The sequence below is a fragment of the Anguilla anguilla genome, chromosome 11 (assembly GCF_013347855.1).
Source record: "Anguilla anguilla isolate fAngAng1 chromosome 11, fAngAng1.pri, whole genome shotgun sequence".
In the NCBI taxonomy this organism is placed as follows: Eukaryota; Metazoa; Chordata; class Actinopteri; order Anguilliformes; family Anguillidae; genus Anguilla; species Anguilla anguilla.
The window spans coordinates 240,001-295,953 of NC_049211.1; the positions used below are offsets into that span (position 1 = coordinate 240,001).

General features: G+C 49.1%; 3 protein-coding genes across 6 annotated transcripts in view; all 3 read left to right on the forward strand.

The window, feature by feature from the left end:
* Positions 1-5,218, forward strand: part of LOC118208562 (IQ motif and SEC7 domain-containing protein 1-like) — a 28,761-nt gene extending 23,543 nt beyond the window's left edge. For all 3 annotated transcript variants that reach the window (XM_035383365.1, XM_035383366.1, XM_035383364.1), the window contains exons 11-13: positions 402-563; positions 2,054-2,230; positions 4,957-5,218. In XM_035383365.1, the coding sequence (XP_035239256.1) occupies positions 402-563; positions 2,054-2,230; positions 4,957-4,970 (353 nt within the window). In that variant the 3' untranslated portion in view covers positions 4,971-5,218. The remainder of the gene's footprint in view (positions 1-401; positions 564-2,053; positions 2,231-4,956) is intronic.
* An 8,718-nt stretch (positions 5,219-13,936) lies between these two features.
* On the forward strand, positions 13,937-22,107 carry atp6ap1lb (ATPase H+ transporting accessory protein 1 like b). Its single transcript, XM_035383382.1, has 7 exons — positions 13,937-14,090; positions 15,589-15,629; positions 16,361-16,434; positions 16,726-16,967; positions 18,001-18,051; positions 18,163-18,442; positions 20,379-22,107. The coding sequence occupies exons 1-7, from the start codon at positions 14,005-14,007 to the stop codon at positions 20,613-20,615; spliced, it is 1,011 nt and encodes a 336-aa protein (XP_035239273.1). The 5' UTR covers positions 13,937-14,004; the 3' UTR covers positions 20,616-22,107.
* Positions 22,108-22,852: 745 nt separating this feature from the next.
* On the forward strand, positions 22,853-55,288 carry LOC118208561 (sarcolemmal membrane-associated protein-like). 2 transcript variants are annotated; one of them, XM_035383362.1, is made up of 23 exons: positions 22,864-23,899; positions 24,393-24,540; positions 25,287-25,380; positions 26,437-26,473; positions 26,741-26,803; positions 27,391-27,486; positions 30,073-30,144; positions 31,042-31,158; positions 31,369-31,506; positions 32,252-32,396; positions 32,753-32,800; positions 34,084-34,140; positions 36,246-36,347; positions 36,989-37,045; positions 42,813-43,103; positions 44,212-44,286; positions 44,491-44,775; positions 45,102-45,210; positions 46,779-46,950; positions 47,165-47,290; positions 49,774-49,908; positions 52,007-52,093; positions 53,038-55,288. In XM_035383362.1, exons 1-22 carry the CDS (start codon positions 23,702-23,704, stop codon positions 52,085-52,087), a joined length of 2,646 nt encoding a protein of 881 aa, XP_035239253.1. In that variant the 5' UTR covers positions 22,864-23,701; the 3' UTR covers positions 52,088-52,093; positions 53,038-55,288. The 2 variants fall into 2 exon arrangements, with proteins under 2 accessions (XP_035239254.1, XP_035239253.1); XM_035383363.1 differs by lacking the exon at positions 42,813-43,103 and having other exon boundaries at positions 22,853-23,899.
* Positions 55,289-55,953: the final 665 nt, after the last annotated feature.

Here is a 55,953-nt window from a genome sequence, read left to right on the forward strand (position 1 = left end):
AGGTCCCTGTACCCTAGTATCAGAACCCCTGTACCCCAGTATCAGACAGGTCCCTGTACCCCAGTATCAGAACCCCTGTACCCCAGTATCAGACAGGTCCCTGTACCCCAGTATCAGAACCCCTGTACCCCAGTATCAGACAGGTCCCTGTACCCCAGTATCAGAACCCCTGTACCACAGTATGAGACAGGTCCCTGTTCCCAAGTATTGGATTGTGTTCTGCCCTGTGACTTCACCAATAGGTGGCGCTGCAAAGCGTTTCCTCAGTGTTTCTGACTTAATTGAACTGCATGGAAAGAAAAACCTTTAACATATCTGCTAAACTCCTAAAATGCAAATGTAAGTACCCACCATGCTGTCAGGTCTGGGTAAAAAAGTAAGCAGCTTTTTCTGTTTTCCAGATTATGCTCATGGAATCCGGCTGACATCAGCCATGCCAGGCGCAGACATTAAAGTTCTCATCAACTTCAATGCCCCCAACCCTCAGGACCGCAAGAGGTTCACCAGCGACCTGCGGGAGTCCACTGCTGAAGTGCAGGAGATGGAGAAGTATAGAATAGAATGTGAGTTACCCACTGCCCCGTGTCTCCACCCACTGCTGCCCTGTGTCTCTGCCCACTGCCCCGTGTCTCCACCCACTACTGCCCTGTGTCTCCGCCCACTCCCCTGTATCTCCGCCCACTGATGCCCTGTGTCTCTGCCCACTGCCCTGTGTCTCTGCCCACTCCCCTGTATCTCCGCCCACTGCTGCCCTGTGTCTCTGCTCACTGCTGCCCTGTGTCTCCGCCCACTGCCCTGTGTCTCTGCTCACTGCCCTGTGTCTCTGCTCACTGCCCTGTGTCTCCGCCCACTGCCCCGTGTCTCCACCCACTGATGCCCTGTGTCTCTGCCCACTCCCCTGTATCTCCGCCCACTGATGCCCTGTGTCTCTGCCCACTGCCCTGTGTCTCCGCCCACTCTCCTGTGTCTCTGCCCACTGCCCTGTGTCTCCGCCCACTCTCCTGTGTCTCCGCCCACTGCCCCGTGTCTCCACCCACTGATGCCCTGTGTCTCTGCCCACTGCCCTGTGTCTCCGCCCACTCTCCTGTGTCTCCGCCCACTGCCCCGTGTCTCCACCCACTACTGCCCTGTGTCTCCGCCCACTGCTGCCCTGTGTCTCTGCCCACTGCCCTGTGTCTCCGCCCACTGCCCCGTGTCTCCACCCACTGCCCTGTGTCTCCGCCCACTCCCCTGTATCTCCGCCCACTGCTGCCCTGTCTCTCCGCCCACTCCCCTGTATCTCCGCCCACTCTCCTGTGTCTCCGCCCACTGCCCTGTGTCTCCGCCCACTGATGCCCTGTGTCTCCGCTTTACATTTAATCTGATGAAAAACGAACTTTGTAACTTGGTAGGAGTACTAACAAAAATGCCAAGTTACACACACAAAGCAAACTGGCAAAATCTAGGCTTGCCACTAAAAGTATTAATATTATTTGAAGTTATTGTACAATAAACAATATTGGCTATCATTACAGTGCTACAGTGTTCCTCTGGGCCCCAGAGTAGATCCCCCTGCTGGAGTCGTGCAGTAGATCCCCCTGCTTGATCAGTAAATCCCCCTGCTGGAATAGTGCTGTAGATCCTCTTGCTGGAGCAGTAGATCCCTCTGCTTGAGCAGGAGATCCCCCTAATGGAGCAGTTGTTCCCCCTGCTGGAGCAGTATATCCCCCTGCTGGAGCAGTATATCCCCTGGTGGAGCACTATATCCCCTTGCTGCAGCAGTAGATCCCCTGCTGGAGCAGTAGATCCACGTTCTGGAGCTGTAGATCTCCCTGCTGGAAAAGTAGATCCCCTGGTGGAGCAGTATATCCCCTTGCTGGAGCAGTATATCTCCTTGCTGCAGCAGTAGATCTCCTTGCTAGAGCAGTATATCCCCTGGTGGAGCAGTAGATCTCCTTGGTGGAGCAGTAAATCCCCTGGTGGAGCAGTATATCCCCCTGCTGCAGCAGTAGATCTCTTTGCTGGAGCAGTGGATCCCCTTGCTGGAGCAGTGCTGTTGTGTGTGTGTATGCAGCGGAGCTGGAAAAGCAGAAGGGTGTGGTCCGGCCCAGCATAGCGCCGGGCGGCGGGATAAGGAAGGAGGGCGGCAGCGGGAACCTGAGCCGCGGCAGTCTGGATGACACCTACGCCATGGGGGAGGGGCTAAAGAGGACCACGCTCAGTAGCTCTCTGCAGGATCTCTCTGACACAGGTGAGGTCAGACATGGGCATGTGTGGTGGTGACTCAGCACCCAAAAGACCAAGGGTTATACACCAGAGAGGGAGAGTGAGCGAGAGTGAGAGAGACAGAGAAGGGAGCTGTGCTTGTTATTTTTGACTGGGCAGAGAGAACAGGCTATGCAGTTATGTCTTTAGCATGCTATTGGTGCACACCAATGAACTACCTAAGAACTAGAAGGGAAACTGCCTTCTCAAAACGGCACTTTTTCCACGGCTCATAGTTAATTGTTTGATTGGCCAACGCAACTTCTCACGTGAATGTGGTCAGCTTGTGTCCAGTGTTGCCATATTGGCGGGTTTCCGCCCAATTGGGCTCCTTTTGATTACGTTGGGTGGAGAAAAACAGCGTTGGGCTGGTAGGTGAAATTTGGGCAACTTTTGTCTAAATTTGGTGGTTTTTGAAAATAGTTTGAAAAAAATATTACAAAATAAGTGGCACAGAAAAGTACCGTGTAAGTCCCAGTACCGCTGCTCCGATGCAGTTTACTGTTGGTTGATTTAATTAGCGGTATTAGGGGAATGCATAACACGCAATTCCTCGCGCCCACACCCGCCAGCACACCCCCCCCCCGTCGACAGCATCCAACAACACTACGTTGTGGTTGGGCTGGAAACTGTCAGTCTGATCTGGCAACACTGCTTGTGTCTATTGCACAGTGTAATGACTGCTGAGTAATTTGCAGCTAGTGGCTAATTTATAATAAGCAGCTAATTTATAGGAAATTAGCTAGCTTTGTTTTGGCAATTTGCCTTGCATCGTTTGCATGTTTATTGGATAATGGATCATTTGCATAATCAATTACCTTATTGACAACTCTATAAAGAGAACCTCGGTTTGACAGTCATTCACGCCCTGATGAAGGCTGATGTGGCCGAAACGCGTTGGCGTTAGACCTGTTTTTTTTTAAATTCCTCATGCCAATTGAATAAAGGCTTTTTAAAAACGCATTCCTTCCTCCAACAAGAGTTCCTTGAACTGCATTGAAGTAAGCCCAGTTTTATATTTTTTGCACTGAGACACCCTTCTTTGTTCCCTTCGAAAAAAGTATAATGTTATTGCCTGCTTCTATTGGCTACCTCCATTCTAATGTGAGCTTTTGGCATCTAATTCGCGCAGGAGTGAGTTCGTTGAACTTATACAACTCTCATTGGAAATACATGGCCGCCTCATTATATAATTCTATTTCTGGGCCGTGGCAGCCATCTTGCGATGATGCCATATGCAGAAGTATCGAATTGAATAGAATGGACCACGTGTCCACGTTTCCCTTCTAGTTCTTATACAGTTCAGTGGTGCACACTCTTTTTGTCTTTAGCATGCTATTAGTGCTCACTCTGCCTTTAGCATGCTATTAGTGCACACTCTGTCTTTAGCATACTATTGGTACACACTCTGTCTTTAGCATGCTGTTAGTGCACACTCTGCCTTTAGCATGCTATTAGTGCACACTCTGTCTTTAGCATGCTATTGGTAGACACTCTGTCTTTAGCATGCCATTGGTACACACTCTGTCTTTAGCATGCTATTGGTGCACAGTCTCTTTAGCGTGCTATTGGTGCATACTCTGTCTTTAGCATGCTATTGGTGCATACTCTGTCTTTAGCATGCTATTGGTACAGATTCTGTTTGTCTTCAGCATGCTATTGGTACACACTCTGTCTTTAGCATGCTATTGGTACACACTCTGTTTGTCTTTAGCATGCTATTAGTGCGTACACTGTCTTTAGCATGCTATTGGTACACACTCTGTTTGTCTTTAGCATGCTATTAGTGCACAGTCTGTCTTTAGCATGCTATTGGTACACACTCTGTCTTTAGCATGCTATTGGTGCATACTCTGTCTTTAGCATGCTATTGGTACACACTCTGTCTTTAGCATGCTATTGGTACACACTCTGTCTTTAGCATGCTATTGGTGCATACTCTGTCTTTAGCATGCTATTGGTACAGATTCTGTTTGTCTTCAGCATGCTATTGGTACACACTCTGTCTTTAGCATGCTATTGGTACACACTCTGTTTGTCTTTAGCATGCTATTAGTGCGTACACTGTCTTTAGCATGCTATTGGTACACACTCTGTTTGTCTTTAGCATGCTATTAGTGCACAGTCTGTCTTTAGCATGCTATTGGTACACACTCTGTCTTTAGCATGCTATTGGTGCATACTCTGTCTTTAGCATGCTATTGGTACACACTCTGTCTTTAGCATGCTATTGGTACACACTCTGTCTTTAGCGTGCTATTGGTGCATACTCTGTCTTTAGCATGCTATTGGTACACACTCTGTTTGTCTTTAGCATGCTATTAGTGCGTACACTGTCTTTAGCATGCTATTGGTACACACTCTGTTTGTCTTTAGCATGCTATTAGTGCACAGTCTGTCTTTAGCATGCTATTGGTACACACTCTGTCTTTAGCATGCTATTGGTGCATACTCTGTCTTTAGCATGCTATTGGTACACACTCTGTCTTTAGCATGCTATTGGTACACACTCTGTCTTTAGCGTGCTATTGGTACACACTCTGTCTTTAGCGTGCTATTGGTGCATACTCTGTCTTTAGCATGCTATTGGTACACACTCTGTCTTTAGCGTGCTATTGGTGCATACTCTGTCTTTAGCATGCTATTGGTGCATACTCTGTCTTTAGCATGCTATTGGTACACACAGCAATGGCTCCTCCTTGCTTCCCACAGGTGGTCATCATTAGCGGACTGCAGAGACGTTCCCTTCTCTCACAATCCCACCTGCTCATGGATACAAAAGCAGCAAACGCCTCATCTTCTCCATACCCCTCTGACCTTCTGCCCCCAACCTTACACCACCACAACACCCTACAACTATCACCCCTCTCCCCCAACCCTACAGCTAACACCCCACAACCCTGCCCCACACCCTACAACTAACACCCTCCTCCCCCAACCCTACAACCAACACCCCCCTACCCCATACCCTACAACCAACACCCCCAACCCTGTCCCACACCCTACAACCAACACCCCCCCAAACCTACCTCACACCCTACAACCAACACACCCCAACCCTGCCCCACACCCTACAACTAACAAACCCCAACCCTGTCCTACAACCAACACCCCCCAACCCTGCCCCACACCCTGAACCAACATCCCCCAACCCTGCCCCACACCCTACAACTAGCACCCCACCCCCCTGCCCCACACCCTACAACCAACACCCCCCCAACCCTGTCCCACACCCTACAACCAACACCCCCAACCCTGCCCCACACCCTCAACCAACACCCCCCAACCCTGCCCCACACCCTACAACTAGCACCCCACCCCCCTGCCCCACACCCTACAACCAACACCCCCCCAACCCTGTCACACACCCTACAACCAACACCCCCAACCCTGCCCCACACCCTCAACCAACACCCCCCAACCCTGCCCCACACCCTACAACTAACACCCCCCCAACCCTGTCCCACACCCTACAACCAACACCCCCAACCCTGCCCCACACCCTCAACCAACACCCCCCAACCCTGCCCCACACCCTACAACTAACACCCCACCCCCCTGCCCCACACCCTACAACCAACACCCCCAACCCTGTCCCACACCCTACAACCAACACCCCCCTCCCCCAACCCTGCCCCACACCCTACAACCAACACCCCCCTCCCCCAACCCTGCCCCACACCCTACAACTATCACCCCTCTCCCCCAACCCTACAACTAACACCCCCACAATCCTGCCCCACACCCTACAACCAACACCCCCCAACCCTGCCCCACACCCTACAACCAACACCCCCAATCCTGTCCCACACCCTACAACCAACACCCCCCAACCCTACCCCATACCCTACAACCAACACCCCCTCAACCCTACCCCACACCCTACAACTACCACCCCTTCAACCCTACCCCACACCCTACAACCAACACCCCCGCAAACTGACCCCACACCCTACAACCAACATCCCCCAATCCTGTCCCACACCCTACAACCAACACCCCCCAACCCTACCCCACACCCTACAACCAACACCCCCCCAATCCTGCCCCACACCCTACAACTAACAACCCCAACCCTGCCCCACACACTACAACCAACCCCCCCTCCCCCAACCCTGCTCCACACCCTACAACCAACACCCCCCTCCCCCAACCCTGCCCCGCACCCTACAACCAACACCCCCCCTCCCCCCAACCCTACAACTAACACCACCCCGACCCTACCCCACACCCTACAACCAACACCCCCCAAATCCTGCCCCACACCCTACAACTACCACCCCCGCCCCCCAACCCTACCCCACACCCTACAACCAACATCCCCCAACCCTGTCCCACACCCTACAACTAACACCTCCTCCAACCCTGTCCCACACCCTACAACTAACACCTTCTGCAAACCTGCCCCACACCCTACAACCAATACCCTCCTCCCCCAACCCTGCCACACACCCTAAAACTAACACTTCCCCAACCCTACCCCACACCCTACAACTAACACCTCCTCCAACCCTGACCCACACCCTACAACCAACACCCGCCTTCCCCCAACCCTGTCCCACACCCTAAAACTAACACTCCCACAACCCTACCCCACACCGTATAGCTAACATGCCCCCAACCCTGTCCCACACCCTACAACTAACACCCCACTCCCCTGCCCCACACCCTACAACCAACACCCCCCTTCCCCCAACCCTGTCCCACACCCTACAACTAACTCCCCCCCAACCCTGCCCCACACTCTACTACTAACATCCCCCCAACCCTACCCCACAGCCTACAACTAACACCCCCGCCCCCCAACACAGTGATGGTAAATTCACAATGGGCTTTTTACCCGACTCATTGCACAACTCACTGATAATAGTGATGCAGTTTGTAAATACTCTGTGTATGTGTTTATATACTAAAAGTACAGAGCACGGGGCAGTTTCAGAAAGACTGGCCGAACAGACAGGATGTCCTGTCCAAGGCTGGCTCACCGCTCTAAAAGTGCTTTCATCAGAATTTACCCAAGGTGCAGATTACAGCTGTCTGTCTTTTAAAGGTCAAAACGTGCCAATTATTCACAGTAATGTGCAAAACACCATGCATATAGCAGTTAGTATAACAGCAAGAATTATGATTATCATAAATGTGTATATCATGAATATAGCAGTTAGTATGAAAATTACAGTAACAATATCTTGTAGTCATAGTCACATAGTCAACTACAAAGGTCAGGGATCAGAAGTGGTACTGTGCAGGGGTGTTTCTGGGCTGACTGTGCTGTGTTCTCATTGGATGCTCTCAGGTGTAACTTGCCATGTACCCTGTCCCATACCAGCACAGTACAAAGCTAACGCCGCCTCTCTCCAGCTCTTCAGTAATGACATGTGCCAGCATGGAAAATGTTCTCATTCTTTTTGTTCAACAAAGTAAAAATAAAAAATGAAAAGGAGCGTTGGGCTCTAATGCAACCGCTACACAATGCGCAGCCATGCTAATGTGACCACTATACAAAGCACAGCCATGCTAATACATCCACTACACAAAACTCAGCCATGCTAATGCAACCGCTACACAAAGCACAGCCATGCTAATGCAACTGCTATACAAAGTGCAGCCATGCTAATGCAACCGCTACACAAAGCACAGCCATGCTAATGCAACTGCTATACAAAGTGCAGCCATGCTAATGCATCCAGTACACAAAGCGCACCCATGCTAATGCAACTGCTATACAAAGTGCAGCCATGCTAATGCATCCAGTACACAAAGCGCACCCATGCTAATGTAACTGCTATACAAAGCGCAGCCATGCTAATGCATCCACTACACAAAGCACAGCCATGCTAATACATCCACTACACAAAACTCAGCCATGCTAATGCAACCGCTACACAAACGCAAAGCTCAGCCATGCCAATGCAACCGCTACACAAAGTGCAGCCATGCTAATGCATCCACTACACAAAGCGCAGCCATGCTAATGCATCCAGTACACAAAGCGCAGCCATGCTAATGCATCCAGTACACAAAGCGCAGCCATGCTAATGTGACCACTACACAAAGCACAGCCATGCTAATGTGACCACTACACAAAGCACAGCCATGCTAATGTGACCACTATACCAAGTGCAGCCATGCTAATACATCCACTACACAAAGCACAGCCATGCTAATGTGACCACTATACCAAGTGCAGCCATGCTAATACATCCACAAAATGCAGCCATGCTAATGCAACCGCTACACAAAACACAGCCATGCTAATGCAACCGCTACACAAAGCACAGCCATGCTAATGCAACCGCTACACAAAACACAGCCATGCTAATGCATCCAGTACACAAAGCGCAGCCATGCTAATGTGACCACTATACCAAGTGCAGCCATGCTAATGCATCCAGTACACAAAGCGCAGCCATGCTAATATGTAGCTGCACGCAGTCCAGATCATAGCCATAAATCAGTATGAACTGCTGAGAGTGTAGCACCCTTCAGAGTTGAACCCATGGACATTGCATCTATGACCTGCTACAGGGCCTCACTCAGTACTAGCTGAGCACATGGCCGTGTGTAGCTCATATCCAAGGGCCAGAGAGCCACAGCCTGGCTCCTGTGCCAGTGCCATTTCTCCAAAGTGTTCTTAGAGACAATAGCACAGACACAAAATGCCAAACATGATTTTAGCTGCAGTTACTGGCTCACTGGTTTGTCCATTAGATGTTCATTGTTGTTTTTAGTGGTACGTGTTCACTGTAAGTTTGACTGTTTTAAATGGGAAAGTATGTCATAGTCATACAACAATCAGCAACAATTCCATCTTCCACTCTACAGCTTGTTAAAGGGGTCAGCTGTCATTAAAGCTGGCAGCTGGCAGGAATGTCACTCTGGCTCCTCCTACAGGCCGCAAGACTTACTGCAGGGACAGGAAACGCTCTGACTGATGGGTATACAGCCCCAGCACAAAGCTGCATGTTTATGCTCTTTTATAAACTCAACAGGCCAAGCTTCAGTGGCCTCAAGTGTAATTCTGCACTGGCTCCTTTTCTAGATCTATAGAATAGTCTGAGTCCAGGGTGAGGCCGCAGATCAGATCCCTTCTTTAAATCTCACTTCAATACATTGAGAGCAATAGAAGTATTATTTTTCAAATAATTTTTGAAACATTTGTGCCGTGTATGTTCACACACACACACACACACACACACACACACATACACACGTGTATATAGTGATGTTGTGAGGCGGTGTTCTGCTGTTTTGTGGTGCCTGTCCTGTGTTCAGTGTGTGGTCTCTGAAACACTTCAGCAGTTTTCCCATTACCATGAGGAATGTTACAGTCTTGCATGATGTGTTAATATTGTGACAATATGGTCTTCAAATTGTACATTTGTATATTAAATAAACAATAAAATATGTCTGAACAATGTAAGGCCAAACATAGTCAGTGTGTGTGAGTGTGAGAGAATGAATATGTGAGAGTGTGAATGTGAGTTTGAGAGTGTGTGGGAGAGTGAGAGCGAGAGATTGAGTGAGAGAGAGTGTGTGTGTGTGAATGTGAGAATGTGTGTGAGTGTTTGTGTGAGTGTGAATGTGAGTTTGAGAATGTGTGTGGGAGAGTGGGTGAGAGAGTGAGTGTGAGAGTGTGTGTGTGTGTGTGTGTGTGAAAGAGAGAGAGTGTGTGTGAGAGCAGGGATCCTGACTGAATTGCATGTGAAATTCATCAGAATTTCTTGTGCTGACAGATTGTATGTAAAGACAAAGGCATCTGTTATCAGCTGGTAGTTTCCAAGAACCTTGTCAAGCCCTGAGCGACTTTCATAGCAGCCCTTCAGAGGCTCACCTAGGCTAACTGTGGACCACAGGCTAACCCTGCTATCTGTGCACTGCCCTTCGGTGCATAAGGGTGTGTGAACCCTGCTATCTGTGCACTGCCCTTCGGTGCATAAGGGTGTGTGAACCCTGCTATCTGTGCAGTGCCCTTCGGTGCATAAGGGTGTGTGAACCCTGCTATCTGTGCAGTGCCCTTCGGTGCATAAGGGTGTGTGAACCCTGCTATCTGTGCAGTGTCCTTCGGTGCATAAGGGTGTGTGAACCCTGCTATCTGTGCACTGCCCTTCGGTGCATAAGGGTGTGTGAACCCTGCTATCTGTGCACTGCCCTTCGGTGCATAAGGGTGTGTGAACCCTGCTATCTGTGCACTGCCCTTCGGTGCAGACGGGTGTGTGAACCCTGCTATCTGTGCACTGCCCTTCGGTGCATAAGGGTGTGTGAACCCTGCTATCTGTGCACTGCCCTTCGGTGCATAAGGGTGTGTGAACCCTGCTATCTGTGCAGTGCCCTTCGGTGCATAAGGGTGTGTGAACCCTGCTATCTGTGCAGTGCTGTGGGGTCACACCTGTGGTGTGCCAAAAATATAAACCAGATGACACTAAGCCAGCTGTGTCAACAGCCTTCCACAGAGATGATCAATGATCAATAGGCTCAACAGATCAATAGACTTCAGGGCCCAGTTTTTCTAAATTTATCTGACAGGATATCAGTAATCGGATTGGATTAAATCTGATAATTGGGTTTTTCAAAAAGGATAAATGAGATTCTGATCCTCAGATTGGGATTTGATTTTGGTGATAAAATCCTACCTTTATGTGAGTTTAAATGTTGTTTTTGTGTTTTTAAAAGTTGAGAGGCAAAAAATTAGGATGGATTTGATGCCAAATATTTGGATAATCTGGATTGCTCTGGAAGAGTGGATTCAAGGCTGATTTTTAAAAAATTATGGCGCTTATGGATAAAGGAACTGTATTGTAACTGGCATTGAATTGGGGAAAATATATGAGAGGGAGGGGGATTAACCTTGTTCAGAAGACAGTGATTATCTTATTATATTACCGGTCCAACTCAATGACTTCTGTACATGGTTTGAGGCTAGCAACAACATTCCGGTACAAAAATTCCCACCACCACCCAGCGACCAGGTACTCCAGCTGTCCCCAGCCAGTGTGAAGAGGGCCTTCTCCAGGGTCAACCTCCGCAAGCCGGACCGGACAACATACATGGGCGCGTTCTCAAAGACTGCGCGGAGCAGCTGAAGGATGTTTTTGCGGACATCTTTAACACCTCACTAAACCAAGCAGTGATGCCCACCTGCCTCAAGAGCGCCACCATCATACCCGTGCCCAAGAAGTCCGAGCCATCCCGCATGAGCAACTTCCGCCCTGTGGCCCTGACTCCCACAGTGATGAAGTGCTTCGAGTGGCTTGTCAGGCAGAACATCAAGGCCCGCTTCCCCACAAACCTGGACCCCCTACAGTTTTCATACCGAGCTAACCGGTCCACTGACGATGCAATATCCACCACACTCCACCTCACTCTGACCCACCTAGAAAATAAGAACACCTATGCCAGAATTCTCTTCATCGACTTCAGCTCTGCGTTTAACACCATCATACCACAACAGCTGGTGGAGAAGCTGAGGGTGTTGGACGTGGGCACTGGCACCTGTAACTGGATTCTGGACTTCTTGACAAAGAGGCAGCAGACAGTCAAGGTTGGCAGCCACACATCAAGTACCACCTTGGTAAGCACGGGCTCACCGCAGGGCTGCGTCCTGAGCCCCCTGCTGTTCACCCTGCTGACCCATGACTGCACCGCCAGATCCAGCGGCAACCCCATCATCAAGTTTGCTGATGATACGACAGTGGTGGGTCTCATCAGCAACGGCAGGGAATCATCATACAGGGAGAAGGTGGAGCAGCTGACAACGTGCTGTGAAAGTCATAACCTCTCCCTCAATGTCAATAAGACCAAGGAGATGGTTGTGGATTTCAGTAGAGCCCGCACACAACATCACCCCCTGCTGACCATCGATGGCGTTGCCGTGGAGAGGGTCAGCAGCACCAAGTTTTTAGGGGTGTACCTGGCGTACGACCTGTCCTCGACCACTAACACCACGACAGTCGTAAAGAATGCCCAACAATGGCTCCACCCCCTCCGGAGGCTGAAGAAGGCAAGTCTTCCCACTCCGGCCCTCACCACCTTCTACAGGGGCACCACTGAGGGCATCCTAAGCTACTGCATCACTGCCTGCCTCTTCTCCCTGCTGGACATCTATCACCAGCGCTGCGCCCACAGAGCCTCCAACATCATAACGGACCCCACCCACCCCTCCCTCAACAGCTTCTCAACAGCTTCTTTCCGCAGGCTGTCCAGACTATGAACACACTGCCCCCCCCCCCCCCACAAGCACGCCCACCCCCCCTTACTCACCCTTGAACCCCCTCACCATAGTCACTCACTCCAGTGACTATGCAGGCTGTCCAGACTATAAACACACTGGGGATTCACTCTTGTGTATACGTGCAATTTTAATACACTTTTTTAAAGAAAGGACAACAGTTTGCTATTTTTTAACCGTATATGTATTTAGTTAATTAAGACTGTTTTATAGTAGATTGTATATTTATATGTGCACTGTTGGGCTGGGAGAAACGGCATTTTGTTCTAATGTATGAGAGTACTGAAGAATGCCAAATAAAGAAATCTTGAATATAATGCTCTGTTCCATAACTGTATTCAAGGCTGAATGGCTTTTCTGTGATCTCTCTCTTTTTAACACCTTTTTCAGTGTTCAGACATTCTGCAGAAACGTGTTCTCTTCAGTACAGCTGCACATAGCTGCATTCATCAGCCAGCACAGGGTGGGAGCGGGGGGGGGGGGGGCAGAGAGGAAGGAGGAGAGGGGGAGTAGGGGAGGGAGAGGAGAGAAAGGGGGGAGAGGGAGAGGGAGGAGAGAGAGGGGGAAGGAGAACAGAGAGGGGAAGAGTGAGAGTGAAGAAGAGGGGGATAGTAGGAGAGAAGAGGAGAGAGGGAGAAAGGAGGAGAGGAAGAGAGAGAGAGTGGGTTGTGTGGGAAATAATGGAAGGGAAAAGTGATTCCCCTGATTTTCCATCAGAACTCAGCAGCCATTACAAAGAGAATCCCCCCACCCCCCACACACACAGACTCACATACACACACACACACACACACACACACACAGACGCAGACTCACACTCACATACACACTCACACACACACACAGACACACAGAGACTCACACTCATACACACGCACACACCCCAGGCTGCTGATGTCACAGATTGAAGCAGCTGTGTGTGGATCTGGGCCAGGCTGGGGGGGATGGGGGGATGGGGGGAGGGTGGGGGGGTACAGGGCTGCAGATGGCTGCCCTTGAGCCTCCCTCAGGGTTACCTGCACAGAGACACACACCTTTCAGATGAGAGGAATGGTAAACACACACATTCTCTGGGTTACCTGCACAGAGACACACACCTTTCAGATGAGAGGAAGGGTAAACACACACATTCTCTGGGTTTATGCTCTTTCAGAAGCTGTGTGTGTGTGCATGTATCTGTGTGTGCTGTAGTGTGTATGTGTGAGTGTGGGGGGGGGGAGACAGAGAGAGAGGGGGAGAGAGAGAGAGAGGGGGGGAGAGACAGAGAGAGGGGGAGAGAGAGGAATGGGGGAGAGAGAGGGAGAGACGCGGAGAGAGAGGGAGGGGGGGAGAGACACAGAGAGAGGGGGAGAGAGAGGGAGAGAGAGGGAGGGGGGAGAGACGCAGAAAGAGAGGGAGAGTGACGTTGACCCATGGTTTCCCTCTCTCTGCCTGCCTATTGGTCGCTGCGGCTGTCCGTCAGGCTGCTGATGCGCTCTCCAGGCAGAGAATGAGTCAGACGTGGTCTGAGGCACAAACGTCTGCGCGACTCGATGGCAAAGCACACGCACTTCCTCCTGCTTCCTGCGCTGCTGTGTCTGCCTCTGCCCCCCCTCCTGCGCGCCGTCCCATGGGAGAGGTAAGGCTACCCCCCCCCACCCCCAGCCCCACGGCCCCCCAGCCCCCCAGCCTGCGGGAGAGGTAAGGCTACAGCTGCTGGGAGTCTGTAGAAGGATAACTGCATGGGGGGTGGGGGGAGGGTGATTAGAGAAGTACTGCTGAGAATGCGCGTTCCAGGCGTTTGTGTGTGTGTGTGATGCTACATCATCGGTGTGGGTGTGCGTGTGCATTGCTGCGTGTGTGGTGCGATGGCTGCGTGTGCGTTTCTGCGTGTGCGTGCAGTGCGTTGCTGCGTGTGCGTGCGGTGCGTTGCTGCGTGTGCGGTGTCGCGGTGTGTGCAGTGCGATGGCTGCGTGTGCGGTGCATGTGCAGTGCGATGGCTGCACGCTGCAGCACACGGCTGTTGCTCGGTAACGCGGCTGCGTGGGTGAAACATGAGAGCTGCAGCGGGTCTGAGCTCCCAGTGCTGCTGCACACCGAGCACCTCTGCATCCCCAGCCCTGCACACCGAGCACCTCTGCATCCCCAGCCCTGCACACCGAGCACCTCTGCATCCCCAGCCCTGCACACCGAGCACCTCTGCATCCCCAGCCCTGCACACCGAGCACCTCTGCATCCCCAGCCCTGCACACCGAGCACCTCTGCATCCCCAGCCCTGCACACCGAGCACCTCTGCATCCCCAGCCCTGCACACCGAGCACCTCTGCATCCCCAGCCCTGCACACCGAGCACCTCTGCATCCCCAGCCCTGCACACCGAGCACCTCTGCATCCCCAGCCCTGCACACCGAGCACCTCTGCATCCCCAGCCCTGCACACCGAGCACCTCTGCATCCCCAGCTCTGCACACCGAGCACCTCTGCATCCCCAGCCCTGCACACCGAGCACCTCTGCATCCCCAGCCCTGCACACCGAGCACCTCTGCATCCCCAGCCCTGCACACCGAGCACCTCTGCATCCCCAGCTCAACAGCTACCAAAGCAGGAAGTACTCTCTCCCTTTTCACAGCTCCACAACAGCTACCAAATCAGGAAGTACTCTCTCCCTTTCCACAGCTCCACAACAGCTGCCAAAGCAGGAAGTACTCTCTCCCTTTCCACAGCTCCACAACAGCTACCAGATCAGGAAGTACTCTCTCCCTTTCCACAGCTCAATAACAGCTACCAAAGCAGGAAGTACTCTCTCCCTTTCCACAGCTCCACAACAGCTACCAAATCAGGAAGTACTCTCTCCCTTTCCACAGCTCCACAACAGCTACCAAATCAGGAAGTACTCTCTCCCTTTCCACAGCTCCACAACAGCTACCAAATCAGGAAGTACTCTGTCCCTTTCCACAGCTCCACAACAGCTACCAAAGCAGGAAATACTCTCTCCCTTTCCCTCTACTTCCACTTCTTCATCTTCTCCTTATTGTTGTTGTTGTTTTTCTTGGTGTTGTATTTATGGAGTAGCATTGTGTTCAAGAACTTTTGGGGATAGAATTTGTGTTGAATTTATCTTTTGTTTTTATGTTGGCAGCTCAACAACGCCCCCATCCCCAGCGGCTGGCATCAGGGGGGGTGAGTTACACAGAAGCTTTATGAGACAATGTAGGTGTTAGATTGATGCTGGCAGTCTGCCTGAATATTGCAACAGTAAAATCATTTCTTTGACAGCTTCTTATACAGAGGACTGACACTGTGTTTCTCTGAAATTATACAGTAAGCTCCATAATGTTCAGGAAAAAGGACATATTTTTATTGATTTGGCTCTGTAATCCACAATTTTAGATTTTAAATCAAACTTGTGGTTAAAGTGCACATTCTCAGCTCTTTTTATACATACCCCCCCCCCCCCCCCTCAATACTGTATGTTTCAAACATTATGGTGGCCTGAAACAGGGGGCTATGTATAAAAAGTGCTGTAATTCCTATATGGTAAAAGCTGAGAATGTGCACTTTAATCTAAAATTATGGAGTACGGAGCCAAAGCAAAAAAAAATATATTTCTTGGTCCTTAACATGATGGAACTCACTGTATACTTTTATACAAAAAGTTTAAAAAAAAATAATTAAAAAAAACAGCAACTGATCTTTACCTTCTGCTTTTGATTATATTCTGGGCATCCAGCTTTCAGAATGTCATCTTTTTCACCAGAACCGATCCCACATGTGGCTGTTCCAAGCACAAGCCCACCACCCAGCCAACCAGCAGCCCTGGAACACGCATTATTACAGTTTTCCTGCTGGTATTGTCCTGTGCACTTCAGTGGCGGATTAATGCGTGTTGTGTGTCTCTTTTTGGGGTTCAGATGCAGAGGTCAGTGAGGACCACAGTGTCCCCCATGAGAGCAACTCCCCACACCCTCTCAACAGAATTCTGCAGGTACAGCCCCATTCTGACCGACCTGTGATGCCACTGTGACCCCACTGTGACCCCCTCTGATCCTATTGTGGCCCCACTGTGACTGCACTGTGACCCCACTCTTACCCCACTCTTACACCACTGTGCCCCCCTCTGATCCTACTCTGACCCCACTCTGACACCACTCTGACCCCACTCTGACCCCACTCTGACCCCTCTCTGGCTGCATTGACTGCAGCAGAAGGAACGAGGGCAGAATGATGAAGGCTGATTGGCTGATTTTACCTTCCGTCCTTTCGCTGTTGCCCACAGTCAGGTGGGAGGAGCCACTGGAGGACTCCACCCACATGGAGCCGGAGGCTGCTGCAGACAGGCTCGGCCCCCTACCCCCCTCTGAGCGTGTCCCCTGGCGGAAGGACGTGCATCCTGTTCCGCGCCCGCAAGCTAGCCGTCAGCTACCGCAACCACACCGCCGTGGACCTGACCGAGCGAGCCTTCGGACCCGCCGCCTCCGTGGACACCACAGACTCCACCTGCAGCAGAGACAGAGCAGTGTGAGTCTATGGGATGAGTGTGTGTCTGTGGGATTAGTGTGTGTCTATGGGATACGTGTGAGTCTATGGGATGAGTGTGAGTTTATGGGATTAGTGTGTGTCTATGGGATACGTGTGAGTCTATGGGATGAGTGTGTATCTGTGGGATTAGTGTGAGTCTATGGGATGAGTGTAAGTCTATGGGATGAGTGTGTGTCTGTGGGATTAGTGTGAGTCTATGGGATGAGTGTGAGTCTATGGGATACGTGTGAGTCTATGGGATGAGTGTGAGTCTATGGGATTAGTGTGAGTCTATGGGATTAATGTGTGTCTATGGGATAAGTGTGAGCCTATGGGATGAGTGTGTGTCTGTGGGATTGGTGTGAGTTTAAGGGATGAGTGTGTGTCTGTGTGGGATTAATGTGAGTTTATGGGATTAGTGTGGGTCTGTGGGATAAGTGTGTGTCTATGGGATTCATGTGTGTCTATGGGATAAGTGTGAGTTTATGGGATTAGCGTGGGTCTGTGGGATAAGTGTGTGTCTATGGGATGAGTATGTGTTTACAGATGAGTGTGTTTATGGAGTGAGTGTGTGTTTATGGAGTGAGTGTGTGTTTATAGATGAGTGTGTGTTTATAGATGAGTGTGTGTTTATGGAGTGAGTGTGTGTTTATAGATGAGTGTGTGTTTATGGAGTGAGTGTGTGTTTATAGATGAGTGTGTGTTTATGGAGTGAGTGTGTGTTTATAGATGAGTGTGTGTTTATGGAGTGAGTGTGCGTTTATAGATGAGTGTGTGTTTATGGAGTGAGTGTGTGTTTATAGATGAGTGTGTGTTTATGGAGTGAGTGTGTGTTTATAGATGAGTGTGTGTTTATGGAGTGAGTGTGTGTTTATAGATGAGTGTGTGTTTATGGAGTGAGTGTGCATTTATAGATGAGTGTGTGTTTATGGGATGATGAGTGTGTGCTTATGGGATGTTACCTATACAGTGTTCTGGGGTACAGGGGTGATTCCCTGATTGACTGCTGTGTCTAACCTGTGTCTGCATGCAGGCTGTCTCTGAACTTTGGAGACGTGGAGAATCTGAAGGGACTCGTCATTAGGTGCGTGACACACAAACACACACACTCTCTGTCTCTCTCTTTCACACACACATACACACTCTCTCTCTCTCATACACACACACTCAAACTCTCTGCGGTTCTCACACACAGGCTGGAGATGTCCAACATCTTCTATGAGTCCACAGAGCAGACGTGGTTCACCTTGGACAGCGTGCAGATCCTCTACCACCGGCAGCTCCAGGCCACGTTCCATGCCCCGGAGATTTACGCCCCCGCCACACACTCCTACCACTGCCAGCGCGTCAGCAGCGTGCAGAAATATGACTCACTGCTTCTGCCGAGCGAGGGGGGGCACGGCAAGGGGGGGCCCGGCGAGGAGGGGCACCGCAGAACCTCACCTAACTGGCACATCACCTTCACAGACTTCCAGGTACCGCGTGTCCTCACGACTTGTCACATGACCTGTCGCACACCCAACATTCACGCGCATGCATATCATTGAAACTCACTCAGGAGGGCAGGAGGGTCTGTACTGAGTGATGCAGACCATAAGGGCGCTATATGGGTAGAATGGCCTGAGAGTTATTAAAACAAGTTAATGTAATGAGACTTGAACCTGTGTGGGTCCTGGAGAGCTCAGAGTGTCTCTTAGCTGAAGCTGTGTGGGACCTGGAGAGCTCAGAGTGTCTCTTAGCTGAAGCTGTGTGGGTCCAGGTGAGCTCACAGTGTTTCTGAAGCTGTGTGGGTCCAGGTGAGCTCACAGTGCCTCTGAAGCTGTGTGGGTCCAGGTTAGCTCACAGTGTTTCTGAAGCTGTGCAGGTCCAGGTGAGCTCACAGTGTTTCTGAAGCTGTGCGGGTCCAGGTGAGCTCACAGTGCCTCTGAAGCTGTGTGGGTCCAGGAGACCTCACAGTGTCTCTGAAGCTGTGTGGATCCAGGAGAGCTCACAGTGTTTCTGAAGCTGTGCGGGTCCTGGAGAGCCCACAGTGCCTCTGAAGCTGTGTGGGTCCAGGAGAGCTCACAGTGTCTCTGAAGCTGTGTGGGTCCAGGTTAGCTCACAGTGTTTCTGAAGTTGTGTGGGTCCTGGAGAGCTCACGGTGTTTCTGAAGCTGAAGCTGTGTGGGTCCAGGTGAGCTCACAGTGTCTCTGAAGCTGAAGCTGTGTGGGTCCAGGTGAGCTCACAGTGCCTCTGAAGCTGTGTGGGTCCTGGAGAGCTCACAGTGTTTCTGAAGCTGAAGCTGTGTGGGTCCAGGTGAGCTCACAGTGTTTCTGAAGCTGTGTGGGTCCAGGTGAGCTCACAGTGCCTCTGAAGCTGTGTGGGTCCAGGTTAGCTCACAGTGTTTCTGAAGCTGTGCGGGTCCAGGTGAGCTCACAGTGTTTCTGAAGCTGTGCGGGTCCAGGTGAGCTCACAGTGCCTCTGAAGCTGTGTGGGTCCAGGAGACCTCACAGTGTCTCTGAAGCTGTGTGGATCCAGGAGAGCTCACAGTGTTTCTGAAGCTGTGCGGGTCCTGGAGAGCCCACAGTGCCTCTGAAACTGTGTGGGTCCAGGAGAGCTCACAGTGTCTCTGAAGCTGTGTGGGTCCAGGTTAGCTCACAGTGTTTCTGAAGTTGTGTGGGTCCTGGAGAGCTCACGGTGTTTCTGAAGCTGAAGCTGTGTGGGTCCAGGTGAGCTCACAGTGTCTCTGAAGCTGAAGCTGTGTGGGTCCAGGTGAGCTCACAGTGCCTCTGAAGCTGTGTGGGTCCTGGAGAGCTCACAGTGTTTCTGAAGCTGAAGCTGTGTGGGTCCAGGTGAGCACACAGTGTTTCTGAAGCTGTGTGGGTCCAGGTGAGCACACAGTGTTTCTGAAGCTGAAGCTGTGTGGGTCCAGGTGAGCACACAGTGTTTCTGAAGCTGTGTGGGTCCAGGTGAGCTCACAGTGCCTCTGAAGCTGTGTGGGTCCAGGAGAGCTCACAGTGTTTCTGAAGCTGAAGCTGTGTGGGTCCAGGTGAGCTCACAGTGCCTCTGAAGCTGTGTGGGTCCTGGAGAGCTCACAGTGTTTCTGAAGCTGAAGCTGTGTGGGTCCAGGTGAGCTCACAGTGTCTCTGAAGCTGAAGCTGTGTGAGTCCAGGTGAGCACACAGTGTTTCTGAAGCTGTGTGGGTCCAGGTGACCTCACAGTGTTTCTGAAGCTGTGTGGGTCCAGGTGAGGACACAGTGTTTCTGAAGCTGTGTGGGTCCAGGTGACCTCACAGTGTTTCTGAAGCTGTGTGGGTCCAGGTGACCTCAGTGTTTCTGAAGCTGTGTGGGTCCTGGAGAGCTCACAGTGTTTCTGAAGCTGTGTGGGTCCTGGAGAGCTCACAGTGTTTCTGAAGCTGTGTTTCTCCTGCAGATCCAGGCCTTTAAGGTGCAGGGGGAGCGTTTCAGCTCGGCGAGGGACTGTGCGTCACTGCTGACGCCGGCGGTGCTGATGGGGCTGGTGACCTCTCTCATCCTGCTGCTGGTCCTGGCCTACGCCCTGCACATGGTGGTGCATCTCAAGCACATCGACCGCTACGAAGAGCACAAGACCACCGTCTACTTCCCCCGCAATCCCGATGCTGACCGCACAGACAAGACCGGCTCCTGAGAGACTGTACCCCCCAAACCACCCCACCCCACCCCCACACCTGCTGCAAAGACTCTTAAGCTTGAGTTGCACAGGATCAGCTACTGAGTGAAACCAGCCCTGCGCTGTCCAATCAGAGCCAACCAGCCCTGAGCTGTCCAATCAGAGCCAGCCAACCCTGCGGTGTCCAATCAGAGCTGTTTGAGCACAGTTGAATCCACAGCTCAGAATCCCAGGGGCTTAGAAGCTGGGCTGTAATTGGAGAATGCTACCTGGGCCAATCCTATGATTGTACATTGACCACCAAAGGAGAGCTCAGAAAAATACAGAGTCTGCACAATGTGATGTCATCAGTCTCATTCAATCCTTAGACCCTCAAGGGTAAAGGGTATATGAGCCATTATTTGATTGATTATTGATGGACCATCATTATATTCAGGTTATATAACACCGCAAAAGATACACCCTTTTTAAAATTGTATTAATGGAAATAGAAAAATAACAACATAGATGGATGTTACCTTTTGTAAAACATTTTTGAGTTATTATTAGGGAATAAGCTTCAGTTCCATCGCTTATTCCCTCTTACTTGTAAACAAAAATTCTCAACATGCAAAAACAGATAGCTCTTCTCTTCTAAGGAAACAGTCAGCCAGTCTGCTCAGCTGAGGTTCTCAGCCCTAAGGAGCAGAGACATGGCGGACGTCGCCTTGCCCAGAAATGAAGGGACCAAACTGAGGCATTTCGACCTTGATGTGCTGGTCTGTCACACTGAGGGGGCGCACGGCTGAATTCTGAGATTTTGATTGCTGTGCAGATTAGTTTAAATTTGCATATTTTTCCTCGGGTGAGCAGACAGGCCTGGGGTGTGTCCCAATACTAAAAAAATGCATCCTCGTCTCCTCCACTTCCACCTCCTCTCCTCCACTACCACCTCCTGGCCTCCACTACCACCTCCTTTCCTCCACTACCACCTCCTCTCCTCCGTGCCCCAGAAACCCATCTCTGTATCCTCCCTCCCTCCAGTGTCCCAATATTGGAGGAGAAAAGGGGAGAGGAGGAAAGAAGGAGACGAGTAGCAGAGGAAAGAGGAGGAGAGGAGGAGACGAGCAGCAGAGGAGGAGAGGAGGTGAGGAGTGAAAAGTAATGGGACATACTGATGTTCTCACACAGAAGGAAACTGCCATCTTAAGACTGAATGTCAGCTTGCTGTGGCACATCGTGTTTTACAGGAAAGGGAAATGCCTAAAACTTTGTTTAATGGAGAGCAAACAAGAGACACAAGTGGTGACATCATATAATGATCATAATCGAGTAGCCACAATGACCAGTAACAGCATTCATAACTTGTATCATATTATACAGCATGCCCATGGCAACATATAATGTCTGCGTATTACACTGTTAGCGTTAGCGTCGTGAGTCACAAACGGTGATCACTCATGCTCCATACAGCCTGAATGTGTTTTGGAAGACTTTTGATGACAATAAAGCTGGATTAGTGTACAGTTTACTGGTTACTCAAAGCACCTTTAACAGTTCATTGGCTGAATATATTACTCCACTCTCCCTCAACTACAGCTTTCATTTTTACTGCTTCCTCCATCATTATATGCCTTATAAAATTACACACAGTACTATACAAAATTATACAGTGCACTGTAATATGCTAAATAATATCACATGCAGCCAGTCCCCAGAGAGATATGTTTGATACAGCTTCTGTGCCCCAGGCATCTGAATAGTGGTATTGACTGGAATCTGAGAGATATCAGAGCAAATGAGCAGCTAGACTTCCCCTTAACGATCTTTACAGATCCCTGAACACACAGCCTGTGATGACTGAGCCCGAACAGAACAGCTATGGCTTCTGTTTTGTGATACATGACACGCATATTTTCTAATTAACAATCAGTTATGGTGGTCATGTTGCAAACGAAACACAGACACACTATTTATATTATTGCATTATTAATATGGTAGTGTTAGAAGTTTTACAGCATTTAGCATGTATAGTAGACCCTGTGATTTTGACATAACTAAAGATGCCCCACATTCTTAGCAATAAAGGTGCAGTGGAAGTACATTTTTTGAACAAAAAAAGGTACAAATTAATTATGTATTTCTGGCTAGGGATACAATTTCATGTATCTATAAGGTACCATCCCAGTGACAAGCGATTGTCCCTTGTGCGCACTCTTTCATGCGTTTTTTCTGAGAATGAAGCAAACAAATTGGATCCGTATTTTTATTGGATCGACACTTGTCAATCACCACCGTTGCCCCAACCTCCTCTTTCCGCGCGCGGGGGGTAAATTGGACCCTACTGCCCCCTTCGTTACCGGATTGGGACTAGTATTGGAAAGACGTTGGGGAATCCGTCACACTATCCGTCAGCCGGGTTAGCGCTCGCCTAGAGCGGGTATTGGTTGTGAGTGGGAAAGAACTTTTAAAACAAAACAAAAAACTTTAACGTTAATAAAACAGTGGTAGTCCCTGAACTGCAGATCAATCGCAAAACCTAATTAGCTGCTAGCTCGCCTGTATGCTGGGAATTTATGGAATCTAATTTATTTTAAATGTCTTCAGTCTGTTACGCTACTGAGTGAACTGAAGCCAACCATGGCGCATAATTAAGGCTTCCATTACGGGAAAGTTGCGCCGTTGCAGGGTAGACTTGCAAAATATGTTTATTCTCCAGTGTTTTTAATCGAACCAACGAATTGACTCATCTGGTTCGATGGCAAGCTGAATTTGCTAATTTAGCTAACTTCTAACAACCTTTTAGATAACTTCTAACAGTGTTTTACTGTCTGATTGTCTACTCAGCTATACAGTGTCTAGGTGGTCGTAGCAGATTGAGCCTTCGAAGGTTTCAAAAATAAATATTTGCTGATCAAGTTGTTGATCAGGGTGGCTAATAGTAGCCTATAGCAAACTAGGTTGGTTTTGTTTAGATTTTTGTAGTTGGATTTTCAGAAAGTCGTAATTTATATTAGCAATTAACGTTAGGCTATAGCTATCTTTCGGTAGTTTATGAGGCAATCTGAAAGCTTCCAATTTAGATTAGCAAACAGTGTTGGATTAACAGCCCTCAAAACGAATAAATGTCTCCAGCACTGGTTGTGTTTACCAGCTGCCAGAATTCATACCCGTTTCAGGAACGCCATGTGTATCTCAGAGAGCCCGTTAAGATCGGGCGCGCCGTGGCACGATCGCCACCGGCCAAAAACAACGCAATCTTTGACTGCAAGGTGCTATCGCGGAATCACGCTCTCCTCTGGTTCGACCACAACTCCGGCAAGGTAGGTAGGACTGTCGTACGATATCAGCTGGCAAAGTGACTGTGTGAGTCGAACAAACCGATGTCGTTTTCAAGTGTGGGTGTCTGTCCCACTTTATTCGGAACTGCCATCATCTAACAAACAAAAATGAATTAATGTTATAACATCCCTACGGAGTCACGGAGTTCGCAGCTGTCAGGAGCTTTCTTCGTGAACGAAATCAATGCTTAGTCTCGCTGTACATGTAACTGAAATGGTAGATCTATTCACAGTGCAAGTATATGAAGTATTTAGATATCAGGTTTTCAGTGCAGTCATGGTTTCACCAGCGGAGCAGGTGGGCTCACGCGGTCATGTTGGTCCATCCAAGTGTAGTTCAGGTAATCAGGTTAAAGGAGTTTTGGCTCGCGCGCAGGAATGCCTCTGCTCATGCCCATGTTCGTAACGTTACCACCCGAACAAAACGTGTGCGCGTGTTCACCCTCTCTGGCTGAAGGCTATCCTCTGTGTGCAGTTCTATCTGCAGGACACAGGCAGCAGCAACGGCACCTTCATCAACAGCACACGACTGAGCCACGCCCACCAGCACGGTCCCCCCTCCCAGATTTTCACCGGTGACATCATCCAGTTTGGGGTGGACGTGACGGAGAGCAGCTGTAATGGTATACTGGAGTGTGCACTACTGATGGTTCATAGGGCACAGTTATCTCTGAGTGTGCATTACTGAGGGTTAATAGGGCACAGTTATCTCTGAGTGTGCACTACTGAGGGTTCATAGGGCACAGTTATCTCTGAGTGTGCACTACTGAGGGTTCATAGGGCACAGCTGTCCCTGAGTGTGCATTACTGAGGGTTCATAGGGCAGTTATCTCTGAGTGTCCACTACTGAGGGTTCATAGGGCACAGCTATCTCTGCTCTGGGTGTGCACTACTGAGGGTTCGTAGGGCACAGCTATCTCTGCTCTGGGTGTGCACTACTGAGGGTTCATAGGGCACAGCTATCTCTGCTCTGGGTGTGCACTACTGAGGGTTCACAGGGCAGTTATCTCTGAGTGTCCACTACTGAGGGTTCACAGGGCAGTTATCTGAGTGCGTACTACTGAGGGTTCGCAGGGCAGTTATCTCTGAATGTGCACTACTGAGGGTTTGCAGGGCAGTTATCTCTGAGTGTCCACTACTGAGGGTTCTTAGGGCACAGCTATCTCTCCTCTGGGTGTGCACTACTGAGGGTTCATAGTGCACAGTTATCTCTGAGTGTGCACTACTGAGGGTTCACAGGGCACAGTTATCTTTGAGTGTGCACTACTGAGGGTACTGTATGTGATTTGCATACAGATAGCCAGCAAGCTAAGTTCATACAGAGATAACTGAGCTATGTGGCATTTCTAAATGAGAATGTGCTTTTCAGTCACCCATGGATGCGTGGTGTCCTCAATATGCCTGTTTCTGCCCGACGGTGTGGAGGCTTCTCACCGTGCAGAGGAAGATGCCACTCCGCCTGAGTAAGACTCCTGATTATTGCTGCTTTCAGTCTAAACACGCCCCTCCGCCAGATCCAGCCAAAGGGCTACAGCTGCCATGTTTAGGCTACTGTGTTGTCAGCAGGTCCAGGTGTAGGTGGAGGTTTGGGTGGTGGAGGAGTAGTTGCAGGTGTAGTTGCATGTGTAGTCGGTGGTAGTGTTGTCGTAGGTGTAGTTGGGGTGAGCTTAGCATACAGACTTGGGTTAGCGGGGTGAGCTGAGCGTACAGACGCGGGTTAGCGGGGTGAGCTTAGTGTACAGACACGGGTTAGCGGGGTGAGCTTAGCCTACAGACGCGGGTTAGCGGCATGAGCTAGCCGTACGAACATGAGTTAGCGGGGCGAGCTTAGCATACAGATGCGGGTTAGCGGGGTGAGCTGGGCTTACAGACGCGGGTTAGCGGGGTGAGCTGGGCTTACAGACACGGGTTAGCGGGGTGAGCTGGGCGTACAGACGCAGGTTAGTGGGGTGAGCTGGGCGTACAGATGCAGGTTAGCGGGGTGAGCTTAGCATACGGACGCGGGTTAGCAGGGTGAGCTGGGCGTACAGATGCGGGTTAGCGGGGTGAGCTTACATTACATTACATTACAGGCATTTAGCAGACGCTCTTATCCAGAGTGACTTACACAACTTTTACATTGTATCCATTTATACAGCTGGATATATACTAAAGCAATGCAGGTTAAGTACCTTGCTCAAGGGTACAACGGCAGTGTCCTTACCCGGGAATCGAACCTGCGACCTTTCGGTTACAAGCCCAGTTCCTTACCCACTGTGCCACACTCCGTACCGTACAGCGTACAGCTTAGCGTACAGACACGGGTTAGCGGGGTGAGCTTAGCGTACAGACGCAGGTTAGTGGGGTGAGCTGGCCATACGAACACGGGTTAGCGGGATGCACTTAGGTTAGCGGGGTGAGCTGGGCGTACAGACGCAGGTTAGCGGGGTGAGCTGGGCGTACATACGCGGGTTAGCGGGGTGAGCCGTATAAGCTGCTTTGTTTTTCTAAATTTTCTCCTGCTGATGTCCTCCTCCCAGAGCCAGTCCAGCGACATCACCGCTTCCTGTGTGGAAGGTAAGAAGCTGATTGGCAGAGACAGGTCACTTTTAACCTCACATTTTTACGGACACATAGGTTAACAACAGAGGGTGCATCTGTTTACCTGGCCATTCCGCCATTTCGTGTGTCTGTGTGTTTCATGCCTGTGAACTCTGTGCGTGTGCATTTCAGCCGTGTTAGTGTGTCTTCTGTGCCCAGGCTTAATCACAGACAGGAGGGGCGAGGGGTGTGAGGGATGTTTGGGAATCGCCCTGTTTGACCACTGTGTCCTCTCACCCGCAGGTTGCAGAGAGCACACCCAGCGTGTATTCCCTGGAACTGTTCCAGCTCTCCCAGTATCTGAAGGTCTGACACGCTGGCGACCTCTTCTGGCCAATCAGTGTAATGTCTGCCTTGCACAACTACTGTTGTTTTCTCAGTGCAACGGCAATGCCTTTGTTTTACCACTAGATGGGGAAACAAACTTATAATGTGGATCTGCAGCAGTCCTTGAGAAAACTGCCCGTGCCTGTTTCATTCGATCCATGCCACGGAAAATTACTGAAATACAGCAACAATTAAATCTTGAAAGTGTTTGCAAAATAATGAGAATTTCATGAAACAATCTGTATTGAAGCTATTGGGTTTAATTCTAAGTCAGGTTGTTCACGGAGAATAGTTTTGGCAATTACTCCTGAGTCCCAGTAATGTAGTGTCATCCAGCTTGCATGTGTCATTGACACATTCTGGAGAGGGTACCTCCCAAAGTACTGGTCCAGGGCCAGTTTTATTATACCGTTGAAACCCACAGGCCTGTCCTGTTGAAGAATTTGCTTGCGGCTTTTACATCACTGTCCTGGCAGATACGCGAGCCATGGCAGAGCCATACTGTTCTCAGCTGCCTTCAGTAGAGTTTCCTGGATCTTATGGGTCATGTGACCATCTCTACCCAGGAGGCCTTGCAGCGGGAACAGATGTTGGAGCAGAAGTTGGTGACGCTGCAGTGGCTGCTGGGAAGGACACAGGAAGCCTCGGAGGCCAGTTTTCAGGTACCAACCCTCCCTCGATGGGCGTGACACCTCGCTCAGCACTTCCATCTAATTAAGCACTAATTAGCGAGCTCTAGAGCCTTTATAACATCACTGTGAGCTTTTAAACTGTCTCTAAGCACAGCTTAAAGGCTCTATGGCCTTTTATAACATCACTGTGAGCTTTTAAACTGTCTATAAGCACAGCTTAAAGGCTCTATGGCCTTTTATAACATCACTGTGCGCTTTTAAACTGTCTATAAGCACTGCTTAAAAGCTCTAAAGCCTTTATAACATCACTGTGAGCTTTTAAACTGTCTATAAGCACAGCTTAAAGGCTCTATGGCCTTTTATAACATCACTGTGAGCTTTTAAACTGTCTATAAGCACTGCTTAAAGGCTCTATGGCCTTTTATAACATCACTGTGAGCTTTTAAACTGTCTCTAAGCACAGCTTAAAGGCTCTATGGCCTTTATAACATCACTGTGAGCTTTTAAACTGTCTATAAGCACTGCTTAAAGGCTCTATGGCCTTTTATAACATCACTGTGAGCTTTTAAACTGTCTATAAGCACTGCTTAAAGGCTCTATGGCCTTTTATAACATCACTGTGAGCTTTTAAACTGTCTATAAGCACTGCTTAAAGGCTCTATGGCCTTTTATAACATCACTGTGAGCTTTTAAACTGTCTATAAGCACTGCTTAAAGGCTCTATGGCCTTTTATAACATCACTGTGAGCTTTTAAACTGTCTACAAGCACTGCTTAAAGGCTCTATGGCCTTTTATAACTTCACTGTGAACTTTTAAACGGTCTATAACTACTACTTAAAGGCTCTAAAGCCTTTATAACATCACTGTGAGCTTTTAAATGGTCTATAAGCACTGCTTAAAGGCTCTATGGCCTTTTATAACATCACTGTGAGCTTTTAAACTGTCTACAAGCACTGCTTAAAGGCTCTATGGCCTTTTATAACATCACTGTGAGCTTTTAAACTGTCTATAAGCACAGCTTAAAGGCTCTATGGCCTTTTATAACATCACTGTGAGCTTTTAAACTGTCTCTAAGCACTGCTTAAAGGCTCTATGGCCTTTTATAACATCACTGTGAGCTTTTAAACTGTCTCTAAGCACTGCTTAAAGGCTCTATGGCCTTTTATAACTTCACTGTGAACTTTTAAACGGTCTATAACTACTACTTAAAGGCTCTAAAGCCTTTATAACATCACTGTGAGCTTTTAAACGGTCTATAAGCACAGCTTAAAGGCTCTATGACCTTTTATAACATCACTGTGAGCTTTTAAACTGTCTATAAGCACAGCTTAAAGGCTCTATGGCCTTTTATAACATCACTGTGAGCTTTTAAACTGTCTCTAAGCACTGCTTAAAGGCTCTATGGCCTTTTATAACTTCACTGTGAACTTTTAAACGGTCTATAACTACTACTTAAAGGCTCTAAAGCCGTTATAACATCACTGTGAGCTTTTAAACGGTCTATAAGCACATGTACTCACACATACAAAGCACTGTCTGTAAGTCATTCATTCAAATCTAGGCCTGCCATCAAAAGTATTGACATCAAAATTGTGCCAAGTTGCATGCAAAAATATTGCCTCTCTTAGCTCAAACAAATTAAACATGCTGTATTCCAAAGCAATGCTACCCAATGTTTCCTTGTGAAAATGTGTCATTGCAGTGTATAGCCACGCCTAGTTAAAACATATTGAACAGTAGAAATAGCAGAGCGGTGTATTTGACATTTTCACTTTTTAAGGAAATGTGAAGAAGTCATTATCTTGTGCCAGTTTTTATAGGACCGGTAGCATTACCTACCGGACCGAAGTGCAACGCAGATTGTAGAGTTTAATTTGACAGCCGTCTGTACTGTCATACAGTCGATCTGTCGTGTCGTTAGCAAGGTAGCTAATATTAAACTGGGTTAAAATGCTGAAAGCGGAACTATCTAAAGTATGTGTGTATTTTATTTGTATTTCAGAAATATGAATGAGTTTCCCACAAAGATTATACAGATGCAAAAGCAATAGTTTATATTGAATTTGTAGTTACCCAGGAAGGCAATATAATGTGTGAGAGGTTTTCATGAGCTAGTAAGGCAGGAGACATATGTATGTGAACGTTTTGGTGTTTTAAACGAGTGTATATGTCAGTTTGCGTGTGCATCCAAAATTTTTATTGGCGGTTGTACCTTAAGTGTCCAATAGGAAGACATTATTTGTGGGCTGGAAGCATTTATGATGATGTAATCAGGCAGGGAAAAAAAGAAGAAGAAAGAGGAGAAGGAGAAAGCGCAAAATTCCTTAAGTTTGGGGCTTTACTGTGTAGATGTGAACTTGTTCATGAATTCTGTCTGTTGAAATGGGGTCAGAAGGTAAATTAATGAGAGTCTGAGGGCTGAGCGTCTGTGGTCATTGCGATTATTTCTGTGGGGAACCCTGAAAAGTTCCAAACTCTCGGTGCCATATAGGTATGGGGCATGCCCTGCCAAGGCGTAACTTGGCTGGATGGCAAACCTGCCACCGCAATGATGTCCCGGATTCTCTGAGGTTTTGAGTGTTATGTCACAGTGTAGTGTTCTCTCTCCCCTACAGGCTGTAGTAGATGAGGACCAACTTCTCTCCAGGTTAGAGGTCATGGAAAACATGCTGCAGGCATTATCTGGAGTGAGTTCTGGCTCAACACCCTGGTGCAATCAGGGTTCAACAAGGTGAAGGAAAGCTAATGTTAGCTAACATTTGCAAACCATCCCTCGTTTTTGTTCACCATGAACATTTGCAAACGTTAGGTAACAAAGCTGAAAAAGTGGCCAACAATACTGGCTGACGAAGGAGAAGTCGGCCGTTTGGTAACACTTTGAGCGGTCCTTCATAGTCACTACATAGCTCCTTCATAGTCACTACATAGCTCCTTCATAGTCACTACATAGCTCCTTCATAGTCACTACATAGCTCCTTCATAGTCACTACATAGCTTCTTCAGAGGCACTACATAGCTCCTACAGAGGCACTACACAGCTCCTTCAGAGGCACTACATGGCTCATTCATAGTCACTACATAGCTCCTTCAGAGGCACTACATAGCTCATTCATAGTCAATACATAGCTCCTGCATAGTCAGTACATAGCTCCTTCATAGGCATTACATTTATAAGTCATTCACAAATGCGGATGTCGATAAACACAGCTATTCAGTTGTGTCTCCAGTGATGCCGCAATTGACATTATGGTGGCATACCAACTACGTAACACACACCACATGCCTATTTATTGACTTTAGCATGTAGAAATATCTGTGTACTGCTTGGGAGGTTCTCTGTCATCTTTAGGAAAGAATTATATCACATTTATGAAGGACTATCCATGGAAAGTCTCTCTCCTCATTGTTGCATCCATCTTAATTAATGAACGTCTTTGAAAAATAAAATGGACCCTTCCATGTGAAATGCAGTCGCTGCTGCCGGGGAACAGTGTCTTTGCTGAATGCTGGTCAGCCTTAGTGCGCTGCTGCGTTTCCATGGCAACGCCATTGCCCCGTGTTCCAAAGACGTGCTGTTGTTCTAGAACCAGTGTGAGGGCAGGGTTCTGGAGCTGGCGGCCTATCAGAGCACAGCCAAGGAGGCCCTGCGTCGCGTCCTGCGGGAGAAGGTGGAGGTGTGCCAGACCCTCAGTAAGGTGGAGGTGAGAGGCCAAACCCCGCCCCCTCCCCGCCCCATAAACTGCCAGCAGAGGCTTGGTTTGAATAAACTGAGCTAATCGAAGCAGGAACGTGTTAGATGATCTCACACTGGTCTTTTAACAGGCAGTAATTCTTTGACTGACTGTATACAGCATAGGCTAGTGTTCACTGATACCCTCTGATTGGCTGTTCTTTCTTCCTGTGTTTCCCAGCTGAGTCTGTCTAGCGCGCAGGACACCTGCTTACACCTGCAGCACCTGCGCGAGCGTGCCGAACAGGAGCTCACGGAGCTGGCCAGCAAGTACAGCAAGGCCGTCAGCATCATCCAGGGCCTGACCCACACCATAAAGGCACGTTTACAGAGCACTACTACGCCATTTACACAGGCTAACAGCGCTACTGCGCCATTTAAACAGGCTAGCAGCACTACTGCGCCTTTTAAACAGGCTAACAGCACTACTGCGCCATTTAAACAGGCTAGCAGCACTACTGCGCCATTTAAACAGGCTAACAGCACTACTGCGCCTTTTAAACAGGCTAGCAGCACTACTGCGCCATTTAAACAGGCTAACAGCACTACTGCGCCATTTAAACAGGCTAGCAGCACTACTGCGCCAGTTAAACAGGCTAGCAGCACTACTGCGCCATTTAAACAGGCTAACAGCACTACTGCGCCATTTAAACAGGCTAGCAGCACTACTGCACCATTTAAACAGGCTAGCAGCACTACTGCGCCATTTAAACAGGCTAGCAGCATTACTGCGCTATTTAAACAGGCTAACAGCACTACTGCGCCATTTAAACAGGCTAGCAGCACTACTGCGCCATTTAAACAGGCTAGCAGCATTACTGCGCTATTTAAACAGGCTAACAGCACTACTGCGCCATTTAAACAGGCTAGCAGCATTACTGCGCTATTTAAACAGGCTAACAGCACTACCACTGTATTTAAACAGGCTAACAGCACTACTGCGCCATTTAAACAGGCTATAAACAGTTATAAACAATTTGTAATGACGCTGAACGCGGTGTGTTCAGCTGGCAGTACACAGCGTGCTGGTGAGTTTATAATGGTGCTGAACACGGTGTGTTCAGCTGGCAGAGAGCCAGCAAGAGAAGCAGCTGCAGAAGCACCTGCAGGAGAAGATGGAGCTTCAGCTCCTCATCCAAAGCCTGGAGGAGCAAGAGCAGGAGCCACAGACCAACAGCGACACCAAGGAGTGTCTTCAGTCTGTACAGGGTAACTGCACGTCACTGCACATCACTGCGCAATACTGCACATCACTGCTCATCAGTGCACAATACTGCACGTCACTGCACACTACTGCACAATAATGCAGGGTAACTGCATGTCACTGTACGTCACTGCACACCACTGCACGTCACTGCAGGGTAGCTGTATATCACTAGACATGCTTACACGTGGTGCAGACAGAGGGTGTAATCTCTGGTAGTTTCTGGCCCGTGGAGGTGTACTGCTGTGTGGAAACAGGGTGAGTTAGTGCAGAGGGTGGGATGCGTGGAGAGCTGGCGGGAACCACCAGGAGGCGATGTTTGGCTGTAATATTTTACTTTCCCTGTTTTTGTTGGTTCTAGGTTGCTTGGAGCAGCACCAGCATAAAATCACAAAGAGCCACTTTTTGGGTGAGTGTCGCATCTCTGAGTGACCTCTCTGGAGCCTGCTGCTCGGGCTGTCCCAGCATCCTTCTTGCTCTGGGATGCTGGGGTCATGGTTCATGGGTCATGCCCGGCAGTGTGTGACCTCAGCTCTCAGGGGAATAAACGAACATGAGAACAACAGGACAGCGTTGTGTCTTAGCACTGCAGGCAGAAGCCAGTCAGTCATACACTGACTCTCACTATAATGTGCTGGATCCAGTAAACAAGAGCAAAACCATGTGGCCAGCCAGTTCTGTTAATGTTAGGTACCGTATTGTCTTTGCTATCTGTTTGCTAGATAGCTACTTACAGCAGGGCTGGCTAACAGTATGATTTCAGTAGGATCAATCGCGGCAGCATTCATGTCTGGTTATGATATACTAGTGTAGTAACTATCTGATGTCGAGTTATACGTTGAAAATTAGATTCATATCCTTAAGAAATAGCAATATACACTCTAACAGTATCAATGAATCGCTCTAGTTTAAAAATGGTATGCTATGTACTGACCCAGTTTGTGGGTAAGCTCTGCTGAAGGAGTGATGTAGTATGTGGCCCCATAGAGGGCATCTGGGCATGCTGGAAATGAAGCATGCTTTATAAAACTGCAAGATCTGCAAGTATATTGCCTCTGGCTTTGATATACAAGATTGCTAATATATTGTACAGAGCACTATTATAAGAGGGAGGCTCTTTGAGAGAAGGTTTGTCTTGCCCTGTGGTGAGTGCCTGTTGTGTGAAGTACAGTACTGTACAGGGCTGTGGCAGTGCTGATTCATCTCGATGGAGAGCAGGCTGATTTAGCCTCAGGGTTCATCAATTTAATTTCCTCTCTTTTGAGGCTTTTGGAAAATTTACTTAAAACAGTTTTTTGTGATTAATATGTATATATTTTTGTACTGTGTTTGTTCTGAGTGAGCCTGTCTCTGGGTTAAAATCTTGTTTTAATAGAAATGTTCTTCCTGAATTCTCTGTTGGTTTATTGAGCTGGAAGTGAGTTAATTGCATTGACCTTCTTAAATCCATTTGGGCACTGTGTATTAATTGACTCCCCCCCCATGAAACTCTTGTCCATTAAAACTGAATCAGACTTCAGCTAAATACAGGCTTTCCAAAAAATAAGAGCAGTTACAATGTGCAACTAACTAATAAACTGAAGTGTTTTATAATGAGCCCAAATATGGTGCATTTAGAATGAGGACATGATGTCACCTGTCGTGAACACACAGTGACTCCGCATTCCTGCTAACCTGCTGTTCCTGTCACAGCTTCTCCCTTCAGTGGACTCCTCCAGTGTCTCATGGACGAAAAGACGCTCACGAAAGGTCTGTTCTCATGCATACGGCATGTGCTCTACCTGCTGTTTTTCACACAGAGGAGACAAGCATGCAGCCTGTGTGTTTAAAGCTGATTATCAGCATTAATTATTGTAATGATGTAATTGTGTGATGTTTGACTGCCCTCAGGTGTGTGTGCTGTAATTCAGTGACACACATCATGCCCGTAAGACTATGTTTGTTTTAATATGCACACTTCCACAGGTCTGCAGGTAGTAGCTCTTGTGGGTCTGTGATACTGTAGGCTGGTATGGAGAGACTTGCTTGTCTACCTGTCTGCCTGCCTGTCTGCCTATCTGCCTTTCAGTCCACCTGTCTGTCTGCCTGCCTGTCTGTCTGCCTGTCTGCCTGTCTGTCTGCCTGCCTGCCTGCCTGTCTGCTTTACCTCCAGGATGAGTGGGGGGCTGAGTAGGGGGCTGAGTGGGGGACTGAGTAGGGGGCTGAGTGGGGGACTGAGTAGGGGGCTGAGTGGAGGACTGAGTAGGGGACTGAGTAGGGGACTGAGTAGGGGACTGAGTGGGGGACTGAGTAGGGGGCTGAGTGGGGGACTGAGTAGGGGGACTGAGTGGGGGACTGAGTGGGGGACTGAGTGGGGGACTGAGTGGGGGGCTGAGTAGGGGGACTGAGTAGGGGGCTGAGTGGGGGACTGAGTGGGGGACTGAGTAGGGGGCTGAGTAGGGGACTGAGTAGGGGGCTGAGTGGAGGGCTGAGTAGGGGGACTGAGTGGGGGGCTGAGTAGGGGACTGAGTAGGGGGCTGAGTGGGGGACTGAGTAGGGGACTGAGTAGGGGGACTGAGTAGGGGGACTGAGTGGGGGACTGAGTAGGGGACTGAGTGGGGGACTGAGTAGGGGACTGAGTGGGGGACTGAGTAGGGGGCTGAGTGGAGGACTGAGTAGGGGGACTGAGTGGGGGACTGAGTAGGGGGCTGAGTGGGGGACTGAGTGGGGGACTGAGTAGGGGGATGAGTGGGGGACTGAGTAGGGGACTGAGTAGGGGGACTGAGTAGGGGACTGAGTGGGGGACTGAGTAGGGGGACTGAGTAGGGGGACTGAGTAGGGGGGCTGAGTGGGGGACTGAGTAGGGGGCTGAGTGGGGGACTGAGTAGGGGAACTGAGTAGGGGACTGAGTGGGGGACTGAGTAGGGGGATGAGTGGGGGACTGAGTAGGGGGATGAGTGGGGGACCGACTGTTCCTGCAGTTTTTACTTCCTCCCTGTGCTCTTGGGACTGGGCCAGGGGTCTTGTGTTATTGTGTAATATATGATTTTATCAGCAGCTGTCTTTAGCTGGCTCTTTATGTAGGTTGCCATTGCGGTGCAGTGACTCTTGGTGTGATTGTAGCCCTGACAGCAGGGACAGGACTGGTCCTTCTGTGCCCTGAGGCTTTCGACTGCCAGGATTGCAGTTCTGTTTTCTGCAAACTTAGCCTGAGGAAAGATCCTGTCATAATCTCTCTCTCTCTCTCTCTCTCTCTCTCTCTCTCTCTCTCACGTTCTCTCTCTCTCTATCTCTCTCTCACATTCTGTCTCTTTATCTCTCTCCCTCTCTCACACTCTCTCGTGTACTGGTTGCTGATCTCTTTATGCGGAGGGCTGATGGCCCAGATTAGCGTGGAGTTAGCGTGATTAGTGTGATTAGCATGAGAGCGCCGCGGGACTAACAGGTTGTTACGGTACTGTGTCCTGATTGGCTGGGCAGTGCCCTGCTGTGTGCTGCAGGGAGCGGTCACGCACTGTCACACTCCCGCTGGTTATGAAACCCGCCACCGTTACATTCTGCTGCATGTTTTCTCCTTAAACGTGGAGAACAGCATTATAGACTCAGCACATTCAGCCAGAGGCTGTAAATGTCTTGTTTTTAAGAGGACGTTTTGTTTTGAATAAGCTATAAAATATAACTCCTGCCCCACACAGCTGGATTAGGGTACAGATGACCATGTGACAGAGCCGCTGGCTGAACACGGACACTGTCCCCCATGTCTGCCCAAATAAACATATCCAGTTCACCCCTCCCTGTCTCACAGAAGCTCTGTTTTAGTCCAGTCTCTTGGCTCATTTATTATATGAGTTTGTGATTCCCCCCCTCCTCCTCAGAATGGTTTCTCCCACCCCCCTCGGAGTCTCTGATGGATGCTTCTGGCTGGACAGTGTCAGGCACACTGAGCTCGGTAGAAGACTGCACCATGCACTCGACAGGTAAAGCAGCAGCTTCTCATTCTATAATCCCTTTTTATTAATCATAGATTTGTATAGTTGCTTCAGACCTGCTGGGGCTAATATACACCATATGAAATGTATCATTTATGCTACTTTAGAGAAAGTTGAGCAATTTGACAGTTGCAAGTTTTTGCATGTTCTTTCTTATCCACCTTCATTTAAAAAAAACTTAATAATTGCATTCACAACTGTAAATTGACTTTGTCTTTCTTTGCAGCTTTGTGTGAAATGCATGCAGAATTTTGTATTCGATTTTTATGCGCTTTCGTGTATCAGGGGCCATTACTGTTGGGAATTAGTGTTTTAGTGAATGATCTGCTTGAGTTTCAGTTGCTGCTTGGTAGCTTTGCGGCGGTGTTGTGAGTGCGTTTTGCCTGTGGTGCGTTTCGTTGAGCTGTGGTTTGAGTGTGCTTGCGTTTTGCCTGTGGTGTGTTTCGTTGAGCTGTGGTTTGAGTGTGCTTGCGTTTTGCCTGTGGTGCGTTTCGTTGAGCTGTGGTTAGAGGGTGCGTCGGTGAAGAATGAGGATATTCATGCTGTAATAATGAGTTAGCGTGTCCAATGCTGTCTGACGGCTGCGTGATGGTCCTGTGCTGATCTCTGGGACTCTCCCTCTTTCACAGGCAGAATGGAGGAGAAGAAAGACACTGAGGCTGTGAATAACGTCACGCTGCTCACTGGTAACTCAGCACTCAAACTTTACACTGCTGAACACGGCTGGGTCAGCATGGTGCATGCTGGGAGTGAGGAGGGTGGGAGTAAGGAGGAGAGGAGTAGAGGGAGGGCAGGAGTAGAGGGAGAGCAGGAGTAGAGGGAGGGCAGGAGTGAGGAGAGCAGGAGTAGAGGCTGAGGAGAGCAGGAGTAGAGGCTGAGGAGAGCAGGAGTAGAGGGAGAGCAGGAGTGGTCGTTGAGGAGAGCAGGAGTAGAGGCTGAGAAGGGCACAAGTAGAAGGAGGGCGGGAGTAGAGGGAGAGCAGGAGTGGTCACTGAGGAGAGCAAAAGTAGAGGCTGAGGAGAGCAGGAGTAGAGGGAGAGCAGGAGTGGTCACTGAGGAGAGCAGGAGTAGAGGGAGAGCAGGAGTGGTCACTGAGGAGAGCAGGAGTAGAGGGCGGGCAGGAGTAGTGTGGCTAGTGCAGAGGAATCTTTGAGATTTATAATGGTGGTGTGAAGATCCTGGGGGGGTGTGCAGATAGTGGAGGGGAGGGGTGTGTGTGTGTGTGCAGATAGAGATGTGGGTGTGTGTGGGTGTGTGTGCAGATCCTTGGGGGCGTGTGCAGATGGGGGGGGGGGGGTGCAGTGCTATTAATAGCACTTTGATTGGAGCACTTCTCATGGGTAAACTTGGATTAGACAGTTTTATACAGATTCACACCCCCATTACACGTAACATGACTCACAGACAGGAAGTGATCCTCACTCACTGACAGGAAGTAGGTGACTTGCAGAGAATGTGTTGAGCCTGAGCTGGTGTTCGTGTGGTGCTTGTGTTCAGAATGTGAGCCAATTAGAGGGAATTAGTCAGGACTCCACGCATGGAGGACTGGCAGCAGATCTTATAATGCTGCCTGTTCCCCATTTACTCACTGCTGACTGTACCTCTGTATGAACTGTGCCTCTGAACCTGACTGTGCCTCTATACCTGACTGTGCCTCTGTATGAACTGTGCCTCTGAACCTGACTGTGCCTCTGTATGAACTGTGCCTCTATACCTGACTGTGCCTCTGTATGAACTGTGCCTCTGAACCTGACTGTGCCTCTATACCTGACTGTGCCTCTGAACCTGACTGTGCCTCTGTATGAACTGTGCCTCTATACCTGACTGTGCCTCTGTATGAACTGTGCCTCTGAACCTGACTGTGCCTCTATATCTGACTGTGCCTCTGTATGAACTGTGCCTCTGAACCTGACTTTGCCTCTATACCTGACTGTGCCTCTGAACCTGACTGTGCCTCTATACCTGACTGTGCCTCTGTATGAACTGTGCCTCTGAACCTGACTGTGCCTCTGTATGGACTGTGCCTCTGAACCTGACTGTGCCTCTGTATGGACTGTGCCTCTATACCTGACTGTGCCTCTGTATGGACTGTGCCTCTATACCTGACTGTGCCTCTCTTTGAGGTACAGACTCTCTCTCTTTTTGCACTGCGGACTGTGACTGTAGTACTGACTGTGACTTTCTGCAGTTCTGACTGTGTCTCTCTATGCAGTACTGACTATGACTGCAGTACTGACTGTGCTTATCTCTGCAGTACTGACTGACTTTCTGAAGTTCTGACTGTGCCTCTCTATGCAGTACTGACTGTGCCTCTTCATGACTCTGCTGACTGTGCTTATCTCTGCAGTACTGACTGACTTTCTGCAGTTCTGACTGTGCCTCTCTATGTGGTACTGACTATGTCTCTGCAGTACTGACTGTGCTTATCTTTGCAGTACTTACTGACTTTCTGCAGTTCTGACTGTGCCTCTCTATGCGGTACTGACTGTGACTGTGCTGTACTGACTGTGCCTCTCTGAAGTGCTGACTGTGCTTATCTCTGCAGTGCTGACTGACTTTCTGAAGTTCTGACTGTGACTTTCTGCAGTACTGACTGTGACTGTGCTGTACTGACTGTGCCTCTCTGAAGTGCTGACACTAACTCTGCAGCACTGACTGTGCCTCTCTCTGCAGTATTGTCTATGACTTAGTGCAGTACTGATATTCCTTAGTAAAGTAGCTGCAGTAACTCTCCAGTTGCAGTGTAGTGTTTCTCTTTAACTCTCAGTGTGGATGAAAGCTACACGTGGGCCTGCAGTTACACAGCAGCACCCTGGGAAACGGAGTCTTTATCACGGCCTGAGAGATCCGGTCCCTGAAGCACTTTGTCTGCCTCTAATTTTCAGGGACTGAAACAGCTGAATTTGGAACTGGGTCATTGTGTAAAATTAGAACCAGCAAGACTCCATCACCCAGTTTCAGACTGCAGCAGCTCTGCCACCCTGTGCCCTGCTCCTGCCTGATGGCTGGAGTTAAGCAGGTGTGGGCTCGGTTAGTACTGGGGTGGGGGGCATCTGGGGAAAACTAAGTTGCTGCTGGGGGTGGTGTTGGTGGTCCAGCTGGGGGCAATCTTGCAATCTTTCTGGTCTAATAAACCCCAGTGCTGTGGGGCTACTGTGCAGTAGGATACTCGGTCTTTTGGATGCAATGTTAAGCCGAGCTCGGGGGTTCCCCGGTGTCCTGGCTAAATTCCCAACCTGGCTCTCTCAACCTGCCACCTATTCGTCCCCCACTTTCATTGGCTAAAAGTCATTCTCTCCCTCTCCAGCTCAACTGATGTGTGGTGAGCGTTCTGTCGCAAAATGGCTGCCATGCATCACCCAGGTTGGTGGTGGATGAGACAGCATTTCACCATTATCAGTATAATAGACGGGAGGAAAAAGGAATCCACTGAGTTTAGAGGGATCAGTGTGATAGAGCACTTTTGTAACACGCTGTGTGGGGGGCGTTTAGAATACTTCAATATGGCACTGTCTCTGAAACGGAGCAGCAAGGTCTAATTATCTATATCTATCTATATATCTGTCCTAGCTATCTATATACATTATATCATGTCTATCTATACGTTTTTGACTCTTCAGAATCCAAGTCCAATAATAATTTTAAAATATTATTATTATTAAAGAATCCTAAGAATCTTTGTAAGTTAGTTTGAGGAAGCAGAGTCGTACAGTTTTAAGTGCAGTTGGGTTGTCTGCAGGTGGGATGGGGATGGACCTGAACATCACAGACTCTGCTCCTGTGCAGTTCCACACAGCCAGTCTAGACATACTATGTGAGGCAGCAGAGTGCAGGTAATGCAGTAGGCTGCATGAAGGGGGGCGCTATGGGGCTGCGTACGTGCTGCACGTGCCAGTCACACAGCTGCGTGCCCTGCTGTGTTTTCAGTATTTCACACGCTCTTAAAATATACCTGTGTGTTCACTGATGTCTTTAGTGTAATGCTGTTAGCTGAATGGCTTAACGGATCACGCTGGACAGGGATCAGGCAGGACACAGGGATCAGGACACAGGGCTGCACAGGGATGAGGCAGGGCACAGGGCTGCACAGGGATCAGGGAGGACACAGGGCTGCACAGGGATCAGGCAGGACACAGGGCTGCACAGGGATCAGCCAGGACACAGGGCTGCACAGGGATCAGGACACAGGGCTGCACATGGATCAGGCAGGACACAGGGCTGCACAGGGATCAGGACACAGGGCTGCACAGGGATCAGGTAGGGCACAGGGCTGCACAGGGATCAGGCAGGACACGGGGCTGCACAGGGATCAGGACACAGGGCTGCACAGGGATCAGGCAGGACACAGGACTGCACAGGGATCAGGCAGGATACAGGGCTGCACAGGGATCAGGCAGGACACAGGGATCAGAACACAGGGCTGCACAGGGATCAGGCATGACACAGGGCTGTAAAGGGATCAGGCAGGACACAGGGATCAGGACACAGAGCTGCACAGGGATCAGGACACAGGGCTACACAGGGATCAGGCAGGACACAGGGCTGCACAGGGATCAGGCAGGACACAGGACTGCACAGGGATCAGGCAGGACACAGGGATCAGGACACAGGGCTGCACAGGGATCAGGCAGGACACAGGGATCAGGACACAGGGCTGCACAGGGATCAGGCATGACACAGGGATCAGAACACAGGGCTGCACAGGGATCATGCAGGACACAGGGCTGCACAGGGATCAGGCAGGACACAGGGCTGCGCAGGGATCAGGACACAGGGCTGCACATGGATCAGGCAGGACACAGGGCTGTACAGGGATCAGGACACAGGGCTGCACAGGGATCAGGCAGGACACAGGGCTGCACAGGAATCAGGCAGGACACAGGGATCAGGACACGGCTACACAGGGATCAGGCAGGACACAGGGCTGCACAGGGACCAGGCAGGACACAGGGCTGCACAGGGATCATGCAGGACACAGGGCTGCACAGGGATCAGGCAGGACACAGGGATCAGGACACAGGGCTGCACAGGGATCAGGCAGGACACAGGGATCAGGACACAGGGCTGCACAGGGATCAGGCAGGACACAGGGATCAGGACAGAGGGCTGCACAGGGATCAGGCAGGACACAGGGCTGCACAGGGATCAGGACACAGGGCTACACAGGTGTTGTGCAGGTTATTTTCAGTCCATTTTTGCTAAATTAAGAGATAAAAACAAGATTAGTAATAAGTTTTAAAACAAGAAGTAGTAATACATACACATACACACATGCACATACACGCACATACACATACACACGTGCACATACAGGTATGTTGCTCCATTTTGTTCTCCTGTGCTGCTCTGTCAGCCCAGATTGATTTGGTCATCCCTCCCCCGACCCACAATGCACAGCTGTCTGGCTGCACCAGTTTATCTGGATTGCTTAGGCTTGCTTGGGACTTGCTTTAGCTTGAGGCATAGTTTGCTCAAAAGTTAAGTAGGCCAGTCGCTTGTGCAGATGGTGCTTGGTCAGTAGCTCAGCACTGTGGCTGGTAGCAGGGAAACGTTAGCATGTAGGTGCAACTTACTGTGCTGCGATGTGACTGGGGGGTTAAAAGGCTCAGTCTGTCTGAGAGGCTGAGCTGGGCGTGGCCTAGGGTGCAGCTGCAGTGCTGAGTGAAGTGTGTATGTGTATAGTGTGTGTGTGTCTGTGTGTGTGTGTGTGTGTATGGTGTGTGTGTGTGTGTGTGGTGTATGTATGTGTGTGTGTGTGTGTGTGTGGGGTGTGTGTGTGTGGTGTGTGTGTGCGTGTGTGTCGGTGTGTGTGTGTGTCGGTGTGTGATGTGTGTGTGTGTGTGTGTGTGTGGTGTGTGTATGTGTGTGTGTGTGTGTCGGTGTGTGATGTGTGTGTGTGTGTGGTGTGTGTGTCGGTGTGTGTGTGTGTGTATGTGTGTGTGTGGTGTGTATGTATGTGTGTGTGTGGTGTGTGTGTGGTGTGTGGTGTATCTGTGTGTGTGTGTGTATGGTGTGTGTGTGTGTGGTGCGTGTGTGTGTGTGTGTGTGTGTGTGTGTGGTGTATGTGTGTGTGTGTGTGTGTGTGTGTCGGTGTGTCGGTGTGTGATGTGTGTGTGTGTTCCCTGTAGGGAGCAGGAAGACCGCTGGGCATTTGAATGAATGAATGAATGAATCATTGCATTTGTATGGCACTTTTCTGAACTCTCAAAGTGCTTTTTACAGTGAGGAAGGGGAAATCACCTCACCCACCACCAGTGCGTAGCATCCAACTGGGTTTATACCAGCAGCACCACACAGCTGCAGCTGTAGCAGGCTGCTGCTCTGCTGTTTGTGTGCTAGTGAACAGCGCCCCCTGCTGCCTGTCTGAATGTGTGTGAGCTCACACACAGCTCTGTCTGTTGGCACTCTATATATTCTCCTGGTGTACAGTCTTCTCACCCTTTCATTACGCAGAGGATTGTGGGAGTGGTGAGCTGCAGTCCAGAGAGGCGGAGCTTCAGTCCAGAGGGGTGGAGCTGCAGTCCAGAGAGGCGGAGCTTCAGTCCAGAGGGGTGGAGCTGCAGTCCAGAGAGGCGAAGCTGCAGTCTAGAGAGGCGGAGCTTCATTCCAGAGAGGTGGAGCTTAGGTCCAGAGAGGCGGAGCTTCAGTCTGGAGAGGCGGAGCATGTTGCCCGTCTGAACAGCCAGCTGCATGAGGCACAGGACCAGGCTTCTAGCAGCCAGAGCAGATGTGTGGAGCTCCAGGGTACGCGGCTGTATGCACACTGTCTTCATAAATTGCGTTAAACTGCTTATGAAGCAGGTACTGACACCTGCACCTCACTAGCTCACTGTGCTGATGCGTTACATGGTCTGAAATCAAATCTCGACTGTGCTGGTGTTGACTGTGCTGGCGCTGGCTGTGCTGGTGTTGACTGTGCTGTTGCTGATTGTGTTGTTGCTGACCGTGCTGCTGTTGACCGTGTTGTTGCTGACTGTGCCGACTGTGTTGATACTGACTTCTGTAGTTGAATGTGTTAACTGCTGTTGTTGACTGTGTTGATGCTGACTGTTGTTGCTTACTATGTTGGTGCTGATTGCTGGTTCTCACTGTGCTTGTGCTAACTGTGTTGGTAATTAATGTGCTGATGTTGACTGTGCTGGGACTGATTGTGCTGTTGTTGACTGTGTTGGTGCTGACTGTGCTGTTGTTGACTGTGTTGGTGCTGACTGTGCTGTTGTTGACTGTTGGTGCTCACTGTGCTGGTCCTGACTGTGTTGTTGCTGACTGTGTTGGTGCTGATTGTTGGTGCTCACTGTGCTGGTCCTGACTGTGCTGATGCTGACTGTGCTGTTGTTGACTGTGTTGGTGCTGACTATTGGTGCTCACTGTGCTGGTCCTGACCGTGCTGTTGTTGACCGTGTTGTTGCTGACTGTGCCGACTGTGTTGATACTGACTTCTGTAGTTGAATGTGTTAACTGCTGTTGTTGACTGTGTTGATGCTGACTGTTGTTGCTTACTATGTTGGTGCTGATTGCTGGTTCTCACTGTGCTTGTGCTAACTGTGTTGGTAATTAATGTGCTGATGTTGACTGTGCTGGGACTGATTGTGCTGTTGTTGACTGTGTTGGTGCTGACTGTGTTGGTGCTGATTGTTGGTGCTCACTGTGCTGGTCCTGACTGTGCTGATGCTGACTGTGCTGTTGTTGACTGTGTTGGTGCTGACTGTTGGTGCTCACTGTGCTGGCCCTGACTGTGCTGGTGCTGACTGTGTTGGTGCTGATTGTTGGTGATCACTGTGCTGGTCCCAACTGTGCTGATGTGCTCCTCTTTATAATGTGTAATGGTCGTATGCTGACGCTGGTGCCACAGATGTACTGGAAAAGGAGAGGAGAGAAGCCCAGCTCCATTCCCAGGAATCAGCCAATCAGATCCAGGCTCTGCAAGGTCAGTTTCTGGGGAAACAGAGGCATTGAAAGCCGGTGGTACTGCAGCCACCTACTGACCCCCCTCTATCTCTCTCTCACACACTCACACACTTGCATACGCTCTCCTTCTCTGACACACACACACACACACACACACACACACACACACATGCTCTCTGTTACACACACACACTCACGCTCTCTCACTCTCACTCTCTCTCAGCCCAGGTGCAGAAGCTGCAGGAGGAGGTGCAGGTGTTGTGTGCGGAGCGGGCGTGCGTTGTGTCCCGTGCCCAGGAGGAGGTGCTGTTGCTGCAGGGTGCAGTGGAGGCCAGCGCCAGCGAGCGGAAGAAGGAGAGAACCGCGCTGCAGGAGAGTCTGGCTGCCGTTACCGCCGAGCTGGACAGGGGGCGCCGCAGAGCAGCCGAATGCGAGCAGGAGAGCAGCAGCCTGAAGGCCCGTCTGCAGGAGCTCCAGCTGCAGTCTGCGCAGGCTGCGCAGCTGCAAGGTACAGCCAGCCGTCTGTGCATTTGCAAGGTACAGCCAGCTGTCTGCACAGCTGCAAGGTACAGCCAGCCATCTGCGCAGCTGCAAGGTACAACCAGCCATCTGCACTGACTGCGCAGCTGCAAGGTACAGCCAGCCGTCTGCGCAGCAGTGCAGCTGTAAGAGCTCTGATTGACGGTTGCATCCCCAAGACCGCGGTGTCTCCCTTCACTGAGCTGAATAAAGGGCCTGTTTTAGACGGGTTGTGTTGCGTATGCACAGACTGACGGGACGGGTTCTGTTGCGTATGCGCTGACTGACGGGACGGGTTCTGTTGCGTATGCGCAGGTGAGCTGCAGAAGAACTGCTTCGTTCTGCAGACCGAGTGCGCAGCCCTGTGCTCTGAGAAGACTGCGCTTCAGGAAAATATGCAACACCTGGAGAAAGAGCTGCACAGGTGAGCTCACACACACACACACACACACACACACACTATACACTACACACACACACACTATACACACACACACACATACACTATACACACACACACACTCACACACACACACACACACACACACACTACACTACACACACACACTATACACACACATACACTATACACACACACACTCACACACACTATCCACTACACACACATACACACACACACACTATACACTGTACACACACACAGACAGACACACACACACACACTATACACACACACACACACAGACTATACACTATACACACACACACACTCACACACATGCCGAAACACATACACACACATACACACACACTATACACTACACACAGACACATACACACACACACACACACACACTATACACTGTACACACACACAGACAGACACACACACTATACACTGTACACACACACAGACAGACACACACACACTATACACACACACACACACTATACGCTATACACACACACACACACTCACACACATGCCGAAACACATACAAACACACACTATACACTATACACACACACACAATCACACACACGCCGAAACACATACAAACACACACAGACACACACACACACTATACACTGTACACACACACACTATACACTATACACACACACTCACACACACACGCCGAAACATATACAAACACACACAGACACGCACTCACACACTCACACACACATGCACACACGCACACACACAGACACACACACACACACGCACACACACACGTACGCACAAGCACACACACAGACACACGCACACACACACTATACACACACACACACACTCACACACACACATGCAGAAACACATACAAACACACACAGACACACACACTCACACACACACTATACACACACACATACACACTCACACACACACATGCAGAAACGCATACAAACACACACAGACACGTACACACACACACACACACAGACACACATACAAACAGACACACACACGCACGCAGACACACGCAGACACACACATACACTCTCACACACAGACACACAAGCACGCACGCACGCATACACACACACACGCGTGCACACACACACACACTATACACTATACACACACACACTCACACACACACACGCAGAAACACATACAAACACACACACACTATACACACACATACACACTCACATGCACGCAGAAACACGCAGAAATACATACAGACACACACGTACACACACACACACACACACATACAAACACACACACACACGCAGACACACATACAAACAGACACACACACACGCACGCAGACACACATACAGACACACACACACACACACACACACACGTAGACACACACACAAACACACACACACCCACACGTGCATATGTACACGTACACATGTACACACAGCACAAATATATGTACACATTCATACACACACATTCATCTACGCATGCACACAAACATACACGTAAGCATTCTTCCAGACACTCACACTGTAACACACTGCATGCTCGCTCTCTCTCTCCTGTGCTACACTCTGGCTGGGCTCCAGCTCGCGGGACCAGGCTGCCCTGCTGGGCCGTAGTGTCAGTGCTCTGGAGCGCACACAGGGGGAGCTAGAGAGCAGACTGGCAGAGCAGCAGGAGCAGCGCCAGCAGGACCGGGCCCGACTGAAGGCCCAGTTAGACCAGGCAACCGCAAGAATCAAGGGCCTTCAGAGAGAGGTACAGTGTGTGTGTGTGTGTTTGTGTTCCTTGCAGTATGAGGACACTCAGGTGTGTGTGTGTTCTTTGCAGTTTGAGGACACTCAGGTGTGTGTGTGTGTGTGTGTGTGTGTGTGTGTGTGTGTTCAGTGCGGTATGAGGACACCCAGGTGTGTGTGTGTGTTCCTTGCAGTGTGAGGACACTCAGGTGTGTGTGTGTGTGTGTTCCTTGCAGTATGAGGACACTCAGGTAGAGCTGGTTCAGGTGAAGCAGAGGTGCTCAGAGGTGGAGCAGGAGAAGCTGTCCCTGTCAGAGGAGCTGCACCAGTGCAAGGACAGCCTGAAACAACTGCAGGAGAGAGTCAGTATACCCTACCCAGTATACCCTACCTCCTTATACCCTACCCAGTGTACCCTCCCTCCTTATACCGTACTCACATATACTCTACTGACGTACACTACCGGCCAGAAGTTTTAGAACACCCCCATTTTTGCAGTTTTATTGAAATTTAAACAGTTCAAGTCCAGTGAATGACCTGAAAAAAATGGTACAAAGGTAAGTGGTAAACTGCCAGAGGTTAAAAAGTTTAGGTTACCAAAAACTGAAAAATAATGTAAATTTCAGAGTTATAACAAAAGGCCTTTTTCAGGGAACAAGTAATGAGCTAACAACTTACTTCTACAGCAATGGAAGTAAATTAAGCCTTGAAAGTTGATTAAAATAATTCCTACAGGTGTCCCAATTTTCTTTTGCTTACTTACAAACCCTCTGTCTGTATAAAATCAGTGTTGGAACAGACTGTATTACTACACCCTCTGAAGCATATTTTGGACAATATTGCACTGCAGGAAGTAGTATATTGCTATCATAATGGCAAGAAAAAGACTATTAATAAAGGAAGACAGACAGACCATTATAACCCTTAAAAGTGTAGGTCTTTCCTTTAGAGAAACTGCAAAAAAAAAAAAACGAAGGTGTCACTGAGTACAGTTTCCTACACCATCGAAAGGCACTTGGAAACTGGAGGTAACTCTGACAGGAAGAGGTCCGGCAGACCCAAAGCCACAACAGAAACTGAAGACAAGTTTCTGAGAGTCAACAGCTTGAGTGATAGGCGGCTCACAGGACAACAGCTTCATGCACAACTTAGCAGTGGTCGAAGTAAGCAAGTCTCAGTTTCAACAAGAAGAGAAGACTTCGAGCTGCAGGTTTGACAGGTTGAGTGGCAGTACGAAAGCCATTGCTAAAATGGCTAAATAAGAAAAAGAGGCTTGCCTGGGCCATGAAGCACCGGCAGTGGACTACTGAAGACTGGAAGGTCTTATGGACCGATTAATCAAAATTTGAAATCGTCGGATCATCACGCAGGGTTTTTGTACACCATCAGGTAGGTGAAAGGATGGTTCCTCAGTGTGTGTCACCAACTCTCAAACATGGAGGAGGAGGCGTGATGGTCTGGGGCTCTTTTGCTGGATCCAGATTTGGTGACTTGCACAGTGACTGGTGACTGGCACCCTGAACAAAAAGGGCTACCACAGTATTTTGCAGTGCCATGCAATACCCTCTGGTCAACACCTAGTTGGTCAGGGGTTCATCCTACAGCAAGATACTGACCCAGAACATACCTCCAGGCTATGTCAGAACTATCTTAGAAGAAAAGAACAAGACGGTAGGCTTCAAATCATGAAATAGCCAGCACAGTCTCTGGACTTAAAGCCCATCGAGCTGCTTGGGTTGAACTGGACAGAAGGATGAAAGCAAAGAACGATTCCATGATTTCTTTTTTAAATCTCCAATTGTTTATTTGTTTTATGCTTTAATTTGAGAGTACATTGAGACAACTATGTAAATTTCAATAAAAACTGGAAAAATGGAGGTGTTCTAAAACTTTTGACCGGTCGTCTATACCCTACTCACATATACCCTACCCCGTTATGCCTTACTCACATGTACCCTACTCACATATACCCTACCTCCTTATGCCTTACTCACATGTACCCTACTCACTTGTACCCTACTGATTTCTGCCCTCCCTCCTTATACCCTACTCACATATACACGACTCACTTATATTCTACTCCCTTATACCCTACCCTCTTACACCCTACTTACTTATACCTACCCCCTTATTCCCTACATACGTATACCCTACCTCCTTATACTCTACTCACTTATATCTACTCCCTTATACCCTACTCACGTATGCCCTACTCACTTATACCTACCCATTTAAACACTACTCACTTATACCCTAGTCACTTATACCCTAAACCATTCCATATTCTCTTATACCCTACTCACTTACATCCTACCCCATTAACTGCTACATTCTTATACCCTACCCACTTTTCCTGTACACCCTCATACTCTACCCATTTATACTTTACCCTCTAGCCCTTATCTTCTACTCACTGTCCTCTTATTCACCATTATCCGACAGCCCACAAAACCAGGGGCCTTCAGAATGAGATAATGATACACCTGTGTGTATTCTTTGCTATATGATGTGTGTGCGCACACATGTATGCGCTTGTATGCATGTGTATGTTTGCACACGTGTGTTTGTGTTCCTTGCAGTATGAGGACACTCAGGTGTGTGTGTGTGTTCTTTGCAGTATGAGGACACTCAGGTGTGTGTGTGTTCCTTGCAGTATGAGGACACTCAGGTGTGTGTGTGTTCCTTGCAGTATGAGGACACTCAGGTGTGTGTGTGTGTGTTCCTTGCAGTATGAGGACACTCAGGTGTGTGTGTGTGTTCCTTGCAGTATGAGGACACTCAGGTGTGTGTGTGTGTGTGTGCTGTGCAGTATGAGGACACTCAGGTGTGTGTGTGTTCCTTGCAGTATGAGGACACTCAGGTGGAGCTGGTTCAGGTGAAGCAGAGGTGCTCAGAGGTGGAGCAGGAGAAGCTGTCCCTGTCAGAGGAGCTGGACCAGTGCAAGGACAGCCTGAAACAACTGCAGGAGAGAGCCAGCCGAGTGAGTGTGCCCTCACACCCTGCTCACTTATACCCTACTCACATATACCCTACCTTCTTATAACCTACTCACATATACCCTACCTCCTTATCCCCTATTCACATATACCCTACCCCCTTATATCCTACTCACTTATACCCTACCTCTTGTACCCTACTCACTTATACCCTACCTTCTTATACCCTACTCACTTATACCCTACCTCCTTATACCCTACTCACATATACCCTACCTCCTTATACCCTACTCACATATACCCTACCTCCTTATACCCTACTCACTTATACCCTACCTTCTTATACCCTACTCACTTATACCCTACCTCCTTATACCCTACTCACATATACCCTACCTCCTTATACCCTACTCACATATACCCTACCTCCTTATACCCTACTCACTTATACCCTACCTCCTTATAACCTACTGACATATACCCTACTCACTTATACCCTACCTTCTTATAACCTACTCACATATACCCTACCTCCTTATCCCCTATTCACATATACCCTACCCCCTTATACCCTACTCACTTATACCCTACTCACATATACCATAACCCCTTACACCCTGCTCACTTATACCCTACCCACTTATACCCTACTCACTTATACCCTACCTCCTTATACCCTACTCACATATACCATAACCCCTTACACCCTGCTCACTTATACCCTACCTCCTTATACCCTACTCACTTATGCCGTACCTTCTGATACCCTACTCACTTATACCTTACCTTCTGATACCCTACTCACTTATACCCTACCTCCTTATACCCTACTCACATATACCCTAGTCACTTATACCCTACTCCTTTCTGCCCTGATCCTTTATGCCCTACCCCCTACCCTACTACGTCCTTATACCCTTCCCCATAAACATGGTAGGAGGTAGTGTCATGGCTTGGGCATGTATGGCTTCTTCTGGATCAGGTTCATTCGTCTTTATTAATGAAAGAGGATTCAAACAGTAGGATTGTTACGAACAGGTCTAGGGTCAGACTGTAACGGGGAATAATAAGGGAAATGGGTAGGGAAATGTACTGCAAACCGACCAGTAACTTCGGTCCTTATCCACCTGCCCAAATCGTACTGAACGCTGGCTAGTCTTCGAAGCGTACTGGGCACGGGGTGGCTTTGAACGCTGAACTTCGGACAGTTAGCCGATAGTCTGAAATCTAAAGTCAGAATGGCATACCCGCAATGGAGTGTTAAATCTCCACCCAGAGTAGCTAAATTAATAATTAAGATAAAATAACAAGGCAAAATAACAAACTTATGTCCCAATGGAAGGATTGTAGCCCAGCTGGGAACACACTGACTAACCGCAGCACTATACGGTGAGCAGAAGGCAAAACGAGAGTCGAGGTTGAGAACGAGCTTACAGTCAAACACAAAATCCGATCAGCAAACAAAGCAGAGGGGCTAGGCGAGAATCAGAACCAAATACGAGAGCGAATGGTCAGAAACACAATCACGGGGCAAACAAACTAGAAGGGCTAAGGAAAGAAGAGGAGTGGAAGGGAACAGGTCAGTGGTCATACACAAGATCTAATCAGCAAACAGCGCAAGGGCATGATGGGAATCGGGATCAAACAAAAACAGGGTCAAACAAAGCAATCATTATACACAACACACCAAACACGATTTCAAAGAGCTAGTCTCCACTGGCAGGTGGAAAATGGCGGCTTTTCAAGCTGAGTAACTGGAGACAGAATTAGCCAATCAGGTGACGAACTGGAAAGACAAAACATGCAGGCAACAGAGACAAATGTGAACACACACTTATGACTGGGGTCGTAACAAGATGAATTAGGAAGTGTACAGACCGATTTTGTCTGGCTATGTACAAAGAAATTCCTCCAACCTCATCAGCTGGTGCTTCATCCTGCAGCAAGACGATGACCCCAAACACACTGCCTACGTAGCCGGGTTCTGGATTGGCTCAGTCAGTCACAGAGGCCTGAGAACTCCTGCTCCTGCATTTACTCAGTGAATGTGTCTGTGCAGGACCCCAGCTATGAGGCGGGGAGAAACCTCTGTGAAGGCCATGGAGCTCATGTGTGCTTGATTGTACTGTCCCTCCCCTGCAGCCCTCCCTGCATCCTGTCCTGGCTATGCTGGTGGGTGTGGTCCTGGCTGTCCTGTTCTGGGGGTACAGCTCCCTGTGGTAGTTGCAGGTACCCCAAATCCCTCTTGCCTGTCTGTGTCTGCTCCCCCACTAACACTCATTAACCCTAAACCCAGGGGGTGTGTCTCAACTCCATGTCTCTATTTCATATTTAAGAACTCTGGTGCATTTGGAGAACTTCAGTGAGTCAGCTGTCTGTCTTAACCGTCTGATTTTTCCCCACTATTCTGCATGTGAATGTGCCTCTTTACATGTGATTTTAAAAGTTATTATTATTACGTTTGGATGTGCTTAGTACTGTCCACAGCTGCACAGTTTAATGGCTGTGTTTAATGTTGTCCACAGCAGCACAATTTAATAAGGTGACTGTGTTTAGTGTTGTCCACAGCACAGTTTAGTGACTGTGTTGTGTTGTCCACAGCAGTTTAGTGACTGTGTTTAGTGTTGTCCACAGCACGGTTTAATGACTGTGTTTAGTGATATCCATAGCAGCACAGTTTAATAAGGTGCCTGTGTTTAGTGTTGTCCGCAGCAGCACAGTTTAGTGACTGAGTTTAGTGTTGTCCACAGCACAGTTTAATGACTGTGTTTAGTGATATCCATAGCAGCACAGTTTAATAAGGTGACTGTGTTTAGTGTTGTCCACAACAGCACAGTTTAATGGCTGTGTTTAGTGATATCCATAGCAGCACAATTTAATAAGGTGACGGTGTTTAGTGTTGTCCACAGCAGCACAGTTTAATGGCTGTGTTTATTGTTGTCCACAGCACAATTTAGTGACTGTGTTTATTGTTGTCCGCAGCACAGTTTAGTAACTGTGTTTACTGTTGTCCACAGCACAGTTTAGTGACTGTGTTTAGTGTTGTCCGCAGCACAGTTTAGTGACTGTGTTTAGTGTTGTCCGCAGCACATTTTAGTGACTGTGTTTAGTGTTGTCCTCAGCAGCACAGTTTAGTGACTGAGTTTAGTGACTGTGGTGTGTCTCTTTTTCAGAGTGGCTGGCTCTCCTGGGTCTCGGCGGTTGCGCTGATGGTTGTCGGAGGTCTGCTGTACACCACCCTGCCTGAGAACTCCACCTGATCCCATGGAGCTCCGCCCCTTACCCGAAAATCTCCCCCACTGACTTAGGAGCCCTGCCCACTTTCCAGCTGCTCCACCCCTAACCCACAAACCACCCCTGCCTACTGAGGAGGCCCCGCCCACTTTCCAGCTGCTCCACCCCTAACCCGCAAACCATCCCCACCTACTGAGGAGGCCCCGCCCACTCTTCAGCAGCTCCACCCTTAACCCACAAACCACTCCACCTACTGAGGAGGCCCCACCCACTTTCCAGCAGCTCCACCCCTAACCCACAAACCACCCCACCTACTGAGGAGTCCCCGCCCATTTTCCAGCAGCTCCATCCCTAACCCACAAACCACCCCACCTACTGAGGAGGTCCCGCCCACTTTTCAGCAGCTCCACCCCTAACCCACAAACCACCCCACCTACTGAGGAGGCCCCGCCCACTCTCCAGCGGCTCCACCCCTAACCCACAAACCACCCCACCTACTGAGGAGGCCCCGCCCACTCTCCAGCAGCTCCACCCCTAACCCACAAACCACCCCCACCTACTGAGGAGGCCCCGCCCACTCTCCAGCAGCTCCACCCCTAACCCACAAACCACCCCCACCTACTGAGGAGGCCCCGCCCACTCTTCAGCAGCTCCACCCTTAACCCACAAACCACTCCACCTACTGAGGAGGCCCCACCCACTTTCCAGCAGCTCCACCCCTAACCCACAAACCACCCCACCTACTGAGGAGTCCCCGCCCATTTTCCAGCAGCTCCACCCCTAACCCACAAACCACCCCACCTACTGAGGAGGTCCCGCCCACTTTTCAGCAGCTCCACCCCTAACCCACAAACCACCCCCACCTACTGAGGAGGCCCCGCCCACTCTCCAGCAGCTCCACCCCTAACCCACAAACCACCCCCACCTACTGAGGAGGCCCCGCCCACTCTCCAGCAACTGGCAGAGCCCCACCTTGTTTCCAGTCAGTGTTTTAGTGCCAGCGCATAGAGAGGGAATAAACCTACAGACTTACACTATAGATAAAATATTTGATCTCCAAGTTATTATCCACTTTATTTTTTATATATGGCAGAAGCTTTAAGTGTTACTGCAGCCAAAAATGGGAGAACATTGAGGCTTTTCTGTTTTCTTTTTATCTGTCACTGATACTTGGGTAATTTTGTACACAACCACTTAAAGGAAAAGGGATTTTAGTTAAAGAATAATTACCAGGTATACACAGAGTATTTAAACTCATGGGGCTTATAGGTCCAAGTGCTTCCTGTGGATATTTGTAGCATCCCTGACGATGACCCCAGCCTTTGAAAGGAAATTACATTACACACACACACATACACATACATGAATGCGCACACACACACATGCACACAAATGGTTGTGTAGAAATGCTGAAAGCTCATGTTTGTTGTAGTTGCACGAGACCAGCAAGGACTAAGTACTCCACCATTAGAAGGGCAATTACATTTTAACGTATCCACTTATGTCAGTTTTCATGTTATTGTGATACTGATCATTCACATTGGTCATTCCTGTATATCTGTATTAAATCAAATTCTAGGAGAACATCATCTGCTCATCTAAGAAGATAATTACTGCTGCAAAGCTATAGAACATACAGAACAGATTTTCAAAGGATCCGTCTACTTGAAAGCCTTCATTTTGTTCATTTATATGGTAAATAAATATAAACATTCACTGGTCTGCAGATTGATTATCCTTTCAGACCAGGCAAATATTTTGAAATGTAGGAATAACGTTCAAACATAGTTTTGTGCAAATGTGCTTCAGAAGCTGGTTTTGAGGGCTAAGTAGATGAGTAATTGCAGATAGTTAGGGTTAGGGGTAGAGTTCGGGTTAGGGTTAGGGTTCGGGATAGGGTTAGGTTTAGGCTTAGGGTTAGGGTTAGCGTTAGCGCTGATTGAGTCGTATGAAGCAGTGGCAGGCACCGTACCTGCACCTACAGGAGTCGTGTCCACGCATCCTTCTGGAACAGTAACCTTCTGCATTGTGCTTTTGTAAGTGAATGGGTTTTATAACCAGTGCTGTAATGGTTTGTGGATGGAGAGCAAACGGTCTGTCCTCTGTTTGTGGTTTTTATGCTTTATTTTGAGGAGAGAACAGATTATCTGCTCTACTTTTCAAATAAAAAAGTTAATTCACAAACTTCCAGCATTTGTCATCTTACAAAACTGATTGGCTTCACGGGGGGGGGGGGGTGCTTGTATGTGCCCTAACAGTCGGCTGCCCTGTCACAAGGAGGGCAGATTTAAACTATTTTCAGTTCTTGCCCACATGACTGCTGGGACTTGTGTGTGTGCGCGCCTGTGTCTGTGTGTGTGTGCGCTTGTGTGTGTGTGTGCGCGTGTTTGTGTATGTGTGTGCGTGTGTGTGTACGCATGTGTGTGTGTGCGTTTGTGTGTGTGCGTGCATGCATGTGTGTGGGTGTGTGTATAAGATTGTGATGTAGAGGACTTGTCTTATGGAAAATGGATTTGCGCATTGCGTTAAACTGGATCAGTAATTATTTGAATTAGCCAGTGCCCCTGAACGCAGGCTGTTTAGACTCATCCGGGGCCCAATCCATGCAAGGGCGGGGCCCAAAATTACTGTGTCTGGAAAATAAGTAGCTTGGACATCAGTTTGCTTTGCCACTTTTAAAGCAAACTGAAACGGGACAAAGGGGCACCTCCTGCTCTGTAGAGACTGCAGCATCCTGTGGACGAGAAAAGCCAGAGACATCTGAGTGGGACACTTCCTGTGGGACACTTTCTCCATAAGCCATTAGTACTCTATGATATCAGCTGACACTGCTGTAAACGAAAGGCTCAACTACA

Bases quoted from the DNA above. Each gene is read 5' to 3' on its own strand.
- atp6ap1lb (XM_035383382.1), top strand. From the start codon at position 14,005: ATGGCAAAGCACACGCACTTCCTCCTGCTTCCTGCGCTGCTGTGTCTG. The intron at 14,091-15,588 runs GTAAGGCTACCC...TTATGTTGGCAG, and splicing joins CGCGCCGTCCCATGGGAGAG to CTCAACAACGCCCCCATCCC. The intron at 16,435-16,725 runs GTACAGCCCCAT...TGTTGCCCACAG, and splicing joins CTCTCAACAGAATTCTGCAG to TCAGGTGGGAGGAGCCACTG.
- LOC118208561 (XM_035383362.1), top strand. From the start codon at position 23,702: ATGTCTCCAGCACTGGTTGTGTTTACCAGCTGCCAGAATTCATACCCG. The intron at 32,397-32,752 runs GTAACTGCACGT...TGTTGGTTCTAG, and splicing joins GTGTCTTCAGTCTGTACAGG to GTTGCTTGGAGCAGCACCAG. The intron at 44,287-44,490 runs GTCAGTTTCTGG...ACTCTCTCTCAG, and splicing joins TCAGATCCAGGCTCTGCAAG to CCCAGGTGCAGAAGCTGCAG.